Consider the following 70,964-nt stretch of genomic DNA (forward strand, 5'->3'; position numbering starts at 1 on the left):
CTAGGTTTGTATCCAGCCCTGTCTTTTGACCATCCACTATGAGCTAAGCACTGTGGCAGGCACTGAGGGATACATTCCACAGGGACTCCATCCTTGTGGCACTTATATGGAATGAGGCCTGTCTTTGCAGGTAGGAAAAAACAAAGTCATAATTAAGTACCTCCAACTCAACTTCCTGGGTCAGCAGGCAAAATAATGGGCAGTGTAGAGAGATCTCCATTCTGATCTTGGGGACGTGTGAATACGTTATGATATATTATGCATGCCAGGAGGAATGGAGGTTGCAGGTGGAGTTAAGGTTGCTAATCAGGCTTACAATCCATTATCCTGGATTGTCTGGCCGGGTACCATGTTATCACAAGGGTCCTTAAAAGACAGGAAAGGGAACCCATGGCAAAAGGATGGGGTGTGAAGAAGGAAACAGCAGCCACTGCTGACTCTGGAGATGGAAAAGCCTGGGAGGAAATGTGTTCCCCTTTCAAGCCTCCAAGGAGGGACATAGTCCTGCCAATGCCTTGGCTTTAGCTCAATGAGAAGCATTCTACACTCTGACTTGCAAAACCATAAGATAGTAAATCTAATTTTAAAAAAAAAATAACATTTTAGTTGAAGCCATCTATGGTAATTTGTTAGAGCAGAACAGGAGACACACATACACCTGGGGAGACTGGGCTCTTTAAAAGACCGTCCTCGGGGGCTGGAGAGATGGCTTAGCGGTTAAGCGCTTGCCTGTGAAGCCTAAGGACCCCGGTTCGAGGCTCGGTTCCCCAGGACCCACGTTAGCCAGATGCACAAGGGGGCACACACATCTGGAGTTCGTTTGCAGTGGCTAGAAGCCCTGGCGTGCCCATTCTCTCTCTACCTATCTACCCCCCCCCCCCGTCACTCTCAATAAATAAAAATGAACAAAAAAATTAAAAAAAAAAAAAAAAGACCATCCTCAGGCTGGAGAGATGGCTTAGCGGTTAAGGCGCTCGGCTGCAAAGCCTAAGGACCCAGGTTTGATTTCCCAGAGCCCACTTAAGCCAGATGCATACGGTGGTGCATGTGTCTGGAATTCGTTTGCAGCAGCTAGAGGCCCTAGCGTGCCCATTCTTGCTCTCTCTCTACTAAATAAGCGATAGCTTCTGTCTTTAAGCGTGCTGTGGAGTTACACTGCACATACTGCCCTCGGTCAGGCTGGAAAGTCAGTGGAGGGTAGGAAGGAAAGCTAGGGAGCTGGGAACTAACTCCAAGCTGGCTCAAGTACACTGCCCACTGCAGAGATTGCTCAGGGCTGATGACCACTCGATGTGCCTGTCCCCCCCACACAGGGCACCTCCTCAGGTGTCACAGGCCAGCTAAAGTCATGCTCAGCATTGTTTCTCCCTCTAGGCATGCAGTTAAATCTGCATAAATTCAGAGTGTATATTCTGCAATCCATTGGAATTTCAGATTGGAAAGAATGAGAAAGAAACAAACCTCTCTGTGTTGTGGTTGTCTCTCTTTTGTCAAATGGACAGAGGAACGAGGAGAATATAAACTATGTCAGTGTGCACACCGCCCACCTCTGACAAATTCCAGAGTTACTCTGCATTTGATGCCAGTGTTTAAAAATAAAGGAAGCGACACACATGCAACTGAACCTCAGTGTCCTACTTAACCGGGGGCGCCATCCCCAGCCCCCACTCATCCCCAGGAGTCGTCCCAAACACTGATTTTGATACTTATAGCATTCCTGAGCATATTGTCATGCTTCTGTTGCCCAGATCTGTGTGTCTCTTTAAACAGGAAAGTAACAATTTTCATGTTGAGAAACATTGCATAAACCATATCCTGCAATGTGTTCGCCTCCAGCTCCACACTTTTTTTTCCCCCTGAGATTTACCCACAATGAAAGACATAGCCAGGCCTCATCCTTCTAACTGCTTACCGTTAGGAAATTTTATGAAACACCACTATTTATTTATCTACTCTTTAACTATTTTATTTTATTTATTTTACTATTCTTCTTCTTATTATTATTATTTTGATTTTTCGAGGTAGGGTCTCACTCTAGCCCAGGCTGACCTGAAATTCACTCTACAGTCTCAGGGTGGCCTCAAACTCATGGCGATCCTCCTACCTCTGCCTCCCGAGTGCCAGGATTAAAGGCATGCACCACCACGCCAGGCTTCCCTAAATATTTTATTTTTATTTATTTATTTGAGAGAGACAGAGAGAGAAAGAGGCAGATAGAAAGAGAGAATAGGTGTGCCACAGCCTCCAGCTACTGTAAATGAACTCCTGATACATGCACCACCTTGTGCGTCTGGATTATGTAGGTAGTGGGGAATCAAACCTGGGTCCTTAGGCTTCGCAGACAAGTGCCTTAACCACTAAGCCACCTCTCCTGCTGTATTTATCCACTGTTAACAAGTGTTAGGCATTCAAGCTGTCTCAATTTTTCTTTAATCAAACAAACCATCAGTAAGCATTCAAGTGCACTTCTTTAGAAGTCCCCCCGAGCGCATGCTTAGGAAGGAAGCTGCTACCTCAGAGGATGTGCTTACCTTCAGCATCACCGGCCACCACCACATTGCTCCATGCAGTACTTACCTCAATTTCCCACTGGCAGAGGGTCGACATTTCTTTCATTTAGCATCCTGACCATTCTGCACGGGTTCCTGCCCACGATGGCTAACGTGCCCTACTTATCTTTTGTGGCTACATACAATTCAGTTGATTCTTTCAGAATCCCCAGGGATGATCCCAACACAGCTGGCTCTGGCCATGCAGGAACTGAACAAACCCAGGACCCTTGGCCCCCAGGCTTTTATCAGGCCACAGGGAAGACCAGATACGTACGTGGTAAGAACACAGACTCTACCGCCTGCCTTTACAGACTGCAACATACTCAAATAATGTGTACTATATGATAAACACCACCTAGCTTCAATAAAACCCTACTCACCTCCATTCCTCTGGAATCCTGACAACACCCCCTTAAGAAAGACTATTTCTTTTCTTTTGTTCATTGTTCTTTTACAGAGAGAGAAAGAGAGAGAAAGATTGCCACATCAGGGCCTCAGCTACTGAAATCAAACTCTAGATGCTTGCGCCACCTAGTGGGCATGTGCGACCTTGCGCTTGCCTCACCTTTGTGCCTCTGGCTTATGTGGGATCTGGAGAGTTGAATGTGGGTCCTTAAGCTTCACAGGCAAGTGCCTTGACCACTAAGCCATCTCTCCAGCCTAAGAACGACTATTTCTGTCTCCACTTTACAGATAAGTTCACAGCAAGTCAGGAGGAGACTGGATCTTGAGTCCCTTGACCTTTTATACATTCACTTGTAGATGGACATTCGAGTTGGGGACTCTCTGTGTTGTGAGCACTGGCATGGTGCCCACCTCCTGCCATGTTCCCCTGATAACTGAGGTCCCACTCCACCATCTCCTTCTCCTGGAGAGATCCAGCCCCAGCACGTTACACATCCGGAGGTCCCTGCAGTGGCATCTGGCACCGCCACCCGGCAGATCTGCGGCCTCTTATGACGTCCTTCCTCTCCACGCCTTCGTTTTCTACCCGTAGTGCCCCATCCCAGTGTGTGGCATGCGGGAAACGCTTTGGCACTGACACTGATGACGAAGGTGGTGACTGTGACCTCCAGCAGCCTGGAAGAGGGTGCTGATCCTTCAGGGGAGGAAGACAGTGTGGTCAGGCGCAGACCACACTGCAAGTCACAGCTTCAGGAAGGCACAGCCCGAGAAGGGTTCTGTGAGAGGCCAGCTGTGGGCACCCCAGGAGGAGACCAGAGGGGCCATTGCCTGGGGCATCTACAGGCCACTTGAAAGGGCCCTTTAGTCTTCAGTGAGCCTTCCCTCCTGGCTAGAAACCAGTGAGGGGTTTCCCACGTGTTCTTGCCCAGCAACTTCAAACTGGGGCTCAGGAGAGGCCACAAACAAGCAAGTTTGGGTAGAGGGAGCCTGAGGGGAGGAGGGGAGGGACCAACTGTGTAGTAGTGACCTAATTTCCATTTCTCTCCCTCCCGGAAGGCTCCGTCCATGATTTGGGAAGCAATTCAAGGTCGCTTGATTTAAATCCAAGCTGTTACCCAGCCTGTGACAGAGAGAAGAAACAGGAGCACTGGGAGCCGCTCTCACATCTGCCTCTTTGGCCAGGTGGACTTTAACCTTGGTAAGCCTTGGGGGTGGAGGGACATATCTGCACTACCTGCCTCAAAGAGCCGGGACAGCATGTGAGAAAGCACACCCAGCTGTTCCTTCCAAGGGCAGTGTGCCAAGCAAGTGGTAGTCAGTTGTTGTGCAAATGGCACTGAGCTCTTCCTGCTGTGAGGAAGGTGTTCAGCTATGGCAGTGAGTGGTGGACGTGGCCCCTGGTCAGATGCACTTTTGTCAGGAAAGCTCGTTCACTCCACGGCTATGGGCAACCTAGAACATTCTTCAGCCTTCCTGCAGATTAAATCTATAAAGCCGAGCTCCAAGTTTCCAGTTCCTCTCGGAGCAGACATCTAGTTACAGGCACGGCAAGTCAGTGGGTGATGGAGAAGCCCTGAGTCTCTGAGGCAGAGTTCAAATACCAGCTCTGTCGCTCGCCAGATGGGTAAATCGCTTGCTGTCCCTGAGCTTCAACGAAGTTGCTTACAAAATGAGAGGAGTAATGCCTATTTCGTGATTTTGTGAGAGGCAAATGAGACCATACGTTTGAGACCTGGTTAAGTCTTTCACAGGTGACCCCGAGCCTTACCTCCCCAGGTCTCCAAATCCCCATCCATGAACCCACAACAACAGCTGCTCCCCCACGAAGTTTCTGCACAGATAGACCCAGGTTGAAGCAAGCACAAGATGAACTCGTTGCCATGGGCGCCGTGGGGACCAGACCAAGGTTTGTTTCTATCCTCCCACGGAGGCTCAGCGCCTTATCCGGTGGGGTGGGGGGGCACATCCATGGGCGCATTCGACTCCACAGTGGAGTTCTTTAACATCCCGGTGCCTCACTTTCCCCACCTGTGAGAGGGGCATAGTTAGACTTACCTGGGAGGGCGGCTACTCGGGAACCAAGTGCTTGTGGCAGACGGGACAGACCTCTGGAGCCCTGGGCATGCTTGGTACTCCCACCCCCACCCCTGGGGAAGATACCACGCAAGGCAGCTGCGTAAGTAAGAGCAATGTTTACTGAGCGATACAGGACTGAGTACTAGGAAGGGTTTACAAGAATGGAAACACCTCACCTGCCTGGCCACCCCTGGACACCCAGAGAATACAGTACTTAGGAGTTACACACAACGGCCCTAACTGGTGGGTATCTATCTGTCCGTAACAACAAAAAAAAAACCCATAGCATATCGCACTATATCACATCGAGTGATTATAGAAATCCATATATATATTGCTTGTATAAAATCTTTTTTTTTTGTAAAAAATATTTAAAAAAAAAAGAATGAAAATATTTAAAAAAAAAAAAAAAAAAAAAACAACCATGTGCAGTTGGAAGCCCGGCCAGGACAGCCAGTCTGTAAACATTCAGTAAGTGTGTGCTTTGGAAGGGCGCCTGCGCCTCAGTGCCTCAGCAAACTCCAGCAGGGCCTGCAAGGGTGCTCCAGGTCCTCCAAGCCCAGGGTGCTCCAGTCCCAGGGTGCTGCAAGCGGCACCACGGGGGTCAGGGCTGTTGCAGGCCCGCAGCGTGCCCCTTTCCACCAGGCTCGGGCACGGCTGTGGGCAGGTGGACTGCAGTATGTGCAGAGCTCCATCCTCTGCCAAATCTTGATTGCAACTTATGGCTTGTCCTGGCTGCTCGGTGGTCCCTCCGGTGGGGGTCTTGGTGGTGAGGCCAGAGTGGTACCCCACAAGGCGGCCTGCTTGGGCACCTCTCTGGCCCCGGGTGGCCTTCAAGCTGGACAGCCCTTAACCCCAGCTCAGCTTTGGTCTCAGCGCTCGGTCCTCCCGGGTTTCCTTGACTGGTTCTTTCCCTCGTGCTACTGAGCCCGAGTCTCATCAAGGAGCGGGCCAGGGTCTGGCCGCCCCAAGCCCCAAGGGATAAAGTTTCTCATGCGCCAAGCCAGGGCTCCGGGAGCCCGCTCCTCTTCCCCTCTCGCCTCTCCTCTTCCGGCTCCTCCTCGTGGCCCACGGTCGGTCACTTCTTGTCCAGCTGCTCCAGCAGTGGGCTGCCCTCGGACTCGGGGGTCCTGACGCTGTCGGTCCGCACGATGCACGTGGGGCGGTGGCGGTTGAGCATGAGGATGAGCTGCTGCCGCTCCAGCTTCAGCTCCTCGATCTGGGTCTTGAGCTCGGCGTTCATGAGCTCCAGCCGCTCCGACTCCTGCGCAGACAGAGACGCGGTCAGGCCGGCGCGCCCCGCGTGGGGAGCTTGCTCAGGCACACCTGCCTCGCCCAGCCCTCAGGGTTGTCTGTCTGTTGGGCCTCGCTGGAGGGCAGGCCTCTGGGGTAACTGACCCACCTGACACTCGCCTCTGTTACAGTGGGATGAGCCCAGATGATATTTTCTTTTTTAAAAAATGTATTTGTTTGAGAGGAAGAGAGAGAGAGAGAGAATGGGTGTGCCAGGGCCTCTACCCACTGCAAATGAACTTCAGAGAACTCCAGATACATGTGCCACCTTGTGCATCTGACTTTACATGGGTCCCGGGGAATCGAACCCGGGTCCTTAGGTTTTGCAGGCAAGCGCCTTAACTGCTGAGCCATCTTTCCAGCCCTCGGATGATATTTTGAAGCCAGCCAGGCTCATGTTCCTCTTCTCTCGCCTCCCTCAACTCACTCCCAGCCTCAGCGGTGTTCTTGCTGTTGACTAAACATGTTCAATGCACGCCCTCTGCCACAAGCCTCTGCATAAGAAACAAAAGGGGGCTGGAGAGATGGCTTAGCAGTTAAGGCATTTGCCTATAAAGCCTAAGGACTCAGGTTCAATACCCCAGTACCTACATAAGCCAGATACACAAGGTGATACACACATCTGGAGTTCATTTGCAATGCCTGGAGGCCCTGGCATGCCCATTCTCTATCTGCCTCTCTCTCTCTCTAATTAACAACTTTAAAAAAAAAGAAGAAGAAGAAGAAGAAGAAACAAAAGGAAGACAAAGAACAAAGCCAAGTGAATCCCAGCAGTCCTTGAGGGCACATGGAGGTGGGTGGACAAAGGGACCCAGTGATGGTAACACAATGGGGTCTTTTAGTGTGTGACAAATGCATGGTAGGGATATTCTTGTCTTTGGGACTGAAGAAACCAGTGTGGCCTTGTCATTCCTCCTGAAATATATGACTCTTGGCCAGTAGTTTATAATTATTTAAACAGTCTCTTCTATGTCCCCTGTAACCTAGGGGCTCTGTGACAGACAGACAATTGGTAGGCTTCCTGCTGGACCCAAAATGAGGTTTCAAACAGAGCTCAGGTGAGATTCCCAAGGCACTCCCAGCTCAGCTGGAGGGGCTCCAGGGAGAGGAAGGGAAGGTGATGACGTGATGGGGTGTACGGCTGTGAGTCCACAACGGGGACAAGTGACGGGTATGTCAGTTCAAGGCCTGGGGGGTCGAACAGTTAAGACAGAAAAGCACTGCAGTGATTGTGCCTGGATTTCTAACAATTTATGAAGTAAAACTCTCCTGGGGCTGGGGCAATGGTTTAGTCAGTAAAGCACTCGTTTTACAGGTGACAGAAACTGAGTTTGGATTCCAAGCACCCCTGTAAATGCCAGGCAGCTGGGGCAGCCCGCCTGTAATCTCAGCACTCAGGAAGCTGCACAGAGCAGGCTGCACAGCTCCACTAAATGAGCGAGCAAGCTCTGTGTTCAAGTGAGAGGTCCTGTCTCGACAAATAAGGTGGGGGCTGGAGAGATGGCTTCGTGGTTAAGGTGTTTGCCTACAAAGCCAAAGGACCCAGGTTCTATTCCCCAGGACCCATGTAAGCCATATGCACAAGGTGGCACATGCATCTGGAGTTCATTTGCAGCGGCTAAAGGCCTTGGCGTGCCCATTCTCTCTCTTTCTCTCTCTGCCTCTTTTTCTCTCTCAAATAGGTAAAATAAGTTTCTTTAAATAAGAAAAAAAATGGGCTGGAGAAATGGCTTAGCGGTTAAGCACTTGCCTGTGAAGCCTAAGGACCCCGGTTCGAGGCTCAATTCCCCAGGACCCACATTAGCCAGATGCACAAGGGGGCACATGCGTCTGGAGTTCATTTGCAGTGGCTGGAGGCCCTGGCGAGCCCATTTTCTCTCTCTCTCTCTCTCTCTGCCTCTTTCTCTGTCACTCTCAAATAAATAAATAAAAATGAACAAAAAAATTTTGAAAAGGATGTGGATAGCAATTGAAAAAAAAAAACAAAATCAACCTCTGGCCTCTCCACACAGACACGCCCCCCCACATATATGTGCCCACACATGTGAAAACACACACACACACACATACACACACACACACACACACATGCTTCTAAAACCTTTGCTGCCTGCGAGTTGAGGTTCTGCATTAGGAGTAACTCTGCCCTCCCACCTCTGCTCTGGAGACACAGCTGAGGTGCTGTGTGACTGACCCACGAAGGACCGGGGTACACAGGAGAGCCCTTGCCACAAGGATCAGCTAGTCCAAAACATCTGTCACAGAGCAAGCTGTGCTTACAAGGGCCTGTGTAAGAGTCCCCTCTGCTCAGCAGGGCACTGGGGGGTGGCCTCCCTCTGGGTCTCGAGTCCTCCCTGAGGCCTTCACCCCCCTGGGGCACCACCTTCCTCACATGGCTGGCCTGACAGCTGTTTCTTGAGCTCATCTCTGAGGCAGCTGTGCGAGCTCCAGGGAGCTCAGAACTGCTGAGGAAAGGAGGCCTCACGACCAGACACCCAGAGCAACAGCCTCCAAAGATGAACAAAATGTGCTAGTGAGGAAAAATATATATATATTAAAAAGAAGCTCTGGGGCTGGAGAGATGGCTTAGCGGTTAAGCGCTTGCCTGTGAAGCCTAAGGACCCCGGTTCGAGGCTCGGTTCCCCAGGTCCCACGTTAGCCAGATGCACAAGGGGGCGCACGCATCTGGAGTTCGTTTGCAGTGGCTGGAAGCCCTGGCTCGCCCATTCTCTCTCTCTCCCTCTATCTGTCTTTCTCTCTGTCTGTCACTCTCAAATAAATAAATAAAAAATGAACAAAAAAAAATATTAAAAGAAAAAAACAAAAGAAGCTCTGGTGGTTTTTGGTGTAATCAGCTCAGCTAAGACTGGAATGTTGACCGGGTCCACTGTTCTTGGCATTTTGAAGAGAAGTCCCGGGGGGGGGGGGACAGAAGACATCCAGGGAAACCATACTGCTCAGTGAGGGACCCCTCCCTCAGTCACTGGAGGGTTGGTGCCAGTTTGGGCCATCTGCTCCGCGAACCTCATGTGCTGGTGACTGTGGGACCTACTCACAGCCCTATGGCCTCCCAGTTTCCCCTCACCAAAGGAGTTAGCTAGCCCCGCCATTAAGCTGTCCGCAAAGCCACTGGTCCACCCACCCGTGAGGATTTGCTACAGATCTGCCATGTAATCAACAGGCCATTGCCCCCAGCCCGGCATGCAGCTTTCACAGCGAGGCCGGGCTTATGATGAGCCATCCAGCTGCTCCCTCGGGTATCTCCCTGCCAGCTCTCTGTGGTCCCGCCCCAGCTGCATGTGGTCTCGTGGTCCGAGGAGGTATTAGAGCATATAGCGTGTGGAAAGTGAACTGAGGTCAGGACTCCATCTGCCTAGCTTTGTCACTCCACGCTGGAGTGAGACTTTTTGGTGATGAGGCTGTCTGGGGTTTGCCAGGGCTCTCGTAAGTAAGGCCGATAAACTCGTTGGTTGGCCAAGCTAGACTCGGGTGGTGGGATCGTTACTATCTGGGAGTGACAGACATTTATTTACATCTTCCCAGCTGCGGGTCCGAGCCAGACTGTAGCTCTGCAAAGCTTGCGGGTTTGGAATGCGAGCCTTGAGCAAGCTGCCAGGCCCTCTGAGCCTGAGTTATCTCACGGGTGAAGATGTGATGATCCTGGGACTTAGACGAACTCCCACGGGGAGAGCACTGTGTAAACAATCCGGTCAGAGAGCCTTAGGGGCTCCTTCCTTTAACCTATGAGCAAGAGAAGAGTCAGAAGAAAGATGTTTCAAACACAACTCAGCAGCGCCTGGAGCCCGCCGAAGTTTAAGGACTGAAGGACATGGGACAGGGAGTAACAGCTGGCTGTGAGCCCCAAGGAAGGAACCTAGAATATTAACCTGGCAGGGGTGCCGCAGCGTGGTGGGTGGAGTGTGGAAGACTTTCTGGACTTAGTTACGGTGTTTGAAGTTAAATCTGGTCATGTCTAGTCAGGTGCGGTTGGCGTCCACCTACAATCCCAGGCTTCTGGAAAGCAGGAGGATCAGGAATTCAAGGTCACCCATGGCCACATAGTGAGTTCGAGGCCAGCCTGGGCTGAGACCCTGTCTCACAAAAAAAACCACAAAAAACTGGACACACAAAGGAAGAGTTGAAAATGCAAATGCAGAATTCAATAGTCCTATACACAGATCTGCTTCCAAACCACCGTGTGACAGAACGACCCTACCACGACATCTGTGTCACACACCACTGAGATGGGGGTGACTCGGACTGACCGTCACATCACAACTAACCTCTTCTTACTCTGACCATCTCCTGTATTCAAGAGATTAGTTGGTGCTACAGTTATTTATTGTTCAACTCTAAGCGGTATTCAGAAGAGTAATTTTTGCCAAGATTATAGAAGTGGCTTGTGGAGTTTAAAAAAATCATTTTACTGTTTTAAATTTATGTGTATGTAGTGGTATGCATGTGTGCATGTGTATAGTGTTTGTGTGTGTGTGTGTACACACACACGTATGTGCCACGGCACAAGTGTGGAGGTCTGAGGACAACCTTAGGTTACCCTTTCCCTCCATTCTGCTTGAGACAGGGTCTCCCTTGTTATTTACTTATTTTTTCCACTTTTGACTTCACCAGTCTACTGGCCCAACAGCTTCTGCATTCTTCTGGCTCCCCCTCCCAATGCCCCAGGTGAGTTGGAATTACACGTACATGCGCCAATTGCCATTACTTTAAGTGAGTGCTGGGGCACTGAACTCAGGCTGACAGGTCTGCAAGCAAGAACCTTTAACTGCTGAGCTCCTCAGCCCTCTGGGCTTCTGAATTTTTTTTTTTTTTTCCCTGAGGGAGGGTCTCACTCTAGCCCAGGCTGACCTGGAATTCACTCTGTATTATCAGGGTTGCCTCGAACTCATGGTGATCCTCCTACCTCTGCCTCCCCCAAGTGCTGGGATTAAAGGTATGAATCACCACTCCCGGCTGGGGTTTTTTGGTTTGTTTTTGAGATCATGTTTCACTAAATAGCCCAGGCTAACCTCAAACTCCTTCTCCCTCAGCCTCCCGAGAGCTAGGATTGTAGGTGTGCATACGTTTTTTGGTTTTATAACAGAAATGACTTGATTTGCTTGCCTACAAATGAAGAAAGAACTGGGCTGGAATCTTCCATATGTTAGTTGTAGAGTAAAATGATTCTGTCTGCATTTTTGTTTATTGTGTGGATGTCTTGCTAAAGAGTTACTGCTGTAGAAAAATTTAAAGCATTTGTTGTTTTAGAATAGACTTGGTATAAGTTCAGATGTTGCCTCCTATACTGTGCTCAGAAAGGCCAGCAGGAAAAGTTGAAGAAGACCTGGGTGCCCTGGCTTCTCATCCCAGCTCTGTGACCTGAGCCAGGTCACTGTCCTCCGAGGCCTCAGTGTCCTTCCAGGAACTACGATTGACATAGGAGATTTTCAGCACTAAGACTCTCTGACTTTATATGCATATCTATATCTATATATACATATGTATTTTTTTTTAAAGAAGAAAATTCCTTACGGGTTGTAAAGCAGAGTCCCGCTAACTTTTCCTAAGTGTTGTGTAGCAACCTGGCCAAGAGCCGACAGATGTGCCTGGAGCAAAGTCCTGGCTTTGCTAACTGCTACCATGCTATTCTGAACGACTTTTCCCATTTCTGAGTCTGAACAACCTGACGGGAGTGTGGGGCAGGGAGGAAGCGTACTGACTCAGTCACCGTGGGGCTGTGAGCGTGTCGCCTCTCAAGGGCCCGGCAGCGGAAGGGGACCGCACCTCCTCCCAGAGCCACTCTGAGCATCAGTGAGAGAGGCTGAGAGGATGCAAGGGTGCCCTGGAAGCATGAGAAGGTCTTACTGCCTCCAAGTTAGGCACAGTGACATGTGGCCAGGGCCAGGGACATCAGGGAGAAGCCTCAGACTGCTGCTTCTAACTTCAGCTAGAGGGAGATATTGAGGAGTCCCAGGGCCTGCAGAGTGTGGCCCTGATCCATGCAAAGCCCGGTACGACTATCTCAGGAGAGCACCTGGCTGCACAGGGACCAGGGTCTGAACACCAAAGTGCACAAGAGTTGTCCACATGGGGGCTGAGGAGATGGCTCAGCAGTTAAGGCGCTTGCCTGCAAAGCCTAATGACCCAGCTTTGATTCCCCAGTACCCACATAAAGACAGATGTACAAAGTGGTGCATGCACCTGGAGTTCATCTGCAGTAGCTAGGGGCCTTGGTGTGCCCGTTCTTTCTGTCTCTCTTCTCTCCATCTCTCTTTGCTTACAAATAAATATAGTACTTTTTTTTTTTTTTTAAAGAGTTGTCCTGATGGGCAGGCACTGCCAACCCTGTGATTTCTATTCATGCCCAAGCTTCTGCTTCCAAGGCTAGAGAAGGGGAGGGTTCCTTGGAGGGACAGGTGTCATGCTGCCCGGTCTCTCCCCCAGACTCAAGGTAACATGCTGCTCTCTGTCTTCACTGAAACCATCTTCTCTCACTGGGGCAACGCAACACTCTCTGCTGCCCTAACCCAAGGACCACCCTGCAGCCAATGGGCTCATCTGGTGCCTCACCCCTCCTGAACCCTGCCATGGATCCCTGTGACCACAGACATCAGCATCCCATGGGGACGCTCAAGATGGAAAGAGGACAACAGGCATAAACTGAGATTGTCCCAAGCAAAGCCAGGATGCAGGATCATCTTAGAAATGAGGATCCAAGGGGCTGGAGAGATGGCTTAGTGGTTAAGGCACTTGCCTGTGAAGCCTAAAGACCAGTGTTCTACTCTCCAGGATCCCACGTTAGCCAGATGCACAAAGGTGAGGCAAGCACAAGGTCGCACATGCCCACTAGGTGGCACAAGTGCCTGGAGTTCAATTTCAGTGGCTGAGGCCCTGGCACTCCAATTCTCTCGCTCTCTAGACTTAAAAAAAGAAAGAAAGAAAGAAAGAGAGAGAGAGAGAGAGAGAGAGAGAGAGAGAGAGAGAAAGAAAGGAGGCTCTGGGTTTGCCTGCCTCCCTCTATCTCCCACTTGGTATCTAATCTCCAGTCACTCCATCCACACTACATTCTTTTTTTTGGGGGGGGGGCGGTTCAAGGTAGGGTCTCACTCTGGCTCAGGCTGACCTAAAATTCACTCTGTATTCTCAGGGTGGGCTCGAATTCTCAGCGATCCTCCTACCTCTGCCTCCTGAGTGCTGGGATTAAAGGTGTGCGCCACCACTCCCGGCTCACACTACATTCTTTATACATATACGTTATATATATTTGAGAGAGAGAGAGAGAGAGAGAAATTGGCAGGTAGAGTGAGAAAGAATGGTTGTACCAGGACATCCAGCCACTATAAACCAACTCTAGATTTGTGTATCCCCTTGTGCATCTGGCTTACATGGGCCCTGGAGGTTCAAAGATGAGTTCTTAGGCTTCGCAGGCACCTTAACCACTAAGCCATCTCTCCAGCCCCATCTTTCTTTCTTTCCTTCTTTCTTTCTTTCTTTTTTTTGTTTGCTTTTCAAGGCAGGGTCTCACTCTAGCTCAGGCTGACCTGGAATTCACTATGTAGTCTCAGGGTGGCCTCGGACTCACAGCAATCCTCCAACCTCTGCCTTCCGAGTGTTGGGATTAAAGGCGTGCGCCACCACAACCGGCTTTTTTTTTTTTTTTTTTTGACAGGGTCATGAGACCCTATCATGTGTCCCTTGTGACTACCATAGTATTTCCAGAGGTCTAAGGACAGTAGTAATCCATTCATGCTTATTGGGCTGATGTGCCATTGAGAGACTGATATGAACCCATCTTCTTTGTTGATTGTGTTGTTAACTGTGTTGCTGAGTCTGGCCTTGAACTCCTGATCCTCCTGCCTCCATCACGTGACTGCTGAGACTTCAGATGTGCACTATGAAGTGCTGGGGATCGAATCTGGGGTTTTCACATGTGCTAGGCAAGCACTCCACCAACTGAGCTACATCCCCAAACTCTGACATGCCCCTCTTTTACCTCAGTTGAAACAGTCTTTCCCTGGGGACTGGGGAGATGGCTCAGCGGATAAATTCTTTGCTCTTCTTCATTTGTTTGAATCTGCCATCCAATGGGGACAGGACCTTCCCATCCATGGCGTAGTTAACATTTGCTAGGGGGAAAGATGGACTAGCAAATGGGTGCATGATACCCTGCCCTCCACTTGCTGGAAGTGCGACCCTGGACAAGTGCCTTGACCTCTCTGAGCTCTAGATCAGTGTCTGAAGTGGGAATAATTAATCTCGAGCACACTGGGACATAGTAAGGATTGAGACAAGCGCGGTGTCTGGCAGGTGCTCAGGAAGCAGAAAGCAGTGACGGCCATTCACTTAGCACGGATTCTTCCCTGGGCTGGTGTGTCATTGCAAGACTGATGTCAGCACGTCTTCCTTGTCGGCTGGATGACAAGAAGCTTCTCTATGCCTGGCTCTGCCCAGCTCTGCCCACTGCGGGTACTCAGTGCTGGACAAAGCATGGGACACTCAACCCGTCTTGAAAGCCTGTCTTAGAAACGTCTTGATTTCCAGTCCAGTGTTGCCCACTATCTCTCCCAAGACAGCTCACTCCTACTGAGGTGACCACTGCCCTCCCTTGGGTGCTCAAAGCCTTGAGATCTACACAAGCCCACACTACCTACACCCGGGACCTCAGAACAGCTCTCTGCTGTGACAACTATGAGACCAACACTTTGGCCACCCAATGTCAGAGAGTATCAGGCCGGTTCAGCCTCCGCTCCCCATCTCTCACAGGGGGACGATGTCTGCTTGGGCCTGTGTGACTCCAGAGTGCCTAGTACAGCAATGGACGTTTAGCATTCATTTAGCTGAATGAGTGAATCAGCCACAAGATGATTGAAAGCCAGTAAAGTGACATGAAAACACAGAAACTCTGCGGTCGTGGTGGTGCAGAGTTCGAGAAGGTCACCCTGAGAATACACAGTGAATTCCAGGTCAGCCTGGGCTAGACAACAAGACCCACCTCAAAAAAAACAAACTAACAACAACAACAACAACAAAAGTAAAAACAGACGCTCTGAAGTTAGCTAGCAGCAGGTGACTGTCTCTTCCTAGCCCCTAGTGGTTTAAACCCTGGAGTGTCATTTACCTTCACTGTGCCCAAGATGTCTCACTTGTAGAAAGAGAGCCAGGGTGTTCCCTACCTTAATGGTTACATGCCAATAAAATGAGGTCAGATACCTATAGCCCTTAGCACCCTGCTTGACTTTATAAATGTTTTCAATTACTGCTAATTGTTGTGGGTTCCCATTCTGTGGTTCCTGTACATACATAGCATTACTGTTACTGTTTAGTGACGAGCCACTCACTGCAGCAGGAGGACTCAAGACCATTGGCCTGGGCTAATCAGTTTTCTGCTCATATCCCTTTCACTACTGCCTACTATTTTTAAAAATATATATATATTTCAGGGCTGGAGAGATGGCTTAGTGGTTAAGCGCTTGCCTGTGAAGCCTAAGGACCCTGGTTCAAGGATCGATTCCCCAGGATCCACGTTAGCCAGATGCACAAGGGGGCGCACGTGTCTGGAGTTCATTTGTAGCGGCTGGAGGCCCTGGTGCGCCCATTCTCTCTCTCTCTCTCTCTCTCTCTCTCTCTGCCTTTCTCTCTGTGTCTGTCGTTCTCAAATAAATAAGTAAAAATAAACAAAAAAAATTTTTAAAAAGAAAAAATATAGGGCTGGAGAGATGGTTTAGCGGTTAAGCGCTTGCCTGTGAAGCCTAAGGACCCCAGTTCAAGGCTCGGTTCCCCAGGTCCCACGTTAGCCAGATGCACAAGGGGGCGCATGTGTCTGGAGTTCATTTGCAGAGGCTGGAAGCCCTGGCGCGCCCATTCTCTCTCTCCCTCTTATCTGTCTTTCTCTCTGTGTCTGTCACTCTCAAATAAATAAATAAAAATTTTAAAAAAAAGAAAAAATATATATTTCATGCATTTATTTATTTGAGAGACAGAGAGTGAAAATGGGTGCACCTGGACTTCCCACCACTGCAAATGAACTCCAAACACATGCGCCCCCTTGTGCATCTGGCTTACGTGGGTCCTGGGGAATGGAACCTGGGTCCTTTATTTTAGGCTTCACAGGCAAGTGCCTTAACTACTAAGCCATCTCTCCAGCCTTCCACCTACCCGTTTTTTTGTTGTTGTTGTTTGTTTTGTTTTTTTAGTTGTGGGAAGGTCTGAGTGATAGGACCCAACAAGAGGGAGAGAGAGCAAGCACTGTGCCGGGCACACGCCAAGTGCAAGGGTAGGTGAGGCGAGGAGGAAAAGAGCAGCGGCCAGTGGCTGGCCTCCAAAGGCCGAGCTGATCTCTCTCTCTGGTCCCCATGAGACAGCAGCAAAGCGCTCAGGGCTCGCCTTCCATGGAGCTGAGGAGCTGGACGAACCACCACAGCTAAAGATGCTCTTCCCGGTACAAAAGCAGCCAGGCCAGATGCTCTGTCCACTGCCCACATGCTAACATGGCCACCCAAGGTCACGATGCTTAGTGCCGGTTCTTTGCGTGTGGTCAATCAGCACCCAGGGTCTGAGCTCACTTGCAGTGGCATGGGGCTCGTCCTACCTCTTCTGGGCGTCCAGGGTACTTAAGGTGTAGGCGGAGGGTGCTGCATGCTGGGGTTCAGGGAAGGGGTCTCAGCCTTCCCAGGAGGGCACGGGGCTGGGGCCACGTGGGCCTGGGCTTACATAGTATCTGAGGATGTCCGTGCTATAGGGAGAGTTCCAGCCCCTCCGAAGGACAGCCTGTCCCCTCTGCCCTGCTCACCCGCTGCAGAAACTCCGTGCGCTCTTTCTTCTTGTTTCGGCATCGGGCCGCGGCCACCTTGTTCTTCTCCCTGCGCCGTTTCCTCCGCTCTTCTTCCTCATCGAGCTGCGAGGACACAGGGCCACCCATTAGACACCAGGAGCTGGTCCTGAACACGGCCTCCCCCCTGCCCTGACGCAGATGGACAGACAGGGGGACGGCAACCCCCCACCCCCTTCCTCACCCACATCTCAGCCAGCACCACCGGCTCCCAGCGGGAGGGGCATCCTCAGAGCAGGTGGGACTCCTGGGGAGGAGCCAGTACCCCACAAGGGCAGGACTGCCTGACACTGCCAGAGTCCAGGGGTCTGGGAACCTGGCCAGTCCATTCATACATGGCGGGCGGCACCCCACAGGTGGGTGGGGCAACCTGTTCTCCCGCCTGGCCCAAGCCCTCTGGGGGCAATTTTCCAGGCCAGCAACTGCTAGGCACTTCCTTTAAAAATGCCTTGAGCATGGGCCCGGGATTCCCGCTCTGTCCCCACGCCCTCAGAACTCCACCCACCCCTTCTGTTGGGATTTCAGACCTTCGCTACCCCTCGCCAGCAATATGCCCCCTTCTTGGTCACTTTAGCTGCCCTAAGCTATCCCCAGCCTCCTCGCCTGGCTGAAATCCTCTCCCCAGCTTCGCCTAGTCTTCCCCCAGGACCCCAACTGTGAGAGAGCTGGGGGTGCTAGGATACAGCCCAGGGGTTCTTGGGCCTCCAGGCCTGCTTGTTTCTTCCCCAGGACGTGTTAGAAACTCGGGCCAGGCGTGGTGGCGCGCGCCTTTCATCCCAGCACACAGGAGGCAGAGGTGGGAGGATCGCCGTGAGTTCGAAGCCAGCCTGAGAATACAGTGAATTCCAGGTCACCCTGGGCTAGAGCGAGACCCTATCTTGAATTTTAAAAAAGGACAAAAAAAAAAAAAGGAAGGAAAGAAGGAAGAAAAAGAAACTCAGAAAGTAGAGCCAAGGAGTGCGAAGGCATAAGCTCACTGCCCACTAACCCTGCCCAGCACTAGCCACATTTCACCAGCAATAACAGGAGCTGCTGATACTACTTTGCCAAATGCTTTGAACTCATGTCATTCCATCCCTGCCACCAAGTCTCATGAGCATGCACTGTTACTGTCCCATTTTACAGAGTGAGACCGAGGCTCACTTCACGAAAGGTCATACAACAAAGACATGAAAGAGACGGGACCTCAGCTCAGATTTCACCAGTTTCAACCTCCTTAGTTTAAATATATATATTGCTTATTTATTTATTTGAGAGAGAGGGAAGGAGACAGAGAGAAAGAGGCAAATAGAGAGAGAGAGAATGGGCACACCAGGGCCTCCAACCACTGCAAATGAACTCCAGACGCATGCACCACCTTGTACATCTGGTTTACGTGGCTCCTGGGGAATCAAATCTGGGTCCTCTGGTTTTGTAAGCAAGCCCCGTAACCGCTAAGCCATCTCTCCAGCCCTCAACCTTTCTACTTTTGACCATTGGTTCACACAGCCTAAGTCCTTCAGAGGCACTTTGCTGGAATGCTTCATGCTGTCCTCACGCACTAAAGGAAGCTAAAGGATTCACAGGGCCAGTGGAGCTGGGGACAGCACCCAATCAAAGGCCACTAGGAAAGATGTGCTGTTGCCCTGGGCTTGCCAACTCTCTCACTTCTTGAGTGAGATAGGGGGGATGCCTGTGGCAGCTCAAAGGCTATGGGCCAGGCAAACAAGCAGCCTCTCTCCATGCACACCCAGCATGCTTGAGGGCTCCAGGCAGAGGACCTGGGCTCCAGACCAGAACCCTGGCCCATGGCACAGGTCCTGGCAGTACAGGTCATTTCCTCCTTCCCCATCACCTCAGCACTCCTCCCTAACCCACACTGGCCCCCAGGAGCTGCTGGAGAGCTGCCTGGTCAACACTGCCGCACCCGACACCTCCCAGCCCTGTGGCCTCCTTTGAAACCGAACCAGAAGTGACAGCTCCTCTGGCTGACCCGCCTCTGGGAACACAGAAACCTGGCCGAAATTGATTCCGTCCAACCTCAGCCTCACCCCAGGGCAGGCCGAGGGAACCGTGATGACAGGCGGGGGAAGGAACTGGAGGAAGTGGCTGGTAGCGCAATCTCCCCTCCACCGAGAGGGTTTGCCCACAAACTGCCAAGGTGATGTGTGCGCCGAGCCCTGCCCAGCTCCAGGGCTTCCAGCCTTCCCCTGACCAGCTTCTGTCCCCAAGACCTGCTTCCCAAATTCCTGTAACAGGCCCGGGCCCAGAGAGTTGGGAGCCCTGGCTGGGAGGAAGTCCAGGGACAGCCTGACATCCAGATGGGTAGAAGTGTTCCGCTCACCCTGTGAGCCATCTTAAACCCTTCTGCCAACTTTCTATTCCGGAGAGGCCCTCCCGTTCCCACTGAGAGGACCTTCCTTGTCGGTGTGGCAAACCCTTCCTCGTAACCCATCGGGAGTCAATGTCACCTCCATCCCCTCCAGCAAGGCTCCTCGGACTCCCCTGACAGAACCAGCTGCTCTTCCTGCCCTGCTGTCGCATCCTGCCCAGTCCACCCGTCTTCCCTGCCAGCCTACGGGATGGCAACCTGAGCCCTGAGTCATAACCAGAGACAGCTGGATGGGTGCAATAACGGACTGCAGAGAAACACAGGGCTAACTTCACTGTACAGCGACCGAGATGGCTGCGGTGGCATCTGTGTGACCTTGGACCTGGCCCCAGGGATGCCCGTCTGGAGGGGTCAGTAGGCTTAGCGGTCAGGCCCCTGGTTACCTCCAGATGCGCATGGACTGAAGGCAGTGTCTGGATCCGGGAGGCCAAGGGCCATGGCGGCTGGCAGGTCTGCACAAATATGAAGCCGGCCCATGGGAACTGGGTGGGCTTACACCTAGAGCCCCCAACTCTGCAGCTGCCTCAACACCCTCACCCATCCCAGGCCGTTCCCCCACCCATGCCTGTCTTGACCCACATCTCCCATTAAATTGAGATGAAGCCCCCAGCACCCGCTCACCACACATCCCTCATTAAAACAGGGCCGTGTCTCCCCAAAAGCTCCCACAGCTTTCTCAGAGCTGCCTCTGGGAAGTGAAGAAAGCAGCTGTCAAGGCCTTTCTGAAGTAAGCATGGAGTTCCCAAGCCCTCAGCCTTTCCCACCCTCACAGCCCCTGGGCTCAGCCATGCCTGAGCTGCCTGTGGCCCCCTCCCCCGCCCCGCCAACTGGGACACTTGGGGACTCTCCCTCCGTTCCTCCAGGCACTTCTTGCGTCCCCAAGGAGAAGGCTGTGCCTGCCTCCTCCTCAGTTCTCTGAAGTCTCCTTCAGTGTTCTCACCAACAAGGCTCACGAGTAACACCAGAACCTCAAAAGCGAGATAATAGGGCTCCTTATCAATGCAGCTGGAAGAACCAGATGTTTGAGAGGAGGCAGCTTGATGCTGAAGACATTTTAAAGAACTGTGTGAAGGGGGGCCGGGCACGGTAGAGCATGCCTTTAATCCCAGCACTCGGGAGGCAGAGGTAGGAGGATCGCCGTGAGTTCGAGGCCACCCTGAGACTCCATAGTGAATTCCAGGTCAGCCTGGGCTAGAGGGAGACCCTACTTCCCCAAACAAAAACAAAAAAGAACTGTGTGAAGGGGTGGGAGTGGAGGAAGTATGTCCGCAACTGTCCTCACCCCTAGTTATGTTCTCCCCAAATTCCTAGGAGCGCCCAAGGGCAAAATGGTCTCCATGCTGGCGGGGAGACACGGCCCCCCTGGCTACAGCTGCCTGGACAGGGGAAGCAAGGCTGATGTGAGCTGGGCTGCGCTCGCTCTCTTGGAATGTGAAGCTGACCTCGGACTCTGAATGCTAGACCAGGAGGCGTACAGAGCTGCAATCTTAAGCCATGTGTCCTAGGGGGAAAGAGCAAACTTTAGTATGTGGTAAGCAAAGACCAGAGATGGTCCAAGGGACAAAGCGAGTCAGGCCTGGGCCTGGGTGGGCGAGCCGTCACCCCTGGGGATCCAGCAAGCACATGGTGGGCAGCTGAGGGTGAGGCTCTCCCTCACTGACATGTCCAGGCCCCTCATTTGCTCACCTAAACAGAAACATGCATAGGACCCAGTCACAGAAGGGTAGAAATGCAGAACTGCAGAGACAGACCCGCGCTGTGGACAGACGAGGGAGAGACGGACACACGGACGGAGAGAAAACAGATCTGTAGAAGGCACACAGAGGAAGTATCTGGGTCCTGCTGACCCCTACCCCCTGGTAAGGCCTCGTGATGCTCTTCCCTGCCTTTGGGGTTTGGGACAGACATCTCTACATCTTTCCTCAAATGTTCTCCTTCGGCCTGGAATGAGTTTGAGGTTTCTGCCACTTGCCACCAGTGATGCTTGTGGAGTCAGGGGCTACCAGGTCCCCAGCGATCGGGAGAGAGATCCGAACCAGAAGTAATGCTTCTAGAACCAGACATTCAGAGAGTGGCAGGCCCTGGTCTCAGACAACCCTTAAACAGCAGCCACCCAAAGTGAAGGATGCCAGCAGGGAGGTGCTGGAAGAAGGAGCGCCCCAGACCCTTTCCCCTTTCCTCCTGCTGACCCCTCCCACTGGCCACCCCCACCTCTCAGCAAGAGTACAAGAGCTTCTAGGTGATGGTATCCATGGTGATAGGCCACTTGGGACACACAACAGGTAAGACGGGCGCAGATCTGACGGGTGAGTGAAAAGACCCCAAACACTGTTCTGTGTGACCCACAGTTCTCGTCCAGCCAGAACCAGCACGAGGGACCCAACGACAGGATCGAGGTTATCTTGTCCCCATAGCTAGTTCTTACTGGGCATTTGCCAGGCTGGGCACTGTGGGACTCCAGCAGCTCCGGGCAGCTGACTGAGGTATCAGCTGTGTTCTCAAACCTCACCCCAGACCTGCTGGAAGGAATCTGCTTGTAATTCGATTCCCAGGGGACTTGGGTGCCACAGGGAAGTTTGCTCAGGAGGCCATTAAGAGCAGCTGGCCTTTCTCTCTGCAAACATAATATTCCTCTTCTCGTTCTCCTCACTTTGTAAATACCACCACCATCCATCTGCTAGTTCAACCAGAAACACCGGTGGCGTCGCGGTAAGCCTCCCTTCACACATTCCATCCCGCAGCTGGAGGGCTCCGCCTCAGTTTCCCAGCCACACTTCTCAGTCTCTGCTGCCTGCAGCCTTGCCACTGCGCCCCCAGGCACTGCCAGGGCTCCTAAGGGCTCTCCTGATGAAAATGTAAGCCGGTGCCAGGCTGCCCTGGAATTCACTACCGTAGTCTCAGGCTGGCCTCAAACTCACGGTGATTCTCCTACCTCTGCCTCCCAAGTGCTGGGATTGAAGGCGTGAGCCACCCCGCCTGGCTGAAGATACCCACTTCTTCTCCTTTCTCCCTGTTTATTTCCTTTCAGGCGCTTTTTATATATATAAAAAAAAAAAATCTAGGGCTGGAGAGCTGGCTTAGCGGTTAAGCGCTTGCCTGTGAAGCCTAAGGACCCCGGTTCGAGGCTCGGTTCCCCAGGACCCACGTAAGCCAGATGCACAAGGGGGCGCACGCGTCTGGAGTTCGTTTGCAGAGGCTGGAAGCCCTGGCACGCCCATTCTCTCTCTGTCTTTCTCTCTGTGTCTGTCGCTCTCAAATAAATAAATAAAAAATTTTAAAAAAATCTATTTGCATAAGTATCTTAGCCCATCTCCACTAGCAACATGGCACAGATAGATATTCATTAATTATTCATTAATTAAACCAAAATACTTACTTCATCTCAGCAAACATCCAGCACAGTGCTATGAGCTGCCCAACTCTCGCAGGCTGCTGGCATGGTCAGCGACAGCCCAGGATTCAAACCCAGATCCTTCGTCCCCAGGGCCTAAGTGCTCCTGTCCTTTGAAAGGCAGGTGGTCTGTGTGTATCCCTCCACATGTGACACACCCACAAACCTTTCCAGTTGCAGCCTCGTGATGGGACCATTCACAGGTCGCAGAAGCTTCCAATTCACATAAGCACCCAAGTGGAACTCCTATTTGAGTACTTTTAAGTTAAACAGACAAGCACAAGATTCATTCGACAACGGACATGAATACACAACAGCCCACCCACATGGCGAAAGGGGGAGAGCCCTCTCCCACCCCCCTCAGCCTCGCACCCTGGGTTATGTTTCTCATGTCCCGGCTGAAGGCCACACAGCTCTGCCTCAGTGGCAACAGGTGTCCACATGTGATTAAATTTTGACATTTCCAAGGTATTTTCAAAATCATCTCTCTCAAGACCCATCAAGAGACAGAATGAGAAGGAAAAATGATCCAAGGTGCTAAAAATACAGAAACTCTCACAGGGACAAGACAGGAAGTGGGGAGGGCAAAGGGTGTCAGGTTAGACTGAAAACTGTGGTATGTGCAGAGAGAGGAGGCTTGTGGGAGACACTAACACAGGCTTTGCGAGTCTTCTCGGTTCAAGTTCTCTGCTGAGACAGGCTATGACCTCCTGGGCAAGTCACTGGGCATCTCTGAGACTCCACTGCTCACCGCACAGGGAAGGAAGGCATGGGCCACCGCTGCACGGGGTCGTACTGAGAGTCAAGGCTCACCCCCGATCCTGGACCCTAAAAAATGTCCAGCCAGTGAGCTTCCCGACAGGCCCTCCTAGGCAGGCAGCAGAGCCACACTCAGCTTTCCTCCTTGGAAGAAAGGCAAGGCAAGGAAAGCTGTGGAGAAGGAAGGGCAGGGTGGGACAGCCCAGCACTCTTCAGATTTAGCCCTGGGCCTAAGGCCACCAGCCAGGCCCACAGGAGCTGCCCCCCACCCCCAACACCCACATGGAAAAGCCACATTTCAACACCAGGGACCCATGAGCACCCTAGGAAGTAAACACCCAAATGCCAAACATACCAGACATTCCCCCACATAAACAGGCTGCTGCGAGCCAGGGGCTGGAGGTCCCTCTCTCTCTCCCCCATCAACAAAGCAGGGCAATCCGAAGGTGAGACCCTGGCCAGGCACTGCCTCCTCTGCCGCTCCTAGGAAGGAATGGGGAAACCCCAGGGGCCCCTCTGCAGCTGCAAAAAGCCAGGCTCTCCCCACCAGCACCTCCCATAGGCTGAGGTGCTGGAAACTGCCTACCCCTGGGCTCTCCCCTTCCCTAGCCAGGCTGTCTGGCTCAAGCAGCCAAGGCCTGGAGCTCCGCTGTTTCAGTGGGCAGGGCTTTACAAGCAGATTCATACCGATGGCCAGACTCAGACCAAGGATGCAAAGTTAAGCCTCCTTCAGGAGTCAGGCCAGTAACTAGAGGCTAGCGAGGGAGGAAGGCTGGACGGAGCTGTTTCTCACCTCAGCATTGCAGTCACAGGACTGCTAAATCTTCCAGCTCTTCAAGACTAGCTGAAAATATGAGCTTTTTAAAAGTAAAACCTCCCAATTTTTAACGTTGACAACTCGTCCCATTTTTTAAATTTTTTTGTTTATTTTTATTTATTTGAGAACAACAGACAGAGAAAGAGGCAGATAGAGAGGCAGAGAGAGAGAGGATGGGCCTCCAGCCACAGCAAACGAACTCCAGACGCGTGCGCCCCCTTGTGCATCTGGCTAATGCGGGTCCTGGGGAATCGAGCCTCGAACCGGGGTCCTTAGGCTTCACAGGCAAGTACTTAACCGCTAAGCCATCTCTCCAGCCTCATCCCATTTTTTTTTTAATTTATTTATTTGAGAGCGACAGACACAGAGAGAAAGACAGATAGAGGGAGAGAGAGAGAACGGGCGCGCCAGGGCTTCCAGCCTCTGCAAACGAACTCCAGACGCGTGCGCCCCCTTGTGCATCTGGCTAACGTGGGACCTGGGGAACCGAGCCTCGAACCGGGGTCCTTAGGCTTCACAGGCGAGAGCTTAACCGCTAAGCCATCTCTCCAGCCCATCTCCAGCCTCATCCCATTTTTGACAGGAATACTGCAAGGCAAACATGGCTCACGGTTTGTTAATTAATGATCGCTGAGTCTGTGTAGTCAGAAGCCTGGGGTCTCATCGTCACCATAAGGTCCTGCTCTGGGTCCATGGTCCAATCAGTTCACCTCTGTGGCACCTCTGCTCACTGTCATTAACACAGCAGTTTCTACTTCTCACTAGCCTCCAAATGCATCTGAAGGGAGTGGAGGGACCTCATTTTTTTTAATGCAAGGGAGACAGAGAGAGAATTGGCACACCGGGGCCCTCAATCACTGCAATCAAACTCCAGACGCCATGTTGTGCTTGCCTCGCTTTGTGCGTCTGGCTTACATGGGACCTGAGAAGCTGCACATGAGTCCTTAGGCTTTGCTGGCAAGTGCCTGAACCACTAAGCCATCTTTCCAGCCCCTCATTTTTTTAAATGAAATTCTTATTCTATTTATTTATATAAGAAAGAATTAGGAAGAGGCAGAGAGAGAGAGAGAGAGAGAATAGGCACACCAGGGCTGCTAGCCACTGTAAACAAACTCCAGATGTGTGCGTCGTCTAGTGCATCTGCCGTTACATGGGTTCTGAGGAACTAAACCTGGGTCCTCTGGCTTTGCAGGCAAGCGCCTTAACCACTAAGCCATCTCTCTAGCCCGAGAAGGACCTCATTTTACCAGTGAGCAAATCGAGGCCTGGAAAAGCGAAGGCCAGCCTGAGATGCCGTGAGCAAGGAATAGGCTCAAGTCTGTAAAGGCGGACTGCCCTACACTGGCCTGCTGGGCTCGAACGTCCCTGATGATGACTCCAGCTCTGTCTTCCCCAGGTCCTCTCACGCAGTCAAGAGGGTGATGGCTTTATGGCAGGGACAGGGAATGGACTTCAGGAAAGGATAACCTGGCCCCCTTTTAAGAAGTTTCTAAGCAGGGCGCGGTGGCGCATGCCTTTAATCCCAGCACTTGGGAGGCAGAGGTAGGAGGATCGCTGTGAGTTCAAGGCCACCATAAGACTACATAGCGAATTCTAGGTCAGCCTGGGCTAGAGTGAACCCCTACCTCAAAAAAAAAAAAAAAAATTGTTTCTGTCTTCATTTACTAAGTGCCAGAAAGTACCTTCTGGCAAACACCTAGGCCTATCCCTAGATTTTACAGATGAGGAGACCGAGGCTGGCTCTAAGGTTCACACTTGGGCTCAGGAACTGGGTTCTCAGGGACAGGTTCAAAGGACTCTGCTGGGTCCATCCTTTTGGGCCACCTGGCTGATCTGACTGTGTCATCGCCTGTTCCCAAGTTCTCTCTGACCCATTAGAAGTCACTGCACTTATCTGTCCCCCGACCCTGCCTGTCAGAATCCCACCTGGGAGCCTCTTTCACGGTTGAGTTTCGCAGGCCCACCCTTGGCGAACTGTCTTGTCAGTCCACGTGCACCGCAGGGCTCTCGGATTTGATTCCTACTGCCATTTTCCTGGCCTCCTCTCTCTCTCTCTCTCCAGCTTCCTGAGGAGGCTTCCTGGTCCTATAACAACTCTTATCCAGGCCAGCCATTGAACAGATCCTTCTGCAGTGTAGATATGACCATTGACGCAGGGGCCTTTGGTTGGCCGTAACAGTCTTCTTGTGACGTCACGCAACCCTCCCTGTGACCTGGCCCAGCTGCTGCCCTAGCAACCCGCGTGACTGAAGCACCGGGCTCCTGTCCACCCTGAGCGTCCCTGGCTTGCAGAGCTCTGCCCCGTGGTTCCCCTTGGCTCTCTTCTTGGGTCCCCTGTGCCTCTGGAAACATCACACAAGTCCTTCCAGATCACATGCCCTCCAGGCTGAAAAGTCGACCCACCGTCCCACCGCTCTGAGCTCCCATTCAACTCCGCATTTTTTTTTTTCCAAGGTAGGGTCTCACTGTAGCCCAGGCTTACCTGGAATTCACTATGTAGTCTCAGGGTGACCTCGAACTCACGGCGATCCTCCTACCTCTGCCTCCCGAGTGCTGGGATTAAAGGCGTGCGCCACCATGCCCAGCTCAGCTCTGCATTTAACCTGACCCCTGCTGCTCTGGATCTGCCCTCTGCTTCTGTCTCCGCCACTAACCTGACTGTGCCATGAGGACAAAGCGTGTTGGGTGTGCCAAACATTTACTAAAGGGAAAGAGGAAGGTTCGATCCAAACAAGAACCTAGGACTTCTTTTTTCTTTCTTTTTTTTTTTTTTTTTTTTTTTTTTTGATTTTTCGAGGTAGGGTCTCACTCTAGCCCAGGCCGACCTGGAATTCGCTATGTAGTCTCAGGCTGGCCTCGAACTCATGGCGATCCTCCTACCTCTGCCTCTTAAATACTGGGATTAAAGGCGTGTGCCACCACACCGGCTCTGTTTTCCCTTTACAAAGCTGAAGATGGACCCCAAGCCCTTGCGCATGCTAAGCCAGTGCTCTATGACTGAGCTACGCCCCCCGCCCCACGCAAGAACCCAAGACTTCTGACTCCCAGTCCGGGGCTCTTACAGCTTCACTCCAACCACTGCCTCCCACCCTGCTCCCCAGCGCCATGACAAACACGTGCCCTGGGGCCATACTTCGCAGGAACACTGAAGATTCCCTCAGCTACCCCCGGGGGAAAGGGGGATCCAGTGGGTACTGAAGGACTGCCTCAGGCTCCCAGCATCTGCAGGGCTGGAAACACAGCGCTGTCCTCAGGTTCTCGAACAGACAAGACCCTAAGATCTTACATGTTTCCTCATAGCGTGGAGAGGAGTGAGCGTGCCCAGTCCAGCCAGGAGACCACTGCCTCTGGGAATAGGCAGAGGACGCTGTGTTTATGAACTGAAAGTCCTTTGCACACTGTCACATCAGAGCCAAAGGTGGACCCATCCAAACCAGCTTCTGTCTTCTCCTATCCTGGCACCAGGAAGCATTATCGGCCTTCCCAGACGACCTTGGACCTCCCATCCACTTTGTTCACAGGAAAAACTTTCTTCTGGGCTAAGTGAACCTATAAAACAATGGGCTGCTAGGTGTGGAGCTGGCTTATAAACTCAAAATAGGGAAGGGCCATTTTCATAAAAAGCCACAGAGAACAGCCCATATCCAGGGCTAAGAAAAGACAGCAATTGTGTTTGGAACAAAGCCTCCAAAAGCAAACTAGGCAGGGTGACACCCATTTTCTGACAGTCCTGCTACAGAAAGAGCAAACACAGCTTCCACAAAAGTGAGGATGAGTCCAGGAGACAAGGAAAGGCCACCTTGGCACGGGCAGAAACCCTAACATAGGAGAGAAAAGTTGCCGATGATTGCTGGGAAATCCTCCCACCTGCCGGAGCAAAGCTATTTGAAGAATGATGACTTTTGTTGAATGTGCCTATTTCAGTCTCATTTCACACTTACACTTCAGTATGGTCTACTTTCCACGAAGCCATCAATTTATTTTTTTCCCCAATTGACAATCACTTCAAAAAATGAGAAAAGGAGAGAAAGAGTCTCACCAACCTCCCCGCCCAGCCCCCGCCCCCCGCCACACCCTAAAGGCAGGTTCGAAACAGAATACATCTGACAGGAACAAACCCATTTCCTTCTCATCAAGTTAACAGTAAGTGAGTCAATGCCTGCAAGACCAGCTGGGGAGATGACTCCTCGGTTAAGGGCATTCTCCCACTTAACGACGAGGCACTCTTGGGCCAGAGGCTACCAGGTTCAACTCCCCAGAACCCATGAAAAAAAAAAAAAAAGTGGGGCATAGCTACCCATCTCCGCTTAACCCCGGTTGGTGGGAGCACAGACCAGAGAATAGCTGGGGCTGGAGGCAGAGATCCGTCTCAAGGAAACAGGCAGAAGTGTCGTGAGAGGACACCTGATGGTCTCCTCTGAGAAAACACCCATCTGTACTTGCATATACCACACGTATGTCACCCACACACACACATAAATGCTGGAAGACACTTGCGTTGAGCTCCTATAACATGACTCTGTGGACAACCAAAAGAAGACACAGCCTGAAATAAATAAATACGTAAAGCCAGATGCACAAGGTGACGCATGCGCACAAAGTGGTGCACACATCCAGAATTCAACTGCAGTGGCTGGAGGGCCTGGTGTGCCAACTGTTTCTCTCGCTCTCAAAATTTGAAAAAAAAAAAACAAAAAACGTCACAGCCATTGCATAGAATGTTTACGGACAAGGCTGCTCTGGAAGCCCGAGTTAGTCAAAGTTGCTCTTTCCAAGTACTATTAAAGCATTAGGAAGTCATTTGTCCTTCATCACGAAGGTGACACACAAGCTCCCTGGCTTAATGATTCTCCACCAAGGCAGTTCCCCTTCCTCTGTATGCAGCAGGGTGGACCGCTCAGCTATGGGTTTCAGCCCATTTCTTCCAGGCAGGGATAACTGACAAGTCATCCAGCAGAATGGGCGACCCCTCCGCCGAAGGGGATAAGTCCTGGCTCATAAACATCCCACCCATGTGACAAGGTCAGATGAGTTCACAACCAGAGTGCCTGGTCTGGAAGACGGAAGGGTTAGGATTGGGATTTTACCATGAAGATGAACATTCGTGGCTGGTGGGGTGGGGGAGGAGGAGGAGTAAGGAAGGGCGTGATCACACCGAGCTGGGTGAGGTGGGCTAGGGAGATCCTCCCTAGCTAGCGAGATGAGCAACTCCTCACAGCAGAACAGCTGAGAAGTCAGAGGTAACCGGAGTAAATGCAAGCTCCTTTGGTATCCGGGCAGCTTATCTCAATGTCCATTCTACGGACAGGCTGGGCAGCTTAATGAACTGGGTAAAGACCCTCAGAACGTAAACACCCACAACACCAGACCAGAGACCTCAGGATGTGGACATAAAGTGACCTGGAACTGCTAACGCACAGCAACCCTGCCTGTCCTGTGTACAATCAGGTCCTACGCCTTTAAATGAATACCCAGTGGTGCAGATCCAGGCAGGAAGCTAGAGATAATGTTTGAAGAAAAATGTGGTTTTAGATCCTTGCAGCCATTCTCCATAGGAACTTTGCCAGTCGGAGCTGGAAGGCACGATCAGATCACCGCAACACTCGGAAAGTATCCAGATTCCCCGGAGGACAGATCCTATCAGGAATTTCTGGGCTCCACCCTCCGCTAAGTCCTCTTCAGTAAGTTTAGGGCGCCTCCAAACACTGCGCTCATAACCCTTCAAGGTCTTACAACTGCATCGTACACACACTATAGTCGTTCAATGAGAATAATAAGCTTTGATGGGTAGCAGAGATGACATGGGACAGTTGCAGATTTCAGGGAGCTTCAGCACCCAAGTGATTCTTGTGTTTTGTTTACGCTGGGCACGTAGAGCAGCAGTTAATTACAAACAGTGGGTCTGTCCGCTAAAGATAGTGGTGGCGCACGCCTTTAATCCCAGCACTCAGGAGGCAGAGGGAGGAGGATCGCCGTGAGTTCAAGGCCACTCTGAGACTGCATAGTGAATTCCAGGTCAGCCTGGGCCAGAGTGAGACCCTACCTCAAAAAAAAAAAAAAAAGGATAGATGAAGAGATACACGGGTAATACTCCATCAGCTGCTCTTGAGTTAAAAATAAGTTGCAGGAAGGGCATCACCCTGAAACCTACGCAGAACAGACCAACCTGCCTACAAGTTAGATGTGGTAACTAATAGGTCTTAGATCTGTGTGGATCTTGCTGTTCAAATTTATTAAATATTTTATTTATTTCTTTATTTACATGCAGAGAGAAAGAGAGAGAGAGAATGGGAGTGCCAGGGCCCCCAGCCACTATAAACGAACTCCAGACACATATGTCACTTTGTGCATCTGGCTTTGCAGGGAAACACCTTACCCATTAAGCCATCTCTTCAGCCCTAAAATGTTTTTAAATGTGTGTGTGTGTGTGTGTGTGTGTGGCGGGGGGGGGGTATATGCCACAGCATGCATGCGGTGGTCAGAGAACAACTTTGAGGTATCTGGGCCCCACCTTCTTGGACATAGGATTTACTGCCCCCGCAAATGGCCAGACTGCAAATGAACATCACAGTCACTGGCCTGTGAGCTCCCGATTCTTCCGGCTCCACCTCGCGTCATCACAGGTGTGAATGGGATCACAGATGCATGCGCCACTTTGCATCCAGCTTTATGTGGGAGCTGCAGAACTGAACCCCGGCCAGCAGGCTTTGCAAGCAAGAGCCCTCACCTGCTGAGCCATCTCCCTAGCCCGCTTAGTTTTAAATGTGTGTACACGTGTGTTTACAGGTTTGTGGGTGCATATGTGTGTAGGGTTAAGGCCATAACCTTGGGGGTAGTGCCTCAGGATAACCATTCAACTTTTGGGGGTTTTTTTGGCTTTTTGAGGTAGAATCTCACTGTAGTTCAGGCTGACCTGGAATTCACTAAGCAGTCTCAGGGTGGCCTTGAACTCGCAGCGATCCTCCTGCCTCTGCCTTCTGAGTGCTGGGATTAAAGGCTTGCACCACCACACTTGGCACCATTTACCGTTTTAAAGACAGGTCTCTTTCATTCACCTGGAACTCAACAAGGAGGCCAGTGAAGCCAGGAATCCATCCCCCACCCCCACTGCCCCTCCAGCTCTAGGATTACACATATGTACCATCACACTTGTCATTTTTTACATGGGTTCTGGGGATCCAGCTCAGGTCCTCATGCTTGCAAGGCAAGTACTGTACCTAGAGAGCCATCTCCCTACCCTTCTAATATTGATATAAGTAGAATAGCCGTGCTTTAAAGCTGAGGTCCTGGAAGGTGGCTCCATCTTGCTGTACCTCTGTTCCCTGACAGCTCATGACCCTAACAATGCCTACCTGTGACTGCAGCTCATGACCCTAACAATGCCTACCTGTGACTACAGCTCATGACCCTAACAATGCCTACCTGTGACTACAGCTCATGACCCTAATAACACCTACCTGTGACTACAGGTTAGTCAGAGCAGGGTTGATGTCTTCAAAAGCAGCTTGCAAGCCATCAGGTGTGGTACTCAGGCAAGCTGTGCCTCCTGAACATGGATACCCTCATTCCTTCTAAGACCTGGGCTGGCTTCTAATGCCCCAGAGCTTTCCACCTATAGAACCCCTGCCAGCCCCACCCAGACCAACTGCCTCAGAACTTCTGATTCAGATGAAGAGCCAGAGCTAGAGATCGCTGTGCTGAATCCTGTTTCCCTTGGGGTTCTCACAAAATCCTGACAGAGTTCTCTGCTTCTGGATGGCCCCTAGCAACAGAAAGGAAGGAAGGAGGGTTCACCCTAACTGGCTCCTGCTTTCTCCCTGCTGCTGCTGGCCCAAAATAGGGATTCAATAGCCACAGCTGTTAGTCCCAGAGCATAGCTGCATGCTGGGAGATTTGCAATATTATCCTTTTCAGTTCTCCCCAACCTCCAGGAAACATGTTTTCTCAGGTTTAAGTTTTATTGCAGTAAGATTCACATAAAAATAACTTACTAAATTCTTTAAAAAAAATTTTTGATGAGGGCTGGAGAGATTGCTCAGAGGTTAAGGCGCTTGCCTGCAAAGCCTAATGACCTGGGTTCTATTCCCCAGTACCCATGTAAAGCCCGATGAACAAAATGGTACATGTGTCTGGAGTTCATTTACAGCAGCTAGAGTCTCTCTTGTGCCCATTCTCTCTCTCTCTCTGTCTTTCTTCTATCTCTCTCTCTCTGCTTACAAATAAATAAATAAAAATATATTTTAAAAAAATGTTTTGAGGGCTGGAGAGATGGCGTAGCGGTTAAGCGCTTGCCTGTGAAGCCTAAGGACCCCGGTTCGAGGCTCGGTTCCCTAGGTCCCATGTTAGCCAGATGCACAAGGGGGCGCACGCGTCTGGAGTTCGTTTGCAGAGGCTGGAAGCCCTGGCGCGCCCATTCTCTCTCTCTCCCTCTATCTGTCTTTCTCTCTGTGTCTGTCGCTCTCAAATAAATAAATTAAAAAAAAATGTTTTGAGGGCCGTGCGTGGAGGCGCACACCTTTAATCCCAGCACTTGGGAGGCAAAGGTAGGAGAATCGCCATGAGTTCGAGGCTGCTCTGAGACTACAAAGTGAATCCAGGTCAGCCTGAGCTAGAAGGAGACCTTTCCTCGAAAGACAAAACAAAACAAAACAAAACCAAAAAAAAAAAAAGTTTTGACAGAGAAAGAGGGAAAAAGAGAGAATAGGACCTCTTGTCACTGCAAACGAACTCCAGACACATGGGGCACTTTGCGCAGCTGCTCTACGTGGGTGAGGATTCCAAGCCAGGCCAGCAGGCTTTGCAAGCAAGCATCTTTTACCCATGGAGCCATCTCCCAGCTCACTCACCATGCACTTCAACAGCTTTTAGTACATTCACAGTTGTGTAACTATTAATATCGTCTGCCCTAGAACATTTTATCCTCCCTCACACTTGAAGACAAAGACCCCACAAGCTGCCATCACTCCCATTTCTTGTCCTACAGGATACTGACTTCAGGTTTCATCCATGTTGTAGGTCAGTACTTCATTCCTTTTTCTGGTCAGATCATATTCCACTGTGTGGGCATATCACATTTAATTTACTTATTCATCCACGGATGGGCATTTGGAATATTTCTACTACTTTGGAGCTATTCTGTATTATACTTCTATGAACACTCATAGACAAATTGGTGTGTAGACATTGTTTCCTACAGGCTCTAGAACTTGAGGTCTATGGTGTCTCTATTTGTAGCCTTTTATTTTATTATTATTATTATTTTGTTTTGTTTTGTTTTTCAAGGTAGAGTCTCGCTGTAGCTCAGGCTGACCTGGAATTCACTAAAGTCTCAGGGTGACCTCGAACTCACAGTGATCCTCCTACTTCTGCCTGGGATTAAATGCGCGTGCCACCACACCCAGCTATGTGTAGCCTTTCAGAAAGTGTCAAACTATCTTCCAGTGAGGCTGTATTGTATTACATTCCCATCAACAGCTTGTGATTGCAACTGCTCTACCTCCCTCCCACTTCTCTCTCTCTCTCTGTCGCTCGCTCTCTCTCTCTCCCTCTCACTCGCTCGCTGTCTTTTGTGTGCACGTGTTTGTATTCATGTGGAGGCCAGAGTGTCGCCTTGGTGTCCTTTCTCTGGCACCACCATCCCTGTCTAGACTGGCAGGCCAGTGAACCCCAGGGGTCCTCCTGTCTGCCTCTGTCACTCCATGCTAACACTTTATGGCCTCAGCTATCTCCCCAGCCCTTCCTCCCTACTTTTTCTTTCTTTATTTTTTTAAAATTTATCATAGTCACCCCAGTGGGTGTAATGTGGTGGGTCATTGTGGTTTTGATTTGTACTTCCTTGATAGCAAGTAATGTTAAGCATTTTTTCATGTGTTCACTTGTCATCTAAAATTTTTACATGACAGCTATTTCATGGTTTATCTCATATGCACAATCTAGACTATATATAGTCTCTCTATATATTTTACACACACACACATACACACACACACACACACACACACACACACACACACACTTATTCTCTCCCTTTCTCTTTCTCTATCTGCCTTTCTCTCTCAAATAAATACATAAAGGGCTGGAGAGATTGCTCAGTGGTTAAGGCATTTGCCTATAAAGCCAAAGGACCCAGGTTCAATTCTCCAGGACCCACATAAGCCAGATGCACAAAGGGGCACATACATCTGGAGTTCGTTTGCAGTGGCTGGAGGCCCTGGTGCACCCATTCTCTCCCTCTCTCTTTCTCTCTGCCTCTTTCTTTCTCTCAAGTGTGTGTGTGTGTGTGTGTGTGTGTGTGTGTGTGTGTGAAATTAAGGAAAAATACTTCAGACTGCACGGGAAGAGAAAGGAATCAGCAGGAGAAGGACACCAGAGGGTAAGTAGCAAAGTAGACAGAGAGAATGGCGCACCAGGGCCTCTTGCCGCTGCAAGTGAACTCCAGATGCATGCACTACTTCATGCATGTGGCTTCATACAGTACTGGGGATTCAAACTTGGGTCACCAGGCTTTGCAAGCAAGTGCCTTTAGCTACTGAATAATCTCATACACCAGACTTTTTTTTTTTTTTTCGAGGTGGGGTCTCACACTAGACCAGGCTGACCTGGAATTCACTATATAGTCTCAGGGTGGCCTCAAACTCACAGTGATCCTCCTACCTCTGCCTCCCGAGTGCTGGGATTAAAGGCGTGTGCCACCACATCCAGCTTCAACTTTTTCATTCTTTTCTTTTGTTACCAGTATTGTGTGTGTGTGTGTGTGTGTGTGTGTGTGTGTGTGTATGTCATATCTAGAAAACCATTGCCTAATCCAAGGCCAGAATGATTTACATCTGATTTCTTCTAAGAGTTTAAAAATCTTTCCTTCCAGAAACAAAATCTTTTATTGATGTACAAAATGAGTCATTATTGGTGAGTGAGACATCCAATGTACAAACACAGGCTTCGTGGATGTTCACTCTCCAGGAAGTCCTTGAGCGTGTCCTCATTTCTCCTTACAACCCCAAACCTGCTCTGGGGTGACCTCACCCTGTGCTTTTCTGCTCTCCTTCACTATTCACTTCTCAGGATAATGGCAGAAGGCCACTTCCAAGTTTTAAAAAGTATTTTATTTGTTTATTTAATTGAGAAAGAGGTAGATAGAGAGGGAGAGAGAATGGGCACACCAGATCCTCAAGCCACTGCAAACTCCAGATGTGTGCGCAACCTTGTGCATCTGGCTTTACGTGGGTACTGGGTTGTAAAACCTGGGTCCTTTGGCTTTGGAGGCGAGCACCTTTACCACTAAGCCATCTCTCCAGCCCATTTTTAAAAATACTTATTTATTTATTTACTTGAGACAGAGAGAGGTAGATAGAGAAAATGGGCACACCAGAGCCCCTAGCCTCTGCAAATAAAACTCCAGATGAATGTGCCACCTTGTGTATCTGGCTTTGAGAGGCCCGCCCTCATGGAACCCTCCAGCCATCCCATTGGCTGGTTTCTAATGTAGTCTTGGGTTACTGGAGATCTGATCATCAGGTCTACAACTGTTGCAGTCAGGTTCGCATTGCTGGCAGAAATCATCTGACCAAGAGCAGCTTGCCACCACGCCTGGTCTTTTCTTTGTGTGTGTGGACAAGAAGAACACACCAGTGCAATGGTGGCACACAGCCTTGGTGGGCAACCAACGGCTTTCTGATTGGCTAAGAGATTCTCTCAGTGGAAAGGAACCCATATCTGGAACTGGGAACCAGGTCTGAATGATATGGAGACAAAGATCGTGCTCTCCAGTGTCAAGCTCCCACTAGTCTTTGGCTGAAAGAGGGCCTACGACCATCAAACTGTCCCTAAACTAATAATGTTTATCCAATTGAACCTATGCTGCCTTCACTCTTTTTCAGAAGGTAGCAAGACCCACGGAGACAAACCTCTCCTCGCATCTCAGGCAAGGCCCAGGCAAAACCCCAGAGGAAGTGGGGAGATGGGCAAGAGTGCTGCTTCCATGACGAACCTCACAATCAGGGTCAGGGTGAAGGAGAGAGATGCTGAGGATACTCAACACCTACCAAAGCAGAGATCCAGAGGCTCCTCAGAGCTCATCACTGAAGTAGCCTTAAATCACACCTACCAAGGCCCAGGAAATTTTGTAGAAGAGGGAGTGGAAAGTTTGTAAGAGCCACAAGGTGGGATGTCATGCCCAGAGGCATTGCCACCCCGCAATAATGGACTGCAGCTTCCACAATGCATTACCCACAAGCCCATGGGGAATTCCAGCAACCCCACTGAGGAAGGCCCTGAGGAAGAGGTAGGGGGGAGGGAAAAGATGGTACCAACACATGATGTATCCATACGAAGTATGTTCTTAATTAAAATAATACTCCATTATACCGGGTAGGGTGCCAATTTGTTAATCCAGAGGGGTATAAAGCAAACTTTGCAGAACAAGACATTCCTTCAATATTTGGCCCCTCCAAAAGACTCCATTCTTTCTGTTGTACCAATGCAGGTCAAATGGCCCAAGATTTCATTTCTGTGCCATATCCTTCTGCTGACACCAGACCATTTCGACACAATGGCAACCCTGCACAAGTTCTCAGGACACAAGCCTCTCACACAAACTGCCTCTAGCCCAGTCCAGGCACTCTCACAAGCCGAACCTCACAGTCCATAGTTCTTACTGCATTCAGGTCTTTCGCCTCACAGAATAGTCCATCAAGCCGTAATTACAACAATGCAAGGCGTCTCTTAGGCCCAAGATTTCAAATCCTTCCATATTACTCTTGAAAATCAGCTCCAAAAGGCCAAAGCCACACAGTCAAGTGTCTAGCAACAAATGACCCCACTCCTGGTTTCAACTTTACTGTCATAGTCAGGTTCATATTGCTGGCAGAAATCACCCAACCAAGATCAGCTTTGGGACAAAACGAAAAGGGTATATTTTGGCTTAAAGATTCAAGAAGAAGCTCCATGATGGCAGGGGAAAAGGATGGCATGAGCAGAGGGTGGACATCACCCCCTGGCCAACAACACAAGGTGGACAATAGCAGCAGGAGAGTGTGCCAAACACCGGCAAGGGGAAATTGGCTATAACACCCATAATCCCACCCCCAGCAGTACACTCCCTCCAGGAGGTATTAATTCCCAAATCTCCACCAGCTTGGAACCCAACATTCAGACCACCTAAGTTTATGGAGGACCCCTGAATCAAGCTACCACAATAACTAGCCTGGCTTTCATTCTCTTTCCTCATGTTTGAGCAACAACAATTCAAACTCCTTCTTCATTACTGACCAGGGCAATTTTTCCGCAGAACTAAAACTTCTCCAAATACCTCTGTCCACATGACCATGCCTTTCATTTTCTCCCCCAACTTGACGAGAAGGAAAGGTGAAACCCGGTTACTATCTCGTGACCTCTCCAGAGCCAAACTACTCCAGCAGTAGCAGCCTGCTTTGCTGAGCATTTTCCAAGGCAGCCAGGGGTGTGTTAGGGTGCGGTGGTGGCAAGAAGGGACTGGCTGTGGGGGCACAGAGGAAGAGCTGTCATCCACCGCGTGGGCTTGGTGAGTAGGGACCCTGAAGCCACACTGAGCAGCGCACAGCATGTGGGGCAGTTAAACCTCGAGGCAGCCTGGCACCTCACTCTCAGCACCTCCGAGGCCTGTTCACGCTGCATTTCAGGCCACACTGCTTTGTGCCTTCAGGGGACAGCAGAGGGGAAAGAAACTTGAATGGCTCCACACTGCTCAGTCAGATGAGTCCTTATTGCAAAGGATGTGGGGACAGCGAAGAAAGATGAGTGGCATTGACTGAAGAGGCCACTTCGAGAGCTGCTTAAAAAGCTGCCTGAGGGGAGTCCAGCAAGGGCCTTTAGCATCCCGGGAAACAAGATGAGGGATCACACAAGGCAGCCAAAGAGAAAACAGAGCTCTAGAAAGCCTGCCTGCCCACAGCCCGCGAAGGCAGCCGAAAGTCCAGCTGCTCCTACACGGAATGGCTGGCCAGCAACAGGAAGGTCTGTCTGCTGCTTGCTTAAGCCGGGGTCACTGGTTGCACACCTCGCCACCGGGCCAGCGCGGTCAGCAGAAGTAACTCATGGCGCATGCGCTCAGTTCCCAGTACAGGTAACTCACAGGCTTGGATGCACTGTAGTCAAGGTCATCTTTGTACAGGGTGCCTTGCTTAACCTTCACATTGAAACATGAATGAGCTTCACCTTCCAGATTAGACTGTGCAGAAGGGCCTGCTGACCTGTTCAAAGTGACACTGGCAGTGAGAGGCAGAGCAAGACGTTTTTTTTTTTTCATCTCTTAATATATTTTTACTTATTTATTTGAGAGAGAGAGAAAGACAGAGAGAATGGGGCCACTAGAGTCTCCTGCCACTGCAAATGAACTCCAGATGCAAGAGCCACTTCATGCATTTGGTTTCACATGGGTACTGGGCAATCGAACCTGGGTCTTTAGGCTTTGCAGGCAAGTGCCTTAACTGCTGAGCCATCTCTCCAGCCCCAAGATTTTTGTTTTTGCATTTTTATGTGTGTGTGGTACGTATGCATGTGTGTAGGCATTCTTATGTGTGGGCAGACATGTATGTGCAGGTGCAAATCCACCTGTGTGTGCCTGTAAAGGTCAAAGGTTGACATCAGGTGTCTTCTTTGATCACTCTCCACCTTATTTAGCAAGGCTGGGTTGCTCACTTGAACCCACTGCTTACTGATTCGGCTAGTCTGGTACTGGGATTATAAATGGGCCCACACGTCCACCTGGCATTTACGTGGGTGCTGGTTATACGAACTTAGCTCCTCACACTTATGTGGAAAGCATGAGTCCTCTCCTTAGGCCCAGGCTTAAGTTCCTTTTTTTTGTTTTGTTTTTGTTTTTCGAGGTAAGGTCTCACTCTAGCCCAGGCTGACCTGGAATTCATTATGGAGTCTCAGGGTGACCTCGAACTCACGGTGATCTTCCTACCTCTGCCTCCCGAATGCTGGGATTAAAGGCGTGCACCACCATGCCCGGCCTTAAGTTCTTTTTTTAAAAAAATTGTTTGTTTATTTATTTGCAAGCAGAGAAAGACAGAAAGAGACAGACAGAGAGAAAAGGAGTGCTGGGATTAAGGGTGTGTGCCACCACGTCTGGCGGAAGGTACTATTTCTAGCCCCGTCTTAAGGCAGGGATTCAAGGAAGAAGTCATTTAAACTTTTCAAACATGTTTACTGGGCTAGCAAGATGGCATAGTGGATCAGAGCATTTGCCCCTCAAATGTGAGAGCCAGATGGGGCTTGATTCAACCTAAGTTCAATTCCCCAGAACCCATGTAAATAAACCAGAGAGTTGCTGGGGCTCACAAAAAGCACAGCTCCAAAAGCAAGAGGAAAAGAAGAACCCGGACATTCTACTTGCACACACGGGGCACATGCATCTACGTACACACCACATCACAAACAGTACTCGCAACTACATGCACACAAAGAAGAAAAGTGTGAGTTGTCTAAGGGCACACACAGCCACTTCCATAGCCTCCACCCTTCCAGAGGACCCAGGGCTAGGACAATGTGTAACCTAACTATCTACACATTTACTTATTTACTATTTAGTCATTTATGCTGAGGATAGAGCCCAGGGCCCTGAGCACGCTGGGCAGGCACTCTGCCAGTAAGCTGAGCTACACCCTCAGCTCCAGAACCCCCAATCTGCCTAGGGTATGATACCAGCTCAGAGTCAGGACCAGGGACCACTGCCAAACGCCCTTAGGGCTGCTGGTTACTATCATTCATTCCTCCTCTGATTTGCTTAAAAGCAAAAACATGCCTGCAAAGTCCAAGGACCCAGGTTCGATTCCCTAGTACACACGTAAGCCAGATGCACAAGGTAGCACCTTTGTCTGGAGTTCATTTGCAGTGGCTGAAGGCCCTGGCACACCCATTCTCTCTCTGTGTCTCTCTCCCTCTTTCTCGCTCTCTCTCTCTCTCCCCCTCTTTCTCTATCTCTCAAATAAGTACATAGATAAATAAAATATTTAAAAGCAAAAATGCCAATCACTTTTCAAACCATGTTACCAAAGAAATGGAGCCAAAGTAGAGATTCGGGATTTCAAAGATGAGTTGGGAGACCGTTCCAAGAAGGGACGGATGGCATTTCTCTGCCAACTAAGTATGAGACCAGAAAAAAAAAAAAAAAAAAAAAAGCAATTGAGCCAGAGGGAAGAAGGCCAAGGCTATTCCAAAGAGCCACAAATTAAAAACCAATTATGCAAGGCTTGCTAAAAATGTCAGCAGGCTGCCTTTACATTTCAAGTCTCTAAAAACACAAGCAAGCTTGGGCCAATGTTTCCCCAGCACAGCACTGGTCTGACGTAGCTTCACATAGCTGGGCTAAAACACGGATGTATATATGTATGTCTAGGTCCCTTTTATGAACACATTCTGGGGATCCCACCTATGGGTGGGAGTAAATTGTTTTCCAAGGCCATTCTGGGATCCACTTCACCTTCACCAAATGGAGAAAACTTTAGTAATGTCCCAGGAGAAGACTGGAAGTCACCACTGTGAGATTGGGGAACGATACAATATATTCCTCTCCTGTCTGAAAGTGACCAGGACGTGGACCCAGTAACCAGGTAATATCTTCATGGCATGTGCACACCCTGTGCCGAAGCTGGAAAGGGCAGTCTGTGGTGGCATGTGCACACACACCTACCCCTCCAGCTGAGGCCTCAGAGTGTCCCCTGACGAGGCTTGCAGGAGCCTGAGCAGAGAGGTACAAACAGCTGAGAATTGTGCTCCCACAAGTGGCTGAGTAAGCTCTGAGCCTGCTGAGTACACAGATTCCCTGAACTGTCCTCGACATATGATTCCAATGGCCTGGGGCAGGGGCTGGAATCTGTATTTTGAAAAAGTTTCCCAAACTGTTTGGATGATCAGCCAAGTTTGAGGATGATGGGAATGATTAGTTTGAATTTCTTTCTCTAAGTCATTCAAATCCAGGAAAAAAAAAAAAAAAAAAGCCTATGGAGTAAAAATAAGGACATAAAAAAGAACAAGGTAAGACTTGAAGACAGAGAAAATGAGACACAGAAGAGTTAAGTGCCTTGCCAGGTGGACACAGTTATTAATGTCCAGACTAATAAGCAGGTCTAAATAAATAATATCTAATAATCATATAACAAATATATGATCCATATGAAGAATTGAACATGTCTAGTGGAAGAAAATTGAAATTAAGATATAAGCTCTGCACCTTGGGACCTAAATTCAGAACACAAGAAACAGGCTGATGGCATGGGCCAGGGGCCAGGGGCCAGGCAACAGGGAGCAGTGGGGAGCGGGGCAGAGTATGGGCTGCATGTTACCACAGAGACGGGGGTGAGCCTACGGTGGCCAGCAAGGCAAATTCTGTGTGTGTGTGTGTGTGTGTGTGTGTGTGTATGCGCGTGTGCGTGTGTGTACGTGTGTGCACATGAGCTCATCCTATGTGCACGTGCGTACAGGAGTATGCCAGGCCTCGGGCTCTTCTGCCTTATTTCCACGAGACAGGGTCTCTCACTGAGCCTGGAGCTCACCATGTTCCAGCTACACTGGCTGGCTATCAAGCCCCAGTGACCCTCCTGTCCCTGCCCCACTCAGTGCTGCAGTTACAAGCATGCTGGAGATTGAATCCAGGTCCTCATTCTTTTTAAAAATTTATTTGTTTGGGCTGGAGGGATGGCTTAGCGGTTAAGGCGTTTGCCTGCAAAGCCAAAGGACTCAGGTTCAAGTCCCCAGGACCCATGTCAGCCAGATGCACAAGGGGGCGCATGCATCTGGAGTTCGTTTGCAGTGGCTGGAGGCCCTGGCGTGCCCATTCTCTCTCCCTCTTTCTCTGTCACATAAATAAATAAGATATTTTAAATTATTTACTTATTTATTTATTTATGAGAGAGAGAGAGAATGGGTCAGGCCTCTAGCAGCTGCAAATGAACTCCAGATGCATGTGTATCTGGCTTACTTGGGTCCTGGGAAATCAAACCTGGGTCCTTTGGCTTTGCAGGCAAGTGTCTTAACCTCTAAGCCATCTCTCCAGGACCTCATTCTTTTTTAAAAAATATATTTATTTATTTATTTATTTGAGAAGGGGGCAGATGAGAAAGAGACTGGCACACCAGGGCCTCTAGACAGTGCAAACAAACTCTAGACGTACGTGCCACCTTGTGCATCTGGTTTATGTACGGACTGGAGAATCGAACCTGGGTCCTTAGGTAAGTGCCTTAACTGCTGAGGCATCTCTCCAGCCCCTCAGGTCCTCATTCTTGAGCAGCAAGCTCTCTTACACACTGAGCCATCTCTCCAGCCCTGATAGGTATAATTTTAAGAAAAGCCAGAAAGTCCATATTTCCTGGCTTTTAAATACAGCAACTTACTTAAGAGGACGAGAGAGAAAGAATGAGTGCTGGGCATGGTGGCACTTGCCCGTAATGTCAGCACTCAGAAACTGAGACAAATATCTTGAGTTCAAGGCTGGCCTACACTATATAAGGAGACCCTTGATCAAAACAAACGAAAGCAGGGCATGGTGGCTCATGCCTTTAATCCCAGCACTCTGGAGGCAGAGGTCAGAGGATCGCCATGAGTTCGAGGCCAGCCTGAGACTATATAGTGAATTCCAGATCAGCCTGGGCTACAGCAAGACCCTGACTAGAAAAATAAAAACAAAAAACAAAAACAAGAACAACAAAACACACACACACACACACACACACGCAGGAGAAAGATGGAGTTGGTGGGGGGGCGGGGTGCAGTGAGACCCAATTGTCTAGATTGACACTTATGAGCATTCATCTTAAGGGACTCATCTGTAGGCTGATGGTCAGCCCTGGCCTGATAGTTTACAACCTCTATCCCAAAAGGTCACCCAGACCAGCCTCCTTTGAACCCTTAAGCCCACTCCAGCCACTGCAGCATGGCCTGGAGGGAGGGAAGTGAAGGTTCGGTCCACTAGGGCAAAGTCGTGCCTGCACTGAGTATGCCGGAGTGAGGCTTCTGGCCTCCTCCACTCCTAAGTGAAAATGCATTCTCGACTATAGCAAGGTGCGGCCACCGGTCCACAGCAGCCCCACTGCAGCAGATGATCTGGGCAGCGCTCAGACTTGCAGAAAGAAAGGATAAGTGGACCAAGGAGGTTCAGCTGTCAGGAACTGCAGGACAGAAAGTGAAAGAAGGAAGAGCCTGGAGAGCAGACAGCCAGAGAGCAAAGCTCCTCAAAAAGCCACTGGCAAGAAAAGAAGAAGAGAGAAGAAGGAAGTCTCTCATAACTCAGGAGCAAATGTCCCCACGTTCCTGGCTGGTCATCAGCATGGGCACGATGCCACTTTCTGCCCGATAAGCTGCTGAGTTTTTATTCATGAGACTGACCGCTACCCGGCCTTTTATATCACATTTTAATTGGCTTCTTTTACCTCCTCCTCACCCAAGAGAGGAGGCCTCCATTTCCTTAGTTGGTAGTGCCAGTCTCAGTGGGTGTCACAGTGTTAGGCATACAGTTGGTGCTCAGCAGATGGATGGCAGACAAGTACTTGGCACCAAACCAGTTTAACATTTTGTCAACTATTAACGGAAGCCGTATCAGCCTAGAGCACTTTGTAATTCACAAACCTGTTACTTAATTCCTCTGATTTTTCTCTTATTGAGCTGGCTGGGTGAACGCTGGCTTCTGAATGGTGAGGGTCCAAGAACTGGGCTCTGACAGGGCTGCATGCACTCTCTGCTGGCTACAGAGATGCAGAGTTCAGCATGGCATGGGGCCATGGCACCAAAATGACCAAGCATTCTGGGCCGGGCTTCCTCACTGCAGAGAGCTCAGGTGAGCACCTGGGCAGCGTCTGGGGCACGCGAAGCAGCGCTGTCTAAGGGCAGAGCCTTTGACTCTGAAGTCACACTTGGTTAGTTGACTTCCCAGTGGGCGACACGGGCCCTGTTTTATCCCTGTGAGCATCATCTGTAACATGTCTATAACAGCAATAATGACTTCGTAGGGGTCTTGTGTGGGATGAGATACTTTACAGAAAGCCTAGGATGTGCCTGGTACCTAACTTGGATCAAGAGAGATAGGCTGGAGAGATGCCTCAATAGGTAAGGTGTTTTGCCTGCAAAGCCTAAGGACCTGGGTTCTATTCCCCAATACCCACATAAAGCCTGATGCACAAGGTGGCGCATGCATCTGGAGTTCGTTGGCAGTGGCTAGAGGCCCTGCCGCACCCATTCATTCATTCTCTCTCTCTCAAACAAATCAGATATGTTGTGATAGCAGCAACATGGCCATCACTGTCCAAGCATCAGCCCACCAGTGCCCAGCAATGCGGCCCTGAGTCGCTTCACCTCCCTCTTAACACCTCAAACGCTTCTCTACCGTGGGCCTGATCTGGCTCCAGGCTGGGTAAGGAGAGTGAAAGAGATCAAGTGTACTAAACACTCCAACCGCACCTACTTAGTACTTCATCAGTGCGAGTTGGTACCTTCAGCATGATTCCAGAAACTTTTCCGAGACTCAAATGCCAATGTGAAACTTCACCAAAGGCAGTTTGCCACACGCAGAGATCTTTGGGGGGGGGAAAAAAAAAAAGCCAGCTTTCTCAGCTGCCGAGTCCTCTGCCTACTGCTTCTGTTTTTACTCGCTCTAAGAACAGGCTTGGTCTGACCTTCTAGAGAGCACTGGGAGGTCAGGTGGGTTCTCAGGGTGGGGCCGGCCTTCCTCGATGAGGCCCGATGCTGCTGCTTCTCCATCGGCCTCTCGCCCTCGCGAGGCTGCAGTCTGACAGTAAGCGAGAACATGCAAATACAGCCTAAAAATGGCCCGCCGCGCTCACGGCCTGGACGGTACATCTCTGAGGGTGCCTGTGAGGACAGAGCGTCACTCTCAGGTACGAGGCATATGCCAGCCCTTTGGGGGTGGTTGTGAAATGTAAAAATATCCAACCCAAATAGAGGCTTTTTCCTCCAAAAAGGGAAGCTAGCTGCTCTAGGGCCTTTGGCGGAGACAAGATGTGGAAAACTCGACAGCTAGGCCAGCGCCCACTCGAGGGCATCTGGCTCCATCAACCCACTCACGGTCTCAGAGGGTCGATGACACTGCTCAGTTAGGGGGTGGTCTTAACGGCAAACGATACTGTGGAATGTTCCCAAAATGGGACACTTCGGGCTGGAGAGATGGAGTAGCGGTTAAGCGCTTGCCTGTGAAGCCTAAGGACCCCGGTTCGAGGCTCGGTTCCCCAGGTCCCACGTTAGCCAGATGCACAAGGGGGCGCACGCGTCTGGGGTTCGTTTGCAGAGGCTGGAAGCCCTGGCGCGCCCATTCTCTCTCTCTCACTCTCTATCTGCCTCTTTCTCTGTCTGTCACTCTCAAATAAATCAATAAAAATCTTTAAAAAAAAAAATGGGACACTTCCAGCTTTGAACCTGGGAAGGTGATGGGCAAAGGCCCCAAAGAAAAGGGCCCTCAAAAATCAAGTCAGAAAGGGTATAATCAAATCAACTTTCATCTTGGAATCAAAAGCCTAGGACATTCCTAGGCCAGGTATCTCAAGCATGAAGGGCTGCGGGAGGGACCAAGCAGTGGAGATTTAAATTAAAAACGGCAGCTGGGGGACAAGAAAGAGAAAGCCAAAAGTGACGGCAGGACCAAGCTCCTAGGGAGGGACCCGGGCCTGTGACACAAGGGAGCAGGGAGAAAATGAGGTGCTCACTCATTTAGCCCTTGAGGCACAGTGTGTGATCAGATCTCCCAAAAATTTTAGTTGGAATTTTTAAACATTTTATTTATTTACTTTGAGAGACAGAGAGAAAGAGGAAGATAGACACACAGAGAGAATGGTCATTCCAGGGCCTCTAGACACTGCAAACAAACAGCAGACACACGCGCCACCTTGTACATCTGGCTTTTGTGGGTACTGGGGAATCAAACCTGGGTCCTTAGACTTTGCAGGCAAGCACTTTAACCACTAAGCCATATTTCCAGCCCTGAAAAAAAAAAAAATTTTTTTTTTAAAGTGAAATGTTAGTTTGAGTTGTTTTGGAAATACTGAGCAGGCCAAAGAAAACATACTCGAGAGCCAGCTCCTGTCTGCAAACAAAAGAGCTGGCCACCCGCACCAAGCCCCCAGAAGCCCTTCCCTGAAGCTCTTATGACACTCACGGGAAGAACGGGAGCCAAGCCGAGCAAACTGCTCAGGTTCACAGTCCCAGACACCCCTCTTCTGGGAGCGCCTCTCTTCACAACCGCCAAGCTCCAAGCCTCCATCCAGGCACACCTTGGTCTAGGAACACTCCCTCCAAGCAGAGTCCCACACACCCAGTGCCCGACGCCTGGACCCAGCTTCCTCTCCACCGCTTACCCCTGGCTCCTGTGAGGTAGTGACTTCCCCATCAGGCTGCTAAGGCCCTGGCCAGGGTAGACTCTGGACAAATTGCCAGCCTGGGCAAGTGACTGAGCGTGCATTGCGCTGACTGCTGGGGACTTCTGCTGCTCACCAGTCCCTGGGGACAGCTGCTATAGGGCACATGGGGCTCCTAAGAGCAGCAGAGGTGCAAGGGACCTCAACAGGGGGTGCTCCATGTGTAGGTCCTCTGCCAACCTCCTTCTCAGGCACATGACGCTGAGGACTGAAGCCATTACCTAGCTGCTTAAGAGGGAGGCGGTATCACCCTTATTCCAAGTTCCTCGCTCAACTCCATATGGGGGCCCAAAGCGGGGAAGGCAGTAACATGACTAATGACCCTCACTTGTAAAGATAGCACTCATCACTGGTATGCCCCGCCCCCCTATATTTTTCAAAGAACACATACATCTCCATTATCTCCAGGGACCTTCTCAACACCCCCGAGAGATCACTAAGATACTATTGTTCATTATCATCACATCACCACTCTTCCGCTGCCGTTCAAGGAGCGGGTCACTTAAGCCTCCACCTCCAGCCTGGTGCTTCTCAAACTCTAATGCAGCCACGAGTCCCTCAGAGTTGTGGAGGGCAGACCTGACTCCGCAGGGAGAGAGAGGGTGAGGCCGGGCAGTCCTCATTTCTCCCGCTGGTGCTCACACCGTACTTGCAAGAGCAAGAGCCAAGTTTCCAAAGTGTGTTTAGGCCCAGATCTAGGACTGAAAGCTCAGGGTCCTGCCCCTGGGCTGTACCTGGGGGTCAGGGGTCGTACTCACCTCACTCTTCACGGGTTGGGGCCTCTTGCCCAGTTTCACCTCCAGGAAGTGCAAGGGCGCTATCATGGCCCCAATGTTGCGGATGTCGGCGTATTTCAGCTCCTCTGCAGTCAGGGCGGAGCTGGAGAGTCCGGAGAGGGGTCCGAGCCCCGGCAGAGAGCCCGCGGTCACGGAAGGGTCTGGGATCTGCCCAGGCATCATAGCAGGAAGAGCAGCGGGACGATCTGTAGGAGCAGGAGAGAGCAGGATGGCAGTCAGCCTGGGATAAGAGAACCTCCCAACTGCCAGTGCCCAACCCTTCTCTCCCCAGAGCCCCCCCAGATCCCTTCTCCTCCTCCCAGGTACTCTCCCTGTCCGTAAGTCCTTCCGGTGATGTGGGAAAACTTGACCCATGACCTCCAGCTAAGGTCATCCTTACCTGGCCCTGCAGGAGAGCTTGTCCCCTTTTAAAAGCAATGCTTAAGCTAATTGTGGGCAATGTTAATTGTGGGCGAAGTTTGCTCATCGCCAGTTCGGTATCAGGCCGTTTCTAGTTCTCCCACCTGCCTCACAGGACATGGCCAGGGGCCCCTGGCAGGAGAGAGGAGAGAGGAGGCAGCTCCTCAAGGCTCCTTAAGGCGGCCCACAGCTAAAACTGATGGGACTGGATTCCAAAGACAGGGGCTGCCTCTGAAGAGACTGAACTGAACGCTGGAGTCTCAAACACCTTCACACCTGTTCAAGAGGAAGCTATTTTTGGTCTGGCATGGTGCCTCCCCTCAAATCACACATCCTACTCTGCATACTTGTTAAGACACCCCGAGTATAAGATGAAGCGAGGTGAAGTTAGAGGTGACTGCGGAATGCGTGTCTGATGCCCGAGGAAGAGTCTGAGGCAAATGAGATGGAATTAATTAGCAATGTGCTTTCCCTGTGGAGCCTAGGACTAGAAAATTCCTCCAAGGTCTCTCCACTCTCAGAGCAAACGCATAGCTCTGCTAACTCCCAGAGGTTCACTAGACAGAGGCAGGGGCAGGCATGAAGGAGGAGGGCAAACACCAAAGAAATTCTTATTTCTTCCTCCCCTTCACTTGGGGGGGGGGGGGCGGTCATGGGTAAAACATGGTTATTTCAAGGCATAGGAAGCAAGAGGAAAATATTTCTTTGCATTACATCCAGACACGTCCAGTTCCCTGCCCAATCTATCCATCCATCCATTCATCCATCATCTATCCAATCTGACTGATGACCAGCTATTATGAGCCAACAGGCACTGTGGAGGTCAGGTGCAAAGTCATTTTGTAAGGAACATTCTAGTACAAAATTGTTCATGCATTCCAGCACTAAAAAGTAAATAATTTTTCTCTCTCTCTTCCCACCTGTGTGCATAGGTCCATAAAATCAAAACTTCCACGATCTTAGAAACCCTAACGGGTATCTTTATCCTACGCTTCCATATTTACTGGTTACTTTTGTGGAGAAGGACAGGGATGAGATGTCCACTGGGCCATCTTTCTCTGCTGGGCAGAGAGGGTTATGACATTTGGAAAGGACTATCCTCACACAGATGTGTGGAGAATAACCTGTACCACCTGCCCTCATTTGAAAGTTCTCAGATCCAGCTTGATGCCCACCAGAGATTCCACGTTGGCCAGCAAGAAAGGACACATTCTCTATTTCACCTCTGAGGGTGAAATTTTGTCTCCTACCCAAGTCCTGGCATCTTTCTCTATATCATGTGAGTGATTCTCACCCTCAAACCACAAAGACTCCACTTTTTAAAATTTAGTCATTGTGACTAAAGAAAAGTGCACATAGGGCTAGAGAAATGGCTCAGCCATTAAGGCACTTGCCTGCAAAGACGAATAGCCAGGTTCAATTCCCCAGTGCCCACATAATGTGAGATGCACAAAGTGACGCATGCATCTGGAGTTTGTTTGCAGTGGCTGGAGGCCCTAGCATGCCCATTCTCTGTCTCTCTCTGCTTGCAAATAAATAAATAAACAAACAAATAAATGGCTGGAGAAATGGCTTAGCGGTTAAGCACTTGCCTGTGAAGCCTAAGGACCCTGGTTCGAGGCTTGATTCTCCAGTACCCATGTAAGCCAGATGCACGAGGTGGCGCACGCGTCTGGAGTTTGTTTGCAGCTGCTGGAGGCCCTGATATACCCATTCTCTCTCTGCCTCTTTCTCTCTGTCACTCTCAAATAAATAAATAAAAATAAACAAAAAAATTAAATTAAAAATAAATAAATAGTGCACATAAATGGTGGATTGGCCATTTCCTCAACACTCTCACAGCCTCTGTCCACTGAGCCACCCCAAAGAGCCCCCACCTTGCACTCACATTGGTATTTGGTACCCAGACATTTTCACCTGTGCTCCGCCTCCTCTACCTCTAACACCTGGTCCCCGTCGGCCCCTCCTTCCTACCCCACATCCTCTTCCCACCTCCTGAGCACCCAGTGTCCCTTGGGCCACCTCAGAAAAGGAACCTGAGACTATATTCACACTGAGTGGCATTCTCATCGCTGGGGAAGGCCCTGTGCCTTCTAAACCACATCCTCATTTTGCACATGAGAAAGGTGAGGCTCAGAGACGTTAAATGACTTGCCCAAGGTCACACAGCTAGATGGTGCCAGAACCAAGGCTAAACTCCAGGTCCCTGGGTTTTAGAACTCTGACCTTTCCATTGACCCTCCTGGGGTCCAAGAGGTGTTAGTGCCTCAGCAGGCACCCACGGGTGGACATTCACCCAGGAGGCATAGGACAGGGTCACCCTCTTACCCCAAGGGCCCTCTACCTCTCATCCACAGAGATCCAGGTTTAGGGAGCCCTCCCCATCACGGCAGCCACAGAGAACAGCCCTGAGGCCTCTCTCCCACCGGGGTGCTCCATGTGCTGGTATCCACCCTGGAGGTGGCACCCAGGGTCAGTGAGAGTGGGTCCGTGGTACAGAGGGCCCGGGGCTGGCATGACAGGAAGCTGTTGCAGCACGCCCTGGGTGAGCTGCTCATCTCTCTGGCTGTCCTCCAGGGAGAACAGGAAAGGGACGGGTGCCAGGCTCCTGTGTGGCAAAGCTGTGCCAAGGCCCAGCCATGCCACCACCTGGCAAGCAGAGAGGTGACTTCAGGGGACAGGTGGCAGGCAGTCAAGGCTGGCTGTTTCTCTGCTGACCCCACTGCCTGGTATCATTTCGGACGCGGAAAGAATAATGAAGACAGACGCGAATGAGTGATTGAATGAATGATACATAACAGAGTAAACTTCACTGAGTGAGCGGGATGTAGATCTCTCTGGAAGCTTAGGGGCTTAGAACTATAATTTCACTTCCAGGTTATTCATTCCCACAGCACAGCAGAAACCCCAGGAGGCTTCGGCAGGGTTTTCCACCCCAGTCCTCCCTGAGAAATGGAAGCCAGACCCTCTCTGTTCCTGGAATAGTACGCTCTGTTTGCAGCTTGTTTATTTTCATACAGATGGTATACATGAGACTAGCAAATGCTCCCAATGTATAATGAATTTTCTGCTACTGGAACCCCCACCACAGGGTAGTCCCCCGTTGGAAATAAGTGGCCCCATAAATTCTTACCATTCCTGCTCCTCTGTGAACCCATCCCAAGGATAACCCTCCCCCAGGGGACCAGGCACCAGGCTTTTCTTTAAAGAAGCAAAATTCTGCGTACCACCCCCGCCCCCCCGCCGTCCCCCATACTTCCCCAGCAAGGGAGCCCCTAACAGCTCTGATGCAAACCACTAAGTCCTTAACACATGCCATTCCTAAGAGACAGCCAGCACTGACATTCCAGCTGTCTCCGGGGAGGGGGCAGGGTGGAGGAGCAAAGCAGCCAGCCAAAGGGATCCTCAGTAATTGCAAAGGGCCGGCTGGTGATCGGAGGCGGAAAGGCAACTTCGGTGATTTGGAAGATGAAACAATTTGATGTGATGTGGGGAAGAATCTGGAAAAGCAGGAGCGGGAAGGGCAAGGGGGGTGGCAGGGAAGTGAGGGGTGACGAGGAATAGCCAGGAGGAACTTAACCACTTCAAGGAAGACACAGGAAAGATGACAAGAGCTGAAATCATCTCCCAGACGGCTTGTTCCATACGGAAACAATTTGGTGGAAAAGGAGAACTATGAACTGAATACCGAATGCTCTTGAAGGACCTGGAGGGTTGGTTTTTTGTTTTTGTTTTGTTTTTTTTTCCCCTTTAGGGCCCAGGAGGTCTGAAACACAGATAGACACCCTCCAGGTCTCTCTTAGTAACTAGGATACATAAATACAGAGAAAGCTCCCTCTTAACATCGGAGAAACACTCAAATGGGGGTAAGGACGCTTGTGCCTCAAAATACAGGCCTAGGATCCAAAGTGACTTTGACAATTTGGGACACTGACCAGGAGTAAGTTGCAAGCTAGCCAATGATGCAAAGCTGGGGAATGCCCAAATCCAAGATGACAAGCCTGGTTTGAATAAGACAGAAGGAGCTGAAAAGGCCAATGTAGACCGTAAGGCTGTGCAGAGGGTCTGATGCAGCTCCCTGAAAGCCAGTTGAAGAAAACAGACAGATGGATCCACAGGAAAGAACTAGAGGAAAGGATCAAGTGTTTGTACATCTCTGCTCTGAGTTCCTTGGGAACTGGAAGGAACACAGTTGGGTGCTGCACTGTACACGCAGAAAAGCAAAACCACAGAGTCTTTCCAGGCCAAAAATATCTGCCCGCAGAAATTAACATGAAGAGTCATTGCAACTGAAAAAAAAAAAAAAGTGGAGATAACCTACTCAGCCTTTCCTCTTCTTGTTTACTGTATGCAAAGTGATAAAAATACAATGTGTCTTTTTGTGATGGGAATGTCTGTAAATCACAGCCCTGCTTTTTGGCAAGTCACACTCTCCTTATTGAAAGTGCCCAGCAGTCAGCATCTTCACCTAGAATAGCAAAAACAGGCTTTTAGGAAAATGAGAGCTGGAGAGATGGCTCAGTGGTTAAGCTGTTTGCTTGCAAAGCCTAACAACCCAGGTTTGATTCCCCAGAACCGACATAAAGCCAGACGCACAAAGTGGCGCTTGCATCTGGAGTTCCTTTGCAGTGGCTGGAGGCCCTGGCATGCCCATTCTTTCTGTCTCTCTTCTGCTATCTCTCTCTGCTTGCAAATAAATAAATAAAAAGTAAAAACACAAACAAACAAACAAAACAGGGGGGTTGGAGAGATGGTGGCTCAGTGGTTTAAGGTGCTTGCCTGGAAAGCCTAATGACCTGGGTCCTCAGTACCCAAGTAAAGCCAGATGCATAAAGTGGCACATGCATTCTGGAGTTCATTTGCAGTGGCTAGAGACCCCAGTGCACCCATTCGTTCTCTCCCTCTCCCTCCTCTCTTCCTGTCTCTATGAGTATAAATAAGTAAATCAACAAATATATACATATTTTTTAAATGTAAAAAGAGGGCTAGGGAGATGGTTCAGTCAGTAAAGTACGTGCCTCACGGCAGGAGGACCCGAGTTCTATCCCAGAGCCCAGGCAAATGCCAGGCACCACGAACACCGCCTGTTAACAGTCGCACCAGGAAAGTGGAGACAGGAGGATCACTGGAGCTCCCTGTGGACCAGTGAATCAATCTGTGAGAGACTCGGTCTCAACACCCTAGATTTTCCTCTGGCCTCCACCCATGGACTCGCTGGGCTTGTGCACCCACATGCATGCACGCTCATGCACACCATATACACACCAGAACAACAACAACAAAAGACTAAGAGAAACTGAGGCCCCACTCATGAACACTCTGCTATAGTTAAAAAAAAGGTAAAAAAAAAAAAAAAAAAAGGTGTAAGTGAGGCTGTGAAATCCCAGATGGGCAACAAGCTTGGGAAGGGTGCACGGGAGTAGAGATGGCCAAGGAAAGAGGAGGTAGGAAGGACAGAGCAAGGAGAGCAAGCCTGGGGTGCAAGAATGGGGTGGCAGTCAAGGGCAGGGAGGCAGAATCTGAAGATCTAGCAGGTGGGAGGCTTGCGAAATGGGGCCTGGAAGATTCCCAGGAGGGTAGAGGATGTCCAGGCAGGACTCTGGGGGAGGAGGTGGGGGGCAGAAAGGTGACAGGCCAGTGATCACACAAGTCTAGCTGTCATGAATCTTGGAGGCAAGTGAGGCACAGCGAGGTGAGGAAATTTGCAAGGCACACCAGAGCAAGCAAGGAGCCCCAGGCCTGAGACTAGTCAGAGGTCACGATGTCTCTCCTGCAACCTGGATGGCAGATCAGCCAGCCTCCAAAACTTAAGACGGCAAGGAGCAAGAAGTTGGAGGAAGAACTAAGGGCAGGGAGCAGGGGAGACACTTGAAGAGACTCGGCTGGCAGAGCAGTGGGAGGAAGCTACGCAGCCAGGCCAGGTGGCCCAATGGTGACTCCTCGCTCCGCTCCTGGCCAGCCGCGTGACCTTAGGCAAATCCGTAACCTCTCTGTGCATCACTTTCTTCAACTACAAAGCGATAATAACAACATTTACCCTTGCGAGCGTACCAAGAAGATTTAATAAACTAATATTCGGAAAGCACCTGGTACAGTGCCTACACGTGGTAAGGGGAAACTGAGGCTGGCACAGGGCCTTCCCTCCCATGGGGGCACTGGTGCCAGATGACTCTTCAAGGTCCTGGCTCAATCGCTGCCATCTAGCCATAGGCTCCCTTTCCCACAGACAAGAAGACTCTACCCATGGGATGGCCAGCTCTCCTACTTCCCAGCCTTAAGCCCCAAGAAAGCATCCAGCTTGCACCGCAACAGTGAACTGCAGAACAGAAAGGAAGGGCGCTGGGTCAGGGCTGGGTACAAAGGTGCAGAAATCAGGCCCGGCACTTGCAGGTGGCCTTGGTTTCTCCTAAGGTTTCCGGCACCCTGCAGGCCACAGCTCACTAGCCACAGGCACCACCAACACTCCAGCACTGCATCGGTTGGGAAGGGTCCCTTCTCAGGCCGTCACAGGAAGACAGAGCGGGGCAGCTGGGGTCAGGAGAATCCGCAGCATCTCGCAGGCATGATTCCTGCAGAGTTGTCCCAGCCATGGAAGAAACGGGCCCCAATCCTCCAGCAGACTTATTCTCTTCCAAGACCAGGGAAATGCTCTGCACAAGACCCTGCCTGTGAACACAGTTTTGTCTTCCGCTTCATGTAGGCTCTCAATAAATGGTATCAAGTCATTTCTGCCAGGACCTATATCCAAAGCCACAAGAAGCTAAGAAGATCCTCCCACAAAACAAGCTTTCTCTTCTCTCCTGCCTTACTTCAGCTCTGTCTCTTGGTGCCAGGGCTTAATAACATAATGCAGGACACAGACACATGTATGATGCGTGTGAGGACTGCATTGATACTTTAAAAAAAAAAAAAAAAAAGCTGCCGGCCACCATCACATCCCATGGACTGCGGCCAAAACCAGACTCAACGGTGGGCTCTGGTTGGGCCTCCCACGGGCAGCAGCAAGTGCGAAGAAAAAGACTGGAAATTCCAAGCCTGGGTCACTAAGGCATTTGTCTCTGTTGAGTTTTGACAAACCACACACAGACACACATACAACCCCCCCCCCATACACACACACACACACACACACACACAGGCACACACGGGGAGCTTGGCAGCCCCTGAGTTCCAGAGCTGGTAACACAAGCCACGGAACTGACTGCCAAGACAAGCAACGGAGCGAGCCAGGCCCAGTTTCATTGGCCACCATATGCTGCATATGGCCCGGGACGCAGCCCAAACAGTGTTCTCACCCTCCTCAAAGGCATAGGAGACCCTCTGTTTTCAAACACACCTCCACAGAGCCTTAATTAAAGGAAAATGGAAAAATAATGTGCCTGCTGCTCTCCCTCTGCCTACAGAGGTACTTGCACACACATACCCGGGTACACTCACTCTATTTTTCTCTTCCTTCCATAATTCATTCACATGGAAAAAAAAAAAAAGCACACTGCATCCTGCTTCAGAAAAGAATGTAGCTCGCCCTCAGCCCTGGCTCCAGTGGCTCAAGTAGAGGAAGCTGAATGGGCCTGGAGTCTGGTGGTCCCTTCCTTTCCAGAGTGGAGCCTGAAACAGAGATGAGGGAACTGGAACACTGGTAACCCTGAGACAAACAAGGCCCAGAACAGTCAAGCTCTATGGAGTCTCTGCAGGTTGGGAAAGGTGTCCACACATCCTGCAAACAGGTGGTAGACCGGCAACAGACCCAGAGGAGTCATATTCCCTGGTGGCTACAAAACCTGGCAGAGGATGAGTAGGGACACGCTCTTGGCCAAGCCTTTCCTAAAGGGCACTGTCATCATGATGAACACACCTCCTTGGAGGTGGCTGCAACCAACCTAGAAAAACCCCAGGCGCTTCCAACCCCAGTCCTTCCTGCAGGTTTTCAAATCACACGGAACCCAGCTCTCCAGGAAGATTCTCCAGCTGCCCGCTTCTCTGAATCCAGGCCAGTGTGGAGGGGGAACAGAGGAGGCTTTGAGAACTCCATCCTCCCCGCTTTAAGCAAAGCGAAACCTCAAGCACCCAGAGGTACAAGAATAGTTCTTGTTTCTCTTCCCTAGACCTCAGGTTTCTGTAAAATCAGAGCCAAGCTCACACCGGATCCCTGCTTAAACTCTCCCCTAGAAACCTGCCCAGGGAGATAACCCTTCCATGCGAGCTACATGCAGGCTTGCTGGAAAGGCACTGAGAGCAATGAGACATGATTTAAAAACCCTCGGGGAAGGGGAACTGGGAGGTGGTGAAGACCGCTCCTAGCAGCCTTAAACGACAAGCAGGTACTCAGCCACAGCATAGACCTGCAGTTTCTCACGCTCCTCCAAATAAGACCCTGGGGACAATGAACCAAGATTTAACTCAGGATAGAGAGAGCGCGCACAAACCCTTCTCAGACAGACTCCAGTCACAGCCCCATGCCCTAGATGGTACCTAGGACCTGGTGGCACTTTACTTAAAGGCTTCACAATCTTGCAATTGGAGCTGACCCAGGTGGTGGTTAAACCCCACTCACCTTGCACCAGACTCTCTACCTCCAGCCCCAAATGGCCCATCCATCCATCCATCCATCCATCCCTGCAAACGAGCCAAGACCTCCCAAGCTTGCCAGCTACTCCAGGGACTCAGGCAAAGCGTTACTCCTGAGTCCAGGGAACTAGATGAAAGGCCAACCTCCTTGGAGAAGAGAACCTTCTAAACTGGACTGGTTACCTTAAGAAGCCTGCTGACCTCCTTACGTAACCTGGCGTGGGAGATGGGGGAGTTGGAGGGGACCTGGTCCAAACCCGAGGCTCCCTCCAAATCCACCCAGAACCCCAGAGCAATGGTCCTGAGAGAAGCCTTCTTCCGAGGACACCTTCCCCAATGCCCTCCTCCAGGACTTGCGGAGCCGCTGGAAGGAGGTTGGGACGCGATCTGCCACCAGCAGGTCCCAGTCACCACCCCCGCGCCCGCGCGCGCCCACTCAAAAGCCATCGAACCTTTCTGACCCCCACCCTCACTACCCCAACACTTCTCCCATCCATCCCGCGGTCCGAGCACAGCACCTCCCCCACGGGGGGAGGACAGCCAGGAGAGACCGCGAGGGAGCTCCCCGGCTGCCTGGGCAGCGGAGCCAGCAATCCCGGCCAGTACAGACCGGGGATGGGATGGGAGGCGAGGGGAGCGGGAAGCCGAGCGGCTGCAGAGCTCCCGCGGTCCCGGGGCTGCACGAGCCTCCGGCGGGGCGCATTCCCCGGGGTGTCCGCGCGCGCCCGCCCCGCCCCGCCCCTCCCGGCCCTGCGCGCCCCCCCCCCACAACTCCTTCCTCCCCTCCCACCATCCTCCGCCACCGTCGCCGTTGCACCCACCGTGCAGAAGCCGCGGACGGAGGCGGCGCCCCCGGGGTCAGGGCCCGGCGGCACGAGCCGTGGCCGCTCCGCGCCGCTGCCGCCCGGTGCCCAGGCCCGTCCCGGTCCGGGAGCCCGCCGCGGCGCCAGCCCCGCCGCCGCTGCAGCGTCCGCCGCCAGCGCCGCCCCCCCCGCCCCCCGTCGCGGCCGCCGACAGCGTCCCTCCCGCAGGCAGTGGCGGGCGGCGGGACGGGTTGCATCAGCCCCGGCTATATAGCGGGCCCCGGGCGGCGGGGAGGGGTCGGGAATGCGGAACCGGCGGAGCTGCCAGCTGCGCGCGTCACGGGGGTGGCGGGGCGGGGGGGGGGGGGTGGACGGAGAGGAAAGGGGAGGGAGGCGGGCCGGGAGGGGAGGGCGTGGGGATCGGCCGCTTCGCACCCACTGACCTTCACCTCCCCCGCCGCCGCCGCCGCCGCCGCCGCCGGCGTCCTCCTCGTCCTCTCCCCGGTCCTCCGCCGGCCAGCGCTCGCGCTCCGCGGGCCCATCGCCGCGCCATGCGCTCCCACCCCGCGGCGGCCCCGGAGCGCGCGAGCGAGCGGGACGCGCCGGGAGGTTATGTAAGCGCGTCCCCCGCGCGGGCCCGCAGGCCGGCAGGAGAAGGCGCTGGCCGCCCCGGTGCGGAGCCCCTTCCCGCTCAGCCCGGCCTGGACCGTCTTCCTCGGTTCTGGGCGCTCTTCCCCAAAGCCAGAACCAGAGCGGCGTCCCTGGAAGCTGCAGGATCGTGTAAGCCTGGTTGGTTTTCCCGTGGAGGAGCATGGGCAGAGGGTGAGGGCACTTGGGGCCCTCTACCCTACTGCCCACTGGCCACCAGAGCGCCATGAAGTCCGGAGGCTGCGCACTGAAACCCCGAGACCTCAGGGCTGGAGTTGACTCCTGAGACCCACCGCGGCGTGTCGGTAGGCTGGCCCAATCTGACCCCAGTGGCGAGCTTCCCTCTCCTCCTTGACGGACGCAGCGAGGAGCAGACCTCCGAAGAGCTTCTTCCTCAATAGGACTCCCATGGCCAGCTCCACACCCTCCTCCCAGCCCCCAAGAGAAATGGGAGACTCCAGAAGAGATGTGACATTCCTGGCGCGCTCCTGGCCTCAAAGGCCACAATCAATGTACACACCTCAGGCAGAATTGTGGCCACTGAGACCCCAGTCACCTCCTGCCTGCAGAGTTCTGGGTGACCGGCTTAGCCCCCTTACCTTTTTCCGCCTAAGCCAAAGAGGGCATTCAGCCCAGCGGGCATCCACAGTCGTGACCTTCAATGTTTTTTCTCAGATTGGTGGCAGGTCTTCACCCATATGAGAAAGGAAGTGAAAGAAAAAGTCATGTCTTCTTGGAGTTCAGATGCTCAGCGTGCAAGAAACAAGACAGGCAGAGGGAAGCGCGTGCGCCAAGCCCCATAACTACTCCTCAAGTGCGTGGAAGGGACCCCTTCTCCTTCCATCCCCCCCCCCCCCCGTTGGCCCTGAAGTCTTTCTGCGTGGGAGAACTAGCCTCGTGGAAAGACAAGACCAAGTTTCAATGTCATGGCCGGTCCATTTTCACCATCACCATCAGCAACCTCCCTCACACCAAATAAAAAAGAAGTAAGAAAGTCAGGCCCTGAAAGAACACACATTGGGAAGAGAGTAGTAATTTGATAGTCTGGTGGAAGAGTGTACTTCTCAGTCCCAGAAAAGCCAGTGACACCTTCACGACATCTCAACCGCGAGAGCTGGGTACCCGGGAACTGCCTTACAGTATGTTTCTCCTGCAAGGCCGGCATCTGGATGTTTGTGAGGCAGAAAACACAGAAAAGGAGCAAAGTTACTTGATGTGTCTTCTGCTGGGACCTTGAAAAAAAAAAAAAAAAACAAACCTACTGATCTCCCCGGAAGGTCTAATAGTGGATGGTTAAAGCTGGTCCTCTCTAGGGCCTCTTTTGGACCATTTCTGGGCCACTGGCAATTCTACCAGGCCTTGGCTTCCTCCACAAATGAAATATGCTTCAAGGGTGGCACCAAGGAGTGACCTTTCTCCCCATTACATCCATTAGGTGGCCTCTGATATTTGATATAATGCTTTTCAATTCTATATAGGATGCTAGCAAACACAGCTCAAGATCGTCCGTCTAAGCCATACTGCTCTCTAGCAGGTCCCTCTGGTGTAGTTGCTGCCTCGGGGAGAGACTGTAAGAAAAGGCTGTAAGTGGACCCTTTTGTGTAGACAGGGACCTGCTTCTCCCTGCAGTCACCCTTTGCGACTGATCTACCTCTGGCCCTTAGGGAGATGATGGCCCGGCCTATGGCAGTTTGAATTCAGGTATCGTATCTCCTGCAAATAGAAAAGTCCTGATTAAGTCACAGAGGCCTGACCTGGGGCCGAGGGGTGATTCAGGCACTGCCACATACCCCAGGTGAGACTTGTGAGAAGTTTGTAGATCTGCTAGGAAGAGAAGCTGGCAGAAGCCACCACAGGAAAGGGGTCTACTGAGAGTAACACTAATGCAAAGAGGAACCAGGCCGCAGGAGGAGAGACAGATAGGGTGTAAGTGACACTGAGCCCTGCATCCAGCCAGGTCTGCCATTACCCTTGCTTCTGGAGTCTTTACTTAAAGGAATCAGTAAACAGTCACTTACCTAAGGCAGCTTGAGCTTAGGTTTCCTGTTACTTGCTACTTAAAAAGTCCTCATTGGGGCTGGAGCGATGGCTCAGAGGTTAAGGCACTTGCCTGCAAAGCCTAAGGACCAGGGTTTGATTCCCTAGTATTCACATAAAGCCAGATGCACAAAGTAGTGCATGTGTCGTGTCTGGAGTTTGCAGTGGCAGGAGGCCCTGGCATGCCCATTCTCACTCTCTTTCAAACAAATAAATAATTAAATTAAATATTTTATTTTAAAAGTCCTCGTTAACTCACTGGGTGTTTTATCGCCAATTTCCTTGGACTATTTTGTTTTAAAGGTTAGTGGACATTGATGAAACCCAAGCTCTTTGCAGAGGAAAAGTGAAGTAATGAGGGAAAACAATTAATTCCCCAGAACTATTCTTCTAGTATCAAAGAGCAAATAATTCTGAGGAATCTACCAATCAACTCACCTTTAGGGTCAGTATTTATTGAAAATCTGTTATATGCCTGTGATGTACATGAAGATAATGGTTCCTCATCTGTCCCTATCTCCCATCTAGTTAGGAAATCCCAGTTCAAAGTGAGTGAACAGGGCTGGAGAGATGTCTCAGAGGTTAAGGCACTTGCCTGCAAAGCCTAGCAACCAGGGTTCAATTCCTTAGTACCCTTGTGAAGCCAGATGCCCAAAGTGGTGCATGCATCTGGAGTTTGTTTACAGCAGCTAGAGGCGTTGGTGTGCCCATTCTCTCTGTCTCTGTCCCCTCCCACCGCTTACAAATAAATTAAAAAAAAAAATTTTAAGTGAATGAGTGAGGGCTGGAGAGATGGCTTAGCAGTTAAGGCACTTGCCTGCAAAGCCAAAGGACCTAGGTTCGATTCCCCAGGACCCATGTAAGTCAGATGCACAAGGTAGCGCATGTGTCTGAAGTTCATTTGCAGTGGCTGGAGGCCCTGGTATGCCCATTCTTTTTCTCTCTATCTGCCTCTCCCTCTCTCTCTCTCTAATAAATAAATAATTTTTTTCTCAGTTATACTTTATTTATTTATCTGTCCACTAATGTTTTACTTGAAAATAACAAGACACCAAAATCTTGCTTAGAATTAGCACTCAGTTCCTCAAAAGGCTTACAGAATGAACTATAAGGGCAACCAATCTAAGCCTAATCAGATGTCTAATGTATGATTTATGATATTTATGATGCATTTATATAAATAAATAATTTTTTAAAGTGAACAAACAGCCAGCCCAGGCATAGCTAAGGCCTAATAATGTGGCATGGACATGGGCATTGTCAGAATCCAGGCAGGATCACTGCTCCTCTCTCCACTCCCACGGTATAGACCAAAGGTGAAAACTGCAAATGCTCCTAAACTTATGCTGGGGTTGTGTTGTAACAAACTCACCATAAATCGAAATCATCATAAGTCAAAGATACATTAATAAACCTAATTTATGTCGAGCGTGGTGGTACATGCCTTTAATCCCAGCACTTGGGAGGTAGAGGTAGGAGGATTGCCATGAGTTCAAGGCCACCCTGAGATGACATAGTGAATTCCAGGTCAGCCTGAGCTAGAGTGAAACCCTACCTCAAAATAAACAAAAACAAAAAAAAAAAATTTTTTTTTTTTACTTATTTATTTGAGAGAGAGAAAAAGAGGCAGAGGGAGAGAGAGAGAGAGAATATGGAAACACCAGGGCCTCTAGCCACTGCAAACGAACTCCAGACTTATGTGCCACTTTGTGCATCTGGCTTTCTATGGGTACTGGGGAATCGAATCTAGGTCGTTAGGCTTTGTAGGTAAGCTGAATCATCTCTCCAGCCCCCTGAGTCTTTCTTAATCCAATCAAATTGACAATTCAAATTAAGTACCATAGCCTTAAGATTCTTCCTCCTCTTCCTGTACTTCTCCTACCAAAGTTTCTAATTTCTCTTTTAAAACAATCAAAACTAGCCAGGCATGGTGGCGCATGCCTTTAGTCCCAGAATTTGGCAGGCAGAAGTAGGTGGATTGTTGTGAGTTCAAGGCCAGCCGGAGACTTCATAGTGAATTCTGGGTCAGTCTGGGCTAGTATGAGACCCTACCTCAAAAAAAAAAGTAAAAAATAAAATAAAACAATCAAAACTAGACATCATTGAACATATATGAACACACATGCACACACAGGCTAGGCTTTGATGTGGTATCAAACATCCCCCAAAACCCATTGACAACATACGAAAGCCTACTTGTCACTCACATAAGACAGCTGTGGATGGAGGTGAGTCCTAAATGTGATGGCTCTGTATTATACCTCCATGTCCACTGGTGTCACCAGGGCAGGCAGAGAGAGAAGTAGAGAGGACCAGCAGTTAAGTCATTCCTCCTGGACTGATTGACATCACCATAGTTTGCATTTCATTGACCTAAGCAAGTCATACTGCCAATCTTGATTTCAAAGAAATTCGGTCTTCCCATGGACGGAGAAGACCAGGAACCAGTGAGCAGTTACTTTGGTCACTCTCCTATGGCTGTGATGGGCTAGAAGGCAATCGAAGCTACCCTGTGAGATGGAGTGTAACCCCCCCCCCCCCGTTTTAAACAGTCATTACCCATCCCACTTCTACCATGGACACTGCCTGCCCACACCCTGAGGATATTTGATTTCGCAAGTCCTAGGATAGATAAAGCCAGTCTCAGTATCAGTCTACCATATGTCCCTAATGATACATGGAGTTATTGTTCCAAAGACATATTTCCTCTGCTTAAAATAAAAACAAAAAGATATGCCATAGAACATTCTTAGCAGGAAAGGCGGGATGGTATGATGACGTCGAACAGGACGTTGAGGCCAGCTGTTATTTATTCTGTGAAGCAGAGACCCATTTATGAAGACTTCTCTCTCCAGCTCTTCCCTTGATCAGCCAGGCACCTCCCTCCCTCTCCTTAAGATGGAAATGATATGATAGTGACTTCAAGAAGGTTCAAGTTTTTGGGCTGGAGAGATGGCTTAGTGGTTAAGCGCTTGCCTATGAAGCCTAAGGACCCCGGTTTGAGGCTCGATTCCTCAGGACCCACGTTAGCCAGATGAACCAGGGGGCGCGTGCGTCTGTAGTTCGTTTCAGTGGCTGGAGGCCCTGGCGCACTCATCTCTCTATATATATCTGTCTCTTTCTCTCTGTGTCTGTTGCTCTCAAATAAATAAATAAAAAATAAACAAAAAAAGAAGGTCAAAGTTTTTTTTTAATATTTTTTATTGACAACTTCCCATAATTGTAAACAATATCCCATGGGAATTCCCTCCCTCCCCCCACTTTCTCCTTTGAAACTCCATTCTCCATCACACCTCTTCCCCCTCTCAATCAGTTTCTCTTTTATTTTGATATCATGATCTTTCCTTTCCTTCCTCTTATGATGGTCTTGTGTACGTAGTGTCAGGGACTGTGAGGTCATGGATATCCAGGCCATTTTGTGTCTGGAGGAGCACATCGTAGGTAGTCCTACCCTTTCTTTGGCTCTTATATTCTTTCTGCTACCTCTTTCACAATGGACCCTAAGCAATGGAGGTATGATTGAGATATTTCAGTGCTGAGCACTCCTTTGTCACTTCTTCTCAGCACCATGATGCCTTCTGAGTCATCCCAAGGTCACTGCCATCTGAAAGGAGAAGGTTCTCTAGCCAAAAGTGAAAGTAGCATTAATATATGGGTATGAACATTAAGAGAAGTGCTTACTGGGCAGTTTGGTGAGCATAGTATATACTTTTAGCCAGACAGCAGCAGACGTTACACTCCTAGAGCTCATGACTACCCCTGTTGTAGGTTTTCAGTATCAGGGATGTATTCCCTCCCATGGAGTGGGCCTCCAAGCAAAGTAGAGGGCTGTTGGTTTCCCCCATAACAGATGTGCCACTACTACATCCTTCGGCTCATTTGGCCTGGCTGGCCACATTTAAAGCTTCAGTGTCTACTGTTGAGTGTCTTCACTGGTAATTTCTCTCTCTCCCATTGAACTGCATGCAGTATGGCTTTTTCTAGCTTTCTGTCAGCTGGCCTACATGGAAGAGGTTTTCACCTCAGCTCCAGTAGGGTTTCTCAGTGACCTTGCAGCCCAAGTATGTGCAGTAGAAGGTTAAAGTTTATAGAGCTGAAGGAGTTTTTAAGGCTTGTTTGGTTAAGTGCTTGCCTGTTAAAGCCCAAGGACCCAGGTGTAATTCTCCAGTAACCATGTAAGCCAGGTGCACAAGGTGGCACATGTGTCTGGAGTTCATTTGCAGTGGCTGGAGGCCCTGGCACATCCATTCTCTCTCTCCTAAATAAATAAATATTTTTAAAGAGGGTTAAAGCTTTTTAAATTCACATAAATCTAGCTATATACACAGAGATGTTTGTATTTACACGTTTCTGTGACTGGGGATGTTGAAGGATTTGTGATTGGGAAAGGGAAAGTTTCTGTCTTCTACTTTCTAATAACAACCCAGGAGATTTTTGTAAATCATTTGTAAAGGTTTAAGATGAGGAGATGGCTCCGTCAAGAAGGTGTTTTTTTGTGCAAGCACGAAGGCCTGAGTTCGCATCCCTAGCACCCATGTAAAAGCCAGCTGGGTCAACACATACCTATAACCCCAGCACTGGGGAGGTGGAACTAGGACAATCCTTAGGGCTTGCTGGATCACTTGTCTGGTCAAACTGGTGAGGTGGAGAGCAACCGGCGAAGACACCCAACATCAACCTCTGGGCTCCACACACACTGAAAACATATGCACACTCACCTACACACATGTGCTCCCACACACAAACACCACGTGCAAAAAAAAAGAGGACTAAACCAGTACCCATAGAAACGCAGCCATTGCTAGGAAAACCCCAGCAACATCTCACAAATGCTCTACCACAGCGAGGCTGAAGAGAGAGTAACTTTTCAGATTCAATCGTGGGGATGGCAGGGTAGGAGAGAGAAGTGTGGTGCGTACACACAGTTCTTTGCAGCATTCCTTTCTGGGAGAGCCCTCCTCTCCTCCCCCCCCCTCCTGGTGGCCCCAAGAGGTGTCAGTCCTCACGCCTTTTCATCCCAACCCACAGGTAGGCGTATCATAATTTGCATGTGAAATGTCCCCAAAGGCTCATGTTTTTGAATCCTTGGTCTCCAGTCAATGGGCTATTTTGGGGGAATTTAGAAACTTCCCAGGGAGATGAGCTTTAGCCTTGGAGGAAGTAGGTCACTGCACCTCAGTCCCTGCCCACTCCTGGCCTCACTTTCTGCTCCCAGGTGGGCTAGGAACAGCCTCTTCCATGCACTTCTCCCACCAAGGGCTCAGTGGCTCTCACAAGCCTTCCCGGCCTCTGGGTGGACTGAAACCTGAAACTGTGAACCAAAATCAATCTTTCCTCCCTTAAGTTGTTTCTGTCAGGAGGCTGTGGTCACAGCAACACAAATGTAACTAATCGGGGGTGTGAATATATATGTACACAGTGTACGTGTATGTATATGTGTGTGTGTTTGTGTGTAATTTTTTTTAACTTGAGAGAAAGAGAGAATGGGAGTGTCAGGGCTTCTAGCTGCTGCAAATGAACTCCAGACGCATGTGCCACCTTGTGCATCTGGATTACTTGGGTACTGGGGGATCCAACCTGGGTCCTTTGGCTTTGCTAACAAGTGCTATAACTGTTAAGCCACATTTCCAGCCTGCTCCTTTCTTTTAAAACTCCATTGTAGTAAGGTAGGTCATGGCTGTTGGTGGCCATTTTTCCTATCATGTGTCAAAGTCTAACCCAAAAAGAGACCAGCACACAGAAAAAGAAAGAAAGAACGAAAGTCAAGACATGTAAACAGATAAATAGCACAAGATCATCATTTGAGCCACGGAGTGTAATACACCATGAAAACAAGTGAATTCATTCTTTCGATAGTGTGGTGATGGAGTCAATCTCTCCCCTCTCTCTCTCTCTCTCTCTGTCTCTCTTCTCCCTCCTCTCCCCCTCCTCCCCCTTGTCCCTCACTCTCACTTAGATAGTTTGTGTTGGGTTTTCTGACACTTGCCAGCAAGAGAATGCTGAAGAGTACGTAAAGAAAACGATCCAAAGTCAAGCATGTAAAGGATTGCTGAGCAGACTCCACGGAATTTTATCTGTTTCTATTCTTGCTCCTCCATCAAATGCCACTCAGCCCCTGAGAGACTAAATACAGACCTGCAGGAGCTGCCTTCTCAGAGCTCAGGGTGCAGTTAGTCATTTAAGTAATTTAGTCAGACAACCTCATTTGAATGTTTGCGAGGAGCCAGCATCCCCCTTATTGAGGAAGCAAAGAACGAAAAGAAGATATTGTTCTTGCCCATGAAGAATGAGAGCCTGGGGCTAGGAAGATGGCTCACTGGTTAAAGAGTGACAGCCTATGGGCTGGGAGTGTCAGCTCAGTTTGGTACAGTGCTTGCCCAACATGCATAAAGCCCTGGGTCTGATCCATAGCCCTGCATTAACCAGGTATGGTGATGCATGCCTATATAATCCTGATAGGTGAAAGATGGAGGCAGACGGATCAGGAGTTCAAGGCCAGCCTCAGCTACACAGTGAGTTGGACTCAAACCTGGACCATATGAGACCTTATGTAAACAAATATATAAAGATCAAACAAATAAAAAAAATAACCAGGCTTGGTGGAGCATGCCTTTAATCCTAGCACTCAGGAGGTGGAGGTAGGAGGATCGCTGTGAGTTCAAGGTCAGCCTGGGGCTACTGAGTGAGTTCCAGTTTAGCCTGGGCTAGAGTGGGTCCTTAACTAAAAATAAATAAGTAATGCCATAAAATAAAACAAGAAAAATAAATAAAGGAAGATCTTACTTCACTTATCTGTTAAATGGGGGACACAGAAGTTGAAAATGAGGGCTGGAGAGGTGGCTTAGCAGTTAGGGCACTTGCCTGCAAAACCAAAGGGCCCAGGTTCAATTCCCCAGTACCCACGTAAAGCCAGATGCACAACAAGGGGACACGTGTGTCTGGAGTTCGTTTGCAGTAGCTAGAGGCCCTAGCACGCCCATTCTCTTCCTATCTGCCTCTCTCCCTGGTGCACCCATTCTCTCTCTATCTGCATCTCTATTTCTCTCTCTCAAATAAATAAATACAATTAAAAAAAAAGAAATTGAATATATTTACAAAGTACATCGATACCTGCCACATGCTAAAAACTCAATACATCTTGCTATATTCAGCAACACTGCCATCATCAGCATAGCCACCAGCCCCGGTTCATCCAAGCCAGGCCTATTGCTACATGGCCTTCTGGGATCTGCCAAACCCACAGTGACTTCGCCCTCTCCTGACCTTGAGCGGCCCTTCTCCTCCGGTATCTAATCACAGGCTATTTTAAATTTTGCTCCTCTTTTCATATGTGCTTTGTCACTACCATATGCTTGGACTTGCCTGGGAGGGAGTGAAGAGATCTTAAATTTCTAAATCTTCTCTAACACCTACCATGTGCCCAGCTTTACCACTGACGCTTGACGGGTATTTTTCAATAAATGATGGACGGGGCCCAGGAACTAATTTACGTATCCTAACTAACGCAGAAAGCAGCCCGGGCTCCTGGCACTGAAGGAATAGCCATTGAACAGATGCGGAACCGAGATGTAATTACCAGTTGCTGGGCACAGGGGCACAAACCCGAAGAATATTAAAGTGAGGAAGGGGCTGTGTTTTATGGAGGAGGAAATTGGGGCCCACACCGATGACACAGATCCAGTGGAACAGAAACTAATGCTGGAAATCATTCTCGGGCCTTTCTGCTGTGTTTTAAAAACAACCATCAATAAATCATCAGCAAATGTTTATGGAAGGAGGGAAAAGTCCCCCAGGTTTTCGGCGCGAGTTGGTGTTTCCTCTTGCGCTCAGCAGTCTCCGAGTGGTGGGCAGAGGTGTGGGAAGGCAAGGTGGTGACTAGGCCAGTGTGTGGGCCCCGGGGGAGGAGGGGGTGGCATTGCCACTTCGAGGAAGGCTCTTCCGCTCCAGGCCAAGGAGCCAGGTTTGACACCTGCGTTTATTTATTTATTTATTTTTCCTAAGCTCACTGTCCCAGGACCTCCAGTGTGCATTTCAGAATCACATTCCCATTTCAGTACCTAGCTGTGGGGAGCCTCCTCCCCGGCTGAGGTTGTAGAAATTCACCCCCAGAGACTAGAGATGGTCCCCACACTTGTTACCTTGGGCTGCTTGCCACCCTCAGGCAGGGAGGATGAAATGTGTGCACTCCTGTAAGAGGAAACCTCTCTGATGGGGCCTCGGGCATGGGGAGGGAGGCCACAAGCCCCCCCAGGGAGGCCCGGGGACAAGGGCCTCTTTGGTACCCTGGGGCTGGCTCACAGGCTCCTTTTCAGGTCTCATGCCCACAATCCCTTTCCTCCTCCCACCTGGAGCCTCCTGCCAGGGTTTCTCTATCTCCTAAACACACCTCCCTAATCCTCTGCTTCCTCCTTTTTAAAGCCTGCCTTTCCTTTCAAATACTTCCTCAAATGCTGCCTTGTTGGTTTCGTACGGGCCCCTTCCAGGCCTTTTGCTTAGAGCTCTGGCTTGAGGCAGGTTGCAGACCACAGGCTCAGACTGGACTCATTCCTTCATTCAGTGGCCATTCGTTCCACAAATATTTGATTAGCTGTGTGGGCAGGGCTGTTATCATCATAAATGATGAACAAGGCTAGCCCAGTTCTTAGGTAAATGAATAATTAGCCAATTAACTAAATAATTACAAGAGCAAAAGGAAACACTTTAAGTGTCCCAAGATAGATAGAAAAACCACTGGAACCATACTTCCTCGATTTCTCAGAAATTCTGTTTCAACCAAACCTAGTGGCCCACACTTGATATCCCAGCACTAGGGAGGATCACAAGTTTGAAGCCAGCCTGGCTATACAGGAAAACCTTATCTTAAAATAAAACTGACAGCTCAGTAGAGCACTTGCCAAGCTTGCATAAAGACCTGGGTTCAGATCCCTAGCACCCACACAAGTCAGCTTATGCCTGCAATCCCAGAGCTGGCAAGGCAGAGACAGGAGGATCCCCAGGGTTTACTGGATGGCTAATTTAGCTGAATCCAGGAGCTCTAGGGCCTTGTCTCAAAAAACAAACAAACAAAAAAGCCCAGGGGTGTTGGTGGGGGTGTGTGAGGGATTGCTGGGGAAACGTCTCAGTGTAAAGGTGCTTGCTTGCAAAAACTGCCAGCCTGGGTTCAATGCCTCAGTATCAACGAAAGGTTGAACCTAAAAAGTGGTGGCACATTGATCTGGACTGGCAAGAGACCCTGGTGCACGCATATGCAAACACACACGCACACATGTGAATCAATCACTAATTATTTTGGAAAAATAAAAGGTGGAGAGTAAGTAACTGAATAAGACAGCTGATGTCAAACTCTGGCCTCCGCATGCATGTGCCCACATATGCACTCTCACGCATACAAACACATATACACACATGCAAGCATACTATATACATGCATTCATGCACGCACACACACACACAAACCCCAGAAATCTTATCCAAACCAATTTGATGTGCCATGACTATTACTCATGGGCACCCTTAAAAAGCCATCCTGGGGCTTCCTCCCTTCCTTTCCTTCTTCCCATAGGCCAAAGTTTTCCTCCTATAGAGTATCTTTGCAGACTCCACTGCTCAGACATGACTCACGCAGCTCCATTGGCCATTTGGTATCCCAGGTTGTCATCCATGGCTATACATGCACTTTTCACCTAACTGCACCAACTGATCTTTTAAGATGAACAAAAGACACAGGCAGTAGGTCATAACGGGTTAAAAGGGAGTATTCTGGGGCTGGAGAGATGGCTTAGCAGTTAAGGTCCTTCTCGGCAAAGCCTAAGGACTCATGTTTGAGTCTCCAGGTCCCAAGTAAGCCAGACGCCCGGTGACGCACGCGCACAGGTTGCACGTGCTCACAAGGGGATGCAGGTGTCTGGAGTTAATTTGCAGAGGCTAGAGGCCCTGATGAGCCAATTCTCTCTCTCTCTTGCATTAAAAAAAGAAAAAAAGAGGGAAGGAAGGAAGGAAGGGAAGAAGGGAGGAAGGGAGGGAGGGAGGGAAGGAAGGAAGGAAGGAAGAAGGAAGGAAGGAAGGAAGGAAGAAAATAAGGATGGGTTCTGGAACCCGTTTGTCTGTTTGCACACTGCTTCTGATGTACACTAGTTGTGTGGCCGTGAGCACATTATTTAGCCACCTTGTGTTCGGTTTCATCATCATCATCAGGGAGTGTGTGGTGAGAAGCAGCCCATGGGTGCCTTAGGCAGATGTGACAAGTTAACTCCACTTAGAACAGCATTTAGCATCTAATAAAGGCTGGCGAGGCAGCTCTTGGCTGTTCTATCTGGACCTTCCTAAGCAAGGCGTACAGCCCTGGATCCCAGATCCCAACACTTAGGCTGCTGCTCTTGAGGCAGGAAGGGTTGGAACATTTTTTCTTTTTAATGTTTATGCTATTTTACTGTTTTGAGAGAGAGAGAGAGAGAGAGAGAGAGAGAATGGGCACACCAGGGCCTTCAGCCAGTATAAATAAACTCCAGACGCACATACCACCTTGTGCATCTGGCTTACCTGGGTCCTGGGGAATAGAACCTGGGTCCTTTGGCTTCACAGGCAAACGCCCTAACTGCCAAGCCAAGTCTCCATCCCTGCAACTTTTTTTTTTTTTTAATTTTACTTATTTAGAGGGAGAGAGAGAGAGAGAGAGAGAGAGAGAGAATGGGTGTACCAGGGCATTCTCTCTCTTTCTCTTCCTCTCTCTCTCTCCCTCCCTCCCTCTCTTCCTCTCTCCTTCCCTCTCTGCCACAACTGCAGCAGCCTAAGTGTGTAAACAAACTCCAAATGCACTCACATCATCT

The 70,964-nt window shown here is 50.3% G+C and overlaps 1 protein-coding gene across 3 annotated transcripts; it reads right to left on the bottom strand.

Moving 5' to 3' along the window:
- Nucleotides 1-5,134: 5,134 nt before the first annotated feature.
- On the bottom strand, nucleotides 5,135-57,952 carry Jdp2 (Jun dimerization protein 2). 3 transcript variants are annotated; one of them, XM_045154570.1, is made up of 4 exons: nucleotides 57,897-57,952; nucleotides 47,645-47,868; nucleotides 17,113-17,217; nucleotides 5,135-6,297 (listed from the first exon to the last, which is right to left on the bottom strand). In XM_045154570.1, exons 2-4 carry the CDS (start codon nucleotides 47,843-47,845, stop codon nucleotides 6,112-6,114), a joined length of 492 nt encoding a protein of 163 aa, XP_045010505.1. In that variant the 5' UTR covers nucleotides 47,846-47,868; nucleotides 57,897-57,952; the 3' UTR covers nucleotides 5,135-6,111. The 3 variants fall into 3 exon arrangements, with proteins under 3 accessions (XP_045010505.1, XP_045010504.1, XP_045010503.1); XM_045154569.1 differs by lacking the exon at nucleotides 57,897-57,952 and adding an exon at nucleotides 57,472-57,539; XM_045154568.1 differs by lacking the exon at nucleotides 57,897-57,952 and adding an exon at nucleotides 56,834-57,023.
- Between the last annotated feature and the right edge of the window lie 13,012 nt (nucleotides 57,953-70,964).

This window comes from Jaculus jaculus, chromosome 7 (genome assembly GCF_020740685.1).
Source record: "Jaculus jaculus isolate mJacJac1 chromosome 7, mJacJac1.mat.Y.cur, whole genome shotgun sequence".
NCBI classification, from domain to species: Eukaryota; Metazoa; Chordata; class Mammalia; order Rodentia; family Dipodidae; genus Jaculus; species Jaculus jaculus.

What these genes read in the sequence shown, in the direction of transcription:
- Jdp2 (XM_045154570.1), bottom strand. Translation starts at nt 47,845, where the DNA reads ATGATGCCTGGGCAGATCCCAGACCCTTCCGTGACCGCGGGCTCTCTG. An exon ending in CCCAACCCGTGAAGAGTGAG is followed by an intron (nt 17,218 to 47,644) that starts GTGAGTACGACC and finishes GTGTCCTCGCAG; the next exon opens with CTCGATGAGGAAGAAGAGCG. An exon ending in GCACGGAGTTTCTGCAGCGG is followed by an intron (nt 6,298 to 17,112) that starts GTGAGCAGGGCA and finishes CTGTCTGCGCAG; the next exon opens with GAGTCGGAGCGGCTGGAGCT.